The following is a 72,089-nucleotide window of genomic DNA, read 5'->3' on the forward strand; positions in this document are numbered from 1 at the left end:
ATATGTTTCCACACCATTCTGTCTTTTGCTGTTCTCATCCAGGTGATGCCAATCTTTTCTTCTATGTCATTTCGTCATCTTCTTTTTGGTCTCCCTCTAGCTCTTCTTGCATATCTTCGTGTCCATTCTGTGGTTGCCACTTTAGGTTTGTTGTTGTTTCTATAACATCTTTAATACAAGTTTTGTTTGTGATGACTTCATTTCTAATCTTGTCTTTCCTATTTATGTTTAATATTATTCTTTCCATGTTCCTTTGCGCCGCGGCCAGATTTCTTGTTTGTTGTTTTGTGAATGACTATGTTTCTGCTCCGTCTGTTAATGTTGGCAATATAACTGTGTTCATGATTTTGATATATTTTGCGTTGGTATTTCAAATCGTGATGTTCTATATGCCTAGAACCAAAAGATCTACAATTTAAATCAACAACACTACATTAGTTATTTTGTGAGATTGCTATTTTTATGTTGGTTGAGCAAGAAACATTATACAAATAACGTTAATAAACTTTTATGATCTTCAAGTATATGCTTTAGGTGTGTTTAGGCATTGTATTGTAATAACAATTATGGCAGTACTTCGAAGCGAAGATAAAAAATAGTTAAAATCACATCATTTACAAGCTCTTTATGTAATGTATGTAGTGTAATTGTAATGAAAGAAATTAAAGCAAGATAATTATGAAAGCCTACGAAATTAAAACGATTTCGCAATTAATACATTCAATGCGCAGCATCATGAAACAAAAGCGATGACACAAAGCAATCCTGTAACGTTAAATAACCGCAAACATACTGTAGGTTGTTTCCCTGGTAAAGCGTTGTTTGTGATGACTTCATTTCTAATCTTGTCTTTCCTATTTATGTTTAATATTATTCTTTCCATGTTCCTTTGCGCCGCGGCCAGATTTCTTGTTTGTTGTTTTGTGAATGACTATGTTTCTGCTCCGTCTGTTAATGTTGGCAATATAACTGTGTTCATGATTTTGATATATTTTGCGTTGGTATTTCAAATCGTGATGTTCTATATGCCTAGAACCAAAAGATCTACAATTTAAATCAACAACACTACATTAGTTATTTTGTGAGATTGCTATTTTTATGTTGGTTGAGCAAGAAACATTATACAAATAACGTTAATAAACTTTTATGATCTTCAAGTATATGCTTTAGGTGTGTTTAGGCATTGTATTGTAATAACAATTATGGCAGTACTTCGAAGCGAAGATAAAAAATAGTTAAAATCACATCATTTACAAGCTCTTTATGTAATGTATGTAGTGTAATTGTAATGAAAGAAATTAAAGCAAGATAATTATGAAAGCCTACGAAATTAAAACGATTTCGCAATTAATACATTCAATGCGCAGCATCATGAAACAAAAGCGATGACACAAAGCAATCCTGTAACGTTAAATAACCGCAAACATACTGTAGGTTGTTTCCCTGGTAAAGCGTTGTTTGTGATGACTTCATTTCTAATCTTGTCTTTCCTATTTATGTTTAATATTATTCTTTCCATGTTCCTTTGCGCCGCGGCCAGATTTCTTGTTTGTTGTTTTGTGAATGACTATGTTTCTGCTCCGTCTGTTAATGTTGGCAATATAACTGTGTTCATGATTTTGATATATTTTGCGTTGGTATTTCAAATCGTGATGTTCTATATGCCTAGAACCAACAGATCTACAATTTAAATCAACAACACTACATTAGTTATTTTGTGAGATTGATATTTTTATGTTGGTTGAGCAAGAAACATTACACAAATAACGTTAATAAACCTTTATGATCTTCAAGTATATGCTTTAGGTGTACTGTTTAGGTATTGAATTGTAATAATAATTATGGCAGTACTTCGAAGCGAAGATAAAAAATAGTTAAAATCACATCATTTACAAGCTCTTTATGTAATGTATATAGTGTAATTGTAATGAAAGAAATTAAAGCAAGGTAATTATGAAAGCCTACGAAATTTAAACGATTTCGCAATTAATACATTCAATGCGAAACATCATGAAACAAAAGCGATGACACAAAGGTATCCTGTAATGTTAAATAACCGCAAACATAATGTAGGTTGTTTCCCTGGTAAAGCGTTTAAAAAAAGGATGTAATGAAGGTTTGCAAAAAAAATGGTTACAATCAGGTTTAGCAATGTAATTCTGTGTATGGTATGTAAATGAATCTTATGTAGCCTATGCATTCTTTTAGGCTCGTGATAAGACATTTTTGTTTTATAATTTAGAAAATTAGTGCGGAGTTAACCGTCACCATTTATCGTCACTACATTTGATATAGCGTCACCACTTAGCGTTACCACTTTTTGATGCTTGGATGACGTATGTCTGTTGATTGCATCTTATGTTTTTGCTAGGAAAGATTCATTTTTCAATTCATTATTTCATAATTCCTTTTTCTGACTTACTACTTCTTTATGACATAAAATCAAATGTGCTTGTTGCACATAATTCGGACTTAGCACTTTCGGACTTTGCACTTTGCGATTCACCTTTCTCACATAAAATCAAATGTGCGTCACCACTTTGGGTTATTACATTTACAAGACCATTCATATTCATAACTATATAAAATCAAATGTGGTTGTGGCAGGTTAACACTGAGGGTTAATACATTTACAAGACCATTCATATTCATAACTATATAAAATCAAATGTGGTTGTGGCAGGTTAACACTGAGGGTTAACACAAAAAAGGGCTGAAATGAGCATTTCCTTACTACTCCCCTGATTTGTGTGTCACTGAACCGTTTGTGTTGTTTTAATTCAAAAACTGGTAGGCATACTGCTTTGGCTAAGCGTGTAGCTTACTATTCTTGCTTGGCCAACTGAACCTGGACTTCAAACACTGCATTGGCCAGGAATATTAATCCAACATGTCTGGAAAGGTCAAAAATTTTCAAGCAATATAAAAGGAAATAAACCCTTCCTGCCTGTGAATGGCATTGCTTTCATCTAATTAGGTTCATAGTCATAGTGTACAGTGTTTTCCAGATGTCATATCAATTTTGGAGTAATTCATCGAATGTAAGCTTGTGTAATTTTCAATTTGCAAACATTCGCTATAGCTGTTGATAGTCTGATAACAAATCTATCAAGAAACTCAACCACATCATCGATTAGTTTGAATTTCTATGGAAATTTCATCGTATGTCTGATATGCAGTTGCAAGCTTGTAGAACAATTTATTTAAACAAGTTGTAGCCTTCAATAATGACATACTGGATGAGTTGGTACTTTTGAAAGAAAGCTACACAGCAAACTTTAGCTGCAAACCAGAACTCATCACCTACGATGTTTACTCAAAGAAATTATTAATTGCAGTTTTTGAAACACTTTTTTAAATATTTTATTATTTTGAGAATCTTTTACGTAAACCGGTACCTCTAATGATTGCGAGTTGAAAATGTGGTTTTAGCACACTGAAATTTGTACAGAATTGCTTGTAAACCATGACTCAAAACCGATTGAACAGCCAGTACCGCATGTTGTGCACCAAATCAGACGTTGCATTTGATGTTGTGATCCACAACTTTGCATTGTTAAAGGTCAGGAGTGGATGGAATGCTTTGTTGAGCTATTTTAATTGCCTGCAGCCTATTGTGTGCTCACAATTTTTGCTCCATCTAGGTTATAGTAAAATTACCACCTAAACCAATTTGGACTCGCACCATGATTGGAACCAATACTGGCCTGGCACGCCGACTTGTCAAGGGGAGGAGACGTTATCACCGACCAAATAACGGCTCTTCCAGGATATCACACAACAAAGAGACAAGAATGGGTAACAGCTAGCAGGATTACCAGCAAACACGCCCGCACTACCCAAACATGACATAGATGGGATACTCTCAGCAGCCCTGAATGCTCACACTGCGAATCCAACATTCAGGACATCGATCACCTGGTCAAGGATTGCCCATCCACCAACATGAGAGGCGGATATGGAGCAGTAACTTACACGCATGTGACGATGTTTTTAAACACTGGTTTAAGCGTCAAATGCACCGCAAATGCGATGTGCACACCATACGGCTGTAGGCCTACTACAATTTTTCTAGACAAAATAGTGAAGAACAATGGCCAGTTTGCTGCAAGTGTAGTCGAGCGATTTTGGTTGATTTTCATATCGAAAAAGTGTTTTTTTTCATAACGATACGCTGTAAAACTCTAAACTTTAAAAAAAATTCAGGTTCACACCGAGGAAAATAGGCCAAGTTCAACACAAAAGATATAATGCAGTGCATGTTACAAATTTGTTGCTTTTATTTTTGCTGGAAATTGTTTTTTGGGCGCCCACTTTTTGTATTGTTTCCCCAAACAGTTCTGACTTCTCTCGGAAGCCTGATGGGGGGGGGGGGCTAAGTTGTTAACTGAGAGATCACAATTTTTGATCAATTTGCAGAGTACATTTGCAGATTGGTGCAACCTTTATAAGCAGAACTTACTTGAAAAACAAAGCAGTGTGTCGTACGGGAATTGCGTTTGAGTTTCAACAATATTTCATTTTTTAAGGGCATAGGTCTCCTCTCTCCAATTGTAATGCAAAGCATCAGAAAAGAACACCATATGATCCTTGCAGACGAAGAACATGGGCTTGACGATTTTGACTGGAATTACAGTAATTTGGTAACATTCCGAAGCACTAAAAATCACTATTTGTTTGATATTTTTCTGAAATCAGTGACGATGGTCTCGATGTACAAAATTAAAAACATGCTAAAATTAATTTAATAGGATACCACAGTTGAAAAAGTTCTAAGATGATTTTTTACAACTCAAAGCCGATTCATGCGCAAAACATTTAATAAAAAATCAAATAATTAGTTTCGGCCATTGTTGTTCGGTTCCTGTCTGAATGTGGCAGAGAGACCTACTTGGGGCATCCTTTTGTTCGTATCTACATTAGTTTCTCAAAACTGATGACAGAACAAAGAAGTGGACGTGATGTGGACGACATACGTTGTTTCCTGTCCAACAATTTTCACAAAATTCGATTTATAGGGGTAATTTTAGTTTTGAATAACAGCAATAGGAAGTAAAGTTGAGATCTAAAATTTAGTTGGAACGCAAGTTACGTTATCAAATCGGTGAGCGTCGTCGCGTTATCAACAGCGAAGTCATCAATCATTAGTTTGTGGTTACGTCATCGTAATGCAAAACTGCTTCTCGAACACTGCAGGCTATAAATTCAAATCTGAAAAGAAAACATAATCTCACAAAAGTACATTAAAGTTCTTGCCTATTGTAAATGTTTCTGCATTTGTTTGAACTACTTTTCGATCTGCATCTTTCACCTAACCATTGTTTGCTGCTCTTGATCATCATGGTAAGGATTATTAAAATACATTTATTGTTCTTAAATATAATGATCGTTCAAATCCAAATTATTTGAATGTTTTAACGTTTTTTTGTCTTTATAGGATGTTAAAAACATTTAAAATAAATACAGTATACGATATACACAGGTAAATACGTTAAAATACAGTAACATAACATCTTAGTCTCAGCTTAATAATGGAACACTTAAGAGTGTAACAGCCATGGATCGGTTTCGAAGTTGTTTTTTCTCCATGCAATACTTGTCACAATGCAATTAAAATACAATTTTTTGTTGGAACGGAAAACGGAGTTAAATAAACTTTGCACTCAATTCAAACCTTGTGTTCACGTTAATTTGTTGAATAACTTGAGTTAAAAACATAATTGTAATAGGCTCCAAGTTCTGCTATGTTCCATAACATTTAATAAAACCTATTAAAATAATTGCGAATAAAAGTCAATAAACCTGAAACTTGAAGTATTGGATGAAACTCGCTTTTTCAATGCTTGGCAATTTCTATATCTGTTTCAATGGTGTGGAAAACTATACAAACAATGTGCCATTAAAGAAAATCGAACAAGGAGAAGAAAACTTTGTGTGTAGATCATACTTCCATGTTTAGGAAATAAAACCAATTTTAATATTAATTATACTTTCATAATAAAAACTTCAATTAATATAAAGCAAAATAGCAAAGAGTTTCGTTACTCTTTCATTATGACGTCACGTAAAAGCGTGCTCTTGCGAAACGTGGTGAATTTTACTTGAGATTCTTTCTTTTTTCCCATTCTCCAATGGCAATAATTCTTAAGATAACTGAAACAGAATACCATATTCAGATTTCGGCACTGGTATACAAAATCCAAAAAAAAGATACAAAACGCGACAGAAATTCTTCTGCTTCCTCGTTCGACGTCGATTGTATTTATGGTGGAGCTAAAATGTCTCCCGAGGAATCTAAGAAGAGTGATCTTACACTGTGACGTCAGACTGACGTACGACAGAGGCATGAATGGACTCAAGAGTTCGGCCAGTCGATCGTCTCGGTGATACAACATTCTTGTCGTGTATAAACCAACTTTCATTTTTGGAAGAGCTTCAATCAACTTCTTCCACGCTTGGTCTGATATTTTTCTTCTGCATCTCTCAACAAGGTCAACACGAAGACCGAGGTACTTAAATTGAGTTTCTCTGTCCGTTGTAAGCATTTGAATCACACTATCATCCACTGACGTGTAATGGATATGGAGTTCTTCCAAAAACTTGCAGTTCTTCAGTAGCATCAAAGTGTCTTTTGGTTCTGCTAAGGGACACAGAAGCTTTTGTATGTTTAGCACTCTTAGGTTCTGATGATGTTGCAGAATCGAAAGAGCTTGTCTGTCAAATCCCATGTGAATAAAATGGACGTCTAAGGACACGAGAACCAAACCGTTAGTAATGCATTTTTTAAGAAGAAAAGCAGATATTTTATTTGCAAAACTCCCGTCGATGATGCATCGGTGATGTCGTAGTGTAAACGATTCCAGTTTATCTGAAGATTCTGTCAGTTTATCCAGAATATATTCTGCTCTATCGTGAGCATTTCTGAAGCTTCGAACTGTAACAAAATCACACGTTATCGTCGCGTGCTTCATAATGGCTCGATATTTGTCGATGCAATCAATGATATGACCTGTTTGAGCATTGTTTAGTCGAGATGGATTTTTAGCACAATGAAGAGTAAATTCATGATCTTTCCACAACCACGGCTTATGAAAGCAATCATTCCATTGTTTGCAAACAATCGAAGACTTTAATCTCGCGCTGAATGGGAGATGAACAAGTATATTTTCCACTATATGAAAAGGGAGGTTGTTCCAACATAGCTTAGTTTCCATTTTATAAAAAAAATTAAAATGTTAAAACCACGAAAATGACCTATTCAAGTTCGGTCACTAGGCAAGACAGACAACCTGCAAAGAAATAAACAAAAAATGCAATAAAATGCACACCAACACAAACTGTAACGAATTGGATTGTCGTGATTATTAAAGGACAGGTGATCATAAATATATTGGCTATTTCTCACTCGTTAGGACTCTTCCCATCGTGATGCTATTATCCTATACCGAAAGTGATAACTAAACATTTTAACAATGATAATAACACAATAACATAGCTACACATACATGACGTTTGCTGTTGTTTTGTACATAATATTAATAAATAAGTATTTTACCATACGTCGAAAAGATGTCAATTCAGCTAATAGGAAGGTAATTGTTGGAGGCTGTGTGATAGCCTCTTTCAAATAATTGACGCTAAATTATCTAGTATATATCTTGGCTTTTAGCTTGTGCTACTACCACATTCACATGTAAGTGCTATAATTGGCCTACTAAGAAAAGTGCTCGATTTCAGATAAGTAGGCTAATGATCGCGCATGCGTACCTCCATCCTAAAAATTATGCACTTATGTGTGGTTTTCTCGGTAATGGTAGTAAATTTTGTTGAAACCTTTTATACTTGTAATTCTATTCTTTTACTTTCAATCAACTCTGTTTAAAATTTTCTCATCTGATTTTTACTGTGGTCACCCAGTTGGGAAAAATAGAAGTGAAAGCGTATACCATACTGTACTGTATGTTACTGTAAAAGATATAAAAACAAGTCGTAGCTCATAACAGACAACACGTGCTGTTAGGGTTATTCACTTTTAGATGGAGGTAACCCACTGTCTAGGTCAAAACCTTATTACGCAAAACCGGAGCCTAACGCACACATTTCTAATTGGAACCCAGCTTACAGCCAATGCGTTAATATGTCTACATAGCTCGATGGCGTAACTATATAATAATATTAGAGCGTGTCCTTTTCAAGTTCACTACTCGTTATTTTCCGTAAAGTTCAGTCATCGCTTTACTCTATTTCGGATGTTGAAAGCAGAGCAAGTCCATAAAACAATTGCTTTTGAGTTTACTATCTCTGTTGATCAAAGTAGCCAATTTGTTTGACAATCACAATGTCTTCCTGACCTTCACAAAACATTTATTGTTAATGTTTGTTTTTACTTACATTTAGCTTGCTGCACCAATAAGTCTTTGCCAAACAATAAATTTTACTCCAATTGCACAACCTACTTCTACTGTACTTAGCTTACAAGATTCCTCATAACCTTTGGTTGAAGTCTTCTTTTGAAAACAACAGTTGCCTTGCAAGTTTTTCCTTGATTGCCAGCAGCCAAAAATTGCTGGAATGTGTTGATGCAGAAAAAGCCATAAGCCAGTTCCAGGTTGCAACAATTTAAAACGATCTCGTTTTTCTATGATTGGCATCATTTGACTTTGAAAATTTGTTATGTGTGAAAAAGGTTTGTGGCAAATCACATGTAATACATAATGATGATGTTCAGAGAGGGTGAATGGACGAAAAACACAGCAATTAAAAACGGATCATTTTTTATTATAAAGTATTTCACAACAACAACCAAAGCTCAAAAGCATCCAGAAAACCAACTCAATTGCCGAATGGTTTATCTCTTCGGTTGTAATGCTGGTAGGAGTGGGTTCGATTCCAGATCAGATCTTGATTTTACCAAAGTGTGTGCCCTGTGCCAAGCAGTTAGAAGAAGTATCAGTAGCAAACATGGTTATGGACGAATAAATAAAAAATTGTAACAAAACAGATCTTGTATAGAAGAAATACATTGTTAGATTTATAATAATAGAAAGACGTTTTGAAGTCTTATTCCGCTTGGCTATCAGAATCTTGAATGGCACCTTTGCCAATATAAAACTTAGAATAAAGTATCAGACTGGAAACTTTAGCTGCAGTTGCAGGTAGGGTAGATGTGACTATACAGTAGGTGCATATCATCTGCTACAATCAAGACAAGCTTTATCTGTTTAATTTCCACTAAACCTAGCATTGATTAGGCTACATGAGCAGCTTCATATGAATTTTTGCAAATGGTCAGACATTATGCTCAATAACTTATTTCATCAATAACTCAACTGTTGCGCTGGACTATATGAACAACGAAACTTCAAGATCAAACGGCGCTAATTGGATCGTCGGGGGTGTACTTTTGAGAAACATATTTCAAGGACAGCTCTGCATTGAGCACTCCTGAGTGGGTGAAATAAATCACAAACAATTACACTTCAACAAGAAAAATTTCATTCTGTCAATCTCGGTGACCTGGCCTGAGTCAGTGGTTCAAAATTTCTACAATAGGCCTACCGTATTTTCATCGCCTAAAAAGAGGACACGTTTCACCAGCAAGTACAATTTTACGCTTGAAGAATCTTTTACGTGTTTTCATCATTACAGTATAGGCCTACGCAGCAAGTTACAAAAAAAAACAAAAAAACACAAGAAAACAAATTGATTGAACGTTTAACTTATTTCATCTCATTTTTAGTGTTTTCTTAAGACAACAAATGATTTTAAACAGTGAAAAAGACCTAGTTTTTAGACAGTTTCATAGTTCAGGCCCTTAGGGGCAAAAATGAGCATCTTTAGGCTAAACGTGTTACACGTTGTTTTTTTGCATTTTTTTGTAGCTGATGAATCTAACTTCAATTTTAGTGGGTGCCGCAACTTTTTGGGTCACGTGATCACCCCCAAATCGGGGATTCCCCCCAAGTCAATTTTGAGCTCTTTTCACGGCATTTTTATGCAATTAGATACGTTATTTTTTTACATTTGGACTGACTGCCACTACAAAATACACGAGATAAAAATCGCACAAAATTATGTTATTAATGACGTCATTGTGACGTCATGTATTAATTTTTTGCTTGTTTTTTTCTTATTGTAGTCGCTTGTTTGTTGTTGGTGTTACTTTTTTGGTTACAATAAGTTACCAATGGTTTTTCAACTGATTTGATTAGTATTGAGTGTCAGTACTAACATATTCAAAATCTTAAGGAATCCAACTTCCGGAAAGTGGTTATTTTCAAGATGGCCGCTAAACCATTGAACAAAACAGTAAATTGACCATAACTCGGCCATCATATGACCAAAACATGTAGTTTTGGTGTCTGTATCTAGGTTTTTATACCCTGTGAAGTCAATGAGACTATTCTCAGAATTGTTGAATTATCTGATAGCCTATAAATTCAATATGGCCATCCAAGATGGCCGCCAAACCATTAAAATAACAGTAAATTGACCATAACTAGGTCATCATATGACCAAAACATGTAGTTTTCGTGTCTATATCTAGGTTTTTATACCCTGTAAAGTCAATGAAACCATTCTCAGAATTGTTAAATCATCTGATGGCCTATAAATTCAACATGGCAATCCAAGATGGCCGCTAAACCATTAAAATAACATAGTAAATTGACCATAACTAGGTCATCGTATCACCAAAACATGTAGTTTTGGTGTCTATATCTAGGTTATTATACCCTGTGAAGTCAATGAGACTATTCTCAAAATTGTTGAATTATCTGATAGCCTATAAATTCAATATGGCCATCCAAGATGGCCGCCAAACCATTAAAATAATAGTAAATTGACCATAACTAGATCATCCTATGACCAAAACATGTAGTTTTGGTGTCTATATCTAGGTTTTTATACCCTGTAAAGTCAATGAAACCATTCTCAGAATTGTTAATTCATCTGATAGCCTATAAATTCAATATGGCAATCCAAGATGGCCGCTAAACCATTAAAATAACATAGTAAATTGAACATAACTAGGTCATCATATGACCAAAACATGTAGTTTTGATGTCTATATCTAGGTTTTTATACCTTGTGAAGTCAATGAGACCATTCTCAGAATTGTTAAATTATCTGATAGCCTATAAATTCAATATGGCAATCCAAGATGGCTGCCAAAACAATTAAAAATGTACAATAACAATGTATTGTTTATTAATAAACCCGGTAAATTTCTATATGTATTTGGGTTAACTGAGCAGGCATAAAGAGCTCATACGATGTGGTCATGTAGACTCTTGACATAATCAGCGTAAAGAAAGCAAATGGATCAAGTATTACTAATGCTCATCGCTGTGACTCTCGATGTCATCGTCTGTAATTATGTGACTGCTGTATGGACACATGAACCAGTTTGGCATGGTCCACATCCAGCATGGTATGGTAGCACATATCTCCGGCAACTACAGTGAGGTGAACACGATTCGCAATTGCAGTGATCACTTTCAGTAGGTTGTCCGGGGCAGCTTTCATGTTCGTCATGATTGGAACCATCTGATTATTGTCTACTTTCCATCCCCAGTCTAGAGCATCCATACCATCGTCAGTAGCCTACCCATCCTGACCATAATCTGGTAGTAAACTCTGAGGCAGTGGAATTTGGTAAAGGATGATGTAGGTGGCAAGCGTTCAGGGTGAACAAAGGATTTGGCTGTTTTAATTTTTTTGACCAATGTATTGTATCGCTGTGTTTCTAGGTTACTACTGCCATCGTTGCCAAACATAACGGTCATAGCTTTGTTTCCAAGATCCTTAATGATGTGGTCTGTCTGATTTGGGAGAATAAAGCAATTTGCACATTCTTTGATTATTGGTTGACTTTTCACTAGTTTCTGGAAAGCGTCTTCTTCCCGATACCAAATATCCTTGACGTTGAATCACAACCGGTGAATGCATGAATGAAGAGGAGCTGTAAGCATAATTATGTCTGGTCCGATGATTGCTTTAAGTTTGTTAATGTCGTGTATTTTGGTTGCGTAAGCCTTTTCGGAGTGGAAGTAGAGGTCTTTAATGTCTGGGTCAGTGTCAGCATAGCGTAGTATCAATATTAAAAGGTCCGTGTCTTCACCAATTAAAGCCGTACTATGTCGATGAGGGCTGTCCATCTGCCGTCTTGACGATGTCAACATCGACGATATTCGATGAACGCATCACCTGGAGCGTTCATCACATTGCAGCTTCTATTCCTCAGTTGAGCAGAAAAAAATCCTTCCTTGTTGGAAGCTCGAGGCAAGAACTGCTCCTTCTTTCCAATGAACTGGGTGTCTACAGTAAAGTGAACAACCGGGTGGACGTTCATGCCGCGTCTTTGATGGGTATTGTCTTTGATAGACGGACCACCATATCCATCAAAGACCACCGTTGCTAAGCGATAATGACGAATGGTAAAATCTGCATACGACTGTGCAATAGACCCATAACTGTCTCCAGTTTCCATGGCACTCGATGCAACAAGAACCCTCCATCAAGGAATGTAGTGATCGGTTTTCGAGGCAGATTCTTTCACTACTTCATAATCGGCTGACATCACACTGCTGGCATGTTCTGTGATGGCAGTAGCTATCTGAGGCTTATCTTCTGCAAGAAACAGGGTCTGGATGTTACGTGGCTGTCACAAGTAATACTCGTCTTCCTCTCAACTGGTCTGAGTTTTTGGGAAATGACAGCAACAAAACTGCGTTATATCAACTGGTTCAACAAGCTGTGATAACTTCAGTCAATCCAAACTTGTTTACGATTGTTGTAACATCATTAGATACAGCTCTTAACAATCAAACATTGGACATGTCTGATGTTTCCCCATGTGATCACGAAGAGGCAGACACCCGTATGTTTCTCCATGTGAAACATGGAAAATCCGATGCCATAGTCAAAACAGTAGATACTGATGTGGTAATTATTGCAATTTCGTGTTTTGACAAGTTAGAAATCTGTAAACTATGGGTTGAATTTGGAGTTGGAGAAAAAACTCGCTTCATTTCAATCCATGATATTGTTTCATCTTCACCTCAATCTCAGATGATTTGCGCTTCTTTACCTTTGTTTTATGCTATCACAATCTGTGATACTGTTTCGTCTTCGGAAAAAAACGCTTGGGATTGTTGGATGCTTAATCTTACCGCAATGTGTGGCTTATTTAACTCTCTGAATTTCTCAAGCTCACCTAGTTCTATAAATGACATACAAAAGTATGTCATAGCTCTTTATGGCAATAGTCCTACTATCACGGATGTAGACGAATGCCGTTATATGATGTTTACCAATGGTTGCACTATTGAAAAGCTGCCACCAACGTCAGCTGCTTTGATGCAACATACACGCAGAGCGATACATCAAGCTGAAATACGGACATCAAGCTGAAATACGGAAATCAAGCCTCGTAAATGTTCAGCAACTACCTTCTCCTTTAGCTTGGGGTTGGAAACATAATGATGCAAATCAGCTTGTTCCGTTTTGTCAGTCTACTTGTGGCTCTCGATGTCCCTGTAAGAAAAAATCCATAAAATGCACAAGTCTTTGTTCATGCGAGTACGAAACATGCAATTCGACCACAAAATATCCAATCCTCTCTGATGTTTCATCTTCAATCCACATTGACGTTTCATCTCCAATCCACAATCATCATTCAAGAAATGCTTTTGACTTTCTAAACTCTATCTTGTAACTTGAAAAAACTTGTCGTACACGATTTTTTTTAATATCAAATTACGTATGGTAGGAATTTAACATCGAAAACCGCTAGTTTTTTCATCTTGAATTAACAGTGTTAAGACTCTGACATTGCATCATCTGAGGTCGTGTATTAATTGGATTTGTAGATCATAATTAGGGCTACATAATTATTTTAAATTTTAAAGTGGCATGACCAAAAGGGAAATTCACCCCTGGTAGCTGCTCTTCTGGTTATTCCCTTGATGACGTCGTTATTGCGTCATACTGTACTGGAATTATTGTTATTGCTTGCAATTGTAAAATTTTAAGCATTTGCAAAACTAATAATGAGAGTATTTGATCGCTTTTTTCGGAATAAACTTACCTTTGGTTCCTGAATTTGAAGTTGTCTAGTTTTAATAATGTAATGATGACGTCATAAAAGACGCAATCATGACGAAACTACTTTTAGGAATTGTGAAATGGTTTTAGTAACCGGTACTCCAACTAAAACCAACAGCAAACGACCAAAATAGGTTAAAAAAGCAAAAAAAAAATTTGATGACGTCACAATGACGTCATCAATTAAATTATTTTGTGTTTATTTTGTCTCACTTATTAGTATGTGCTTTTTAAGTTAAAATATACAAAAATCGAATATGTAATTGCACAAAAATGACGTAAAAAGAGCTGAAACGTGATTTCTGGGGAAATCCCCGATTTGGGGGTGATCACGTGACCCAAAAAGTTGCGGCACCCACTAAAATCAAAGTTGGGTTGATCAACTGCAAAAATATGCAAAAAAACAACGTGTAACACGTTTAGCCTAAAGATTCCCCTAAGGACCTGAACTATCAGTCAAACAGCAATGATCGCAAAACTCTGAAAAATGTGACAAATCAGGCACGACCTCCAGGAAGCCAAGCCTAAACTTTTTTCAACAAGGAATGGTCACAGCCTTAACGAAATTGTTAAATTATTTGCAAGAAATAGGATTAAAACAGTAGGCTGCACATTACCGTTAAAATGCTAAAAACGACGTGAACTAGAAAGCTGTTCCTTTCCTTGCAAAGCTGTAGGCCTATCCATGCACGATTTCTTTTGCTGTAGGTTAGGTGTTATACACATTGCACTTTTAGACATTCGTTTCGATTTGTTTCAAATAACAAACGAACCAAACTGAGTTCGTAATCAACAACGTCTACAAGTGTTGTATCAACATAAAGCGTATGAAGGTAAAAGAATAATGGCCTTTAAAATGTCGTTTAATATCTTACAGTGAACCAGGCAATGAACGTTCAACAACAGTTCCATAAAATGCGCCAATTTTTTGTAGAATTTACAAATCAACATGTTACATAGGTACCATATACAAAATGTTTAGAAAACAAATAGCCTACAAGCCGTCGCTGAAACGTCATCAAGCAATATAATCCCGTTGAAAATGTTAGCATGAAAACCCAAACTGTCAAAAAAGAGGACATTTGAGCATTTTTTAGTGTCCTCGTAGGACAATTCATTTTTCTTGAAAAAAGAAGACAAATCCTCTTAAAAGAGGACGTATGGTAGCCTTATTCTACAAGTATGCAAAACTGTCAAGATTAACTGACAAAGGGTGCAAAATCCCTCATTGATAGACTACCGTAAGTCACAATACATCATAGAGGTAATTCGACATACGAAGGGGTGCAGTTTCGACACCGCTCAAGATCATGTGGTTGTGGCCTTGGCAAGATATTTTAAAGGCATGCCTGAAGATGGACACAAAGATTGGCTTCTTTGTATTCCGGTCCACTTAATCTAAATCTTTAACCACATGGCGTAAAACTGGATACGACACAGAAAAAATAAATGTAATGTTAATATTTGTCTTACAGTATTTTATTAAGTTAGATATGTATTTTACTGCAAGAACGCTTTAGAAAATTTTGTGAGTATGCTATGATGTGGTGTTTTAGATGTAGCCAGAGAATGCAACTTTGCGGTTCAGGGCGTTACCATCAAAGCCAATTTTGTCACTAAAATGTAGGCCCTATACGAAACAATGGCTCAGGATACTGACTGATTGATTTCGTCACAATATTTTGCAAAAACGATGCGTTCCACTTCCTATTTTTTCAAACTGACAAACAACAATGCTCCAAACTGACATAAACGAGAAAACTGGTTTGATAAAAGTTACAACTTTTTGTCATGTAACCTATATCACTTTTTTTAAAAGCGTTTCTGTAGAGTAGACCGACATTTAAATAAAAATTATATTGGGTTGGTCCTACAGTAGTGTTTCTGTTAAAATAATGCCAAAAATGTTTTGAATTCTCGTTGATGACCTCTGGACAATTAAAAAATTATCATAGCCTATATGCAATGATTCAATGTTAAAATAATGTGTGCAATGTTTTTCTATGCTTATTTTAGCTGCATGTGCCAACTCCACAAAAGCATGGCAACTTAGAATGAAAGCCTAAATAGCCTACAGTTTTTGCGAATCCTATCATTTTTTGTTTTGATGAAGCGTTTAAACAACCTCTCCAAATATAACAATATAAGTGTTGAAAGGGTGGTCCACAAGATACTTTTGGGCTCAGGCTCGAAATGCTTTTAGGGCTCGGTAACTATTCCAATAGGCAGGGAATTTGAAAAAAACATCTCGTATCCGTTAGATATGGTGCGTTTTTCTTAGAAGTGTCTGTTGAGGCCAGAGAGTCTCATTGGTACCATCCCAAATTATCTCTAAACAGCCCTGAATATAAGTGTATACGTGAATATGTAATACAAGTGTACATGTAAATGCATGTACTGTTTACATGTAAATGTTATATCCAGCTAGGTGGCTTAGTGGTTAGTGCGCCCACCTCTGAATCTGTAGGCATGGGTTTGATACCCTGTCGGGCCATACCAAAGACTTTTTATAAATGGTACTGAATCTAATTCCTGCTTGGCACTGAGTAATGAAATGGATGCGGGTAATAATATACTCATTTGTGCCTCTATACGGCTGCATTGACACTGTCTGCTTTGTAAAGCGCTGAGGAGCAACGCATTCTGCGATGGATACAGCGCTATATCAAAGCAAACATTATTATTATATGCAGCAGATACGAACTCACTCTTCATTGTTCTCCAACAAAGCATTGACAAAAAACTTGGCACATCAATCTATTTATTTTGTGAAATAAACTGCATTTTGTAAAGAAGCTTTGCACTGTTCATTGTTACAAACATAAAAAAAATTATTATTAGCAACCTTAAAAAGCAATATAAAACCACATTTTTCTGCAGCAAGATTTGTCGTATGGTCGTCTCTCATACATTCAAAAGAACTTTGATGCAATAAAAAGATTAACCAAAGCAACACAGAATTCGAGTTTGCAAACAAAAAGCGCATTCGTTTCGGTTGAAGGTTTATAGTAGGCTACAACAAAGCCAGCTGATGAGATATTTGTGTCACAGTTCCACTCAATGCGACGCTCGATATTTTCATTTAATTCCATATAATTCAATAACAAGAAAAAGTTAGTAGCAAGTTGAAATGTCAGCAAATGTTATGAAAATTAAGTCATATCTTCAAAACAATATACAATGGCAACAACAATGTTTTTCAAAGCGGGGTAAATCTTTGAATAATTTTTGGAAAAGTCTATACTGTAATTTCAAAGAGATTGGTTGCATAGTTCTTTAGTGATATTGTTTTGACAGTTACCAAGGACGAACCGACCTTCGCACCGGATATAGGATACGGATTTGCAAACAGATCTGTCAAACATTGACGTTTCATAAGCGTTTACTTATGTTTTTCAGCAAGATATACAATTTAATTAATGAATCTTGTTCTTCGTGTTGACGAATTGGAGCAACGTGATGATATTCAATCTGTTGTTGGTTCATCATGTATTGTAGTGATGTTATAGATCACAAAACGTTCTTCTTTTGGTGGTTATGATCAATCAGTGTTACTTTTGATGGCTTTGATCTTTTGAACGGTAGCCTCCAGCCCCTGCATTGCACATGCAGTGTAAAGCATTACTGAATTATGGATGACAACATTTACAAACTACTGTAATACTTTTTTCATGATGGAAAAATAAGCATTTAGAAGACATGGACGATTTACCAGCTATTTATCAAAGCTTATTTCGTCTTTACAAGACGTCTTATTATTCATTTGGTAATACTAAATACCTAAATTATTTTGAATTGTATATTTAGTTATAAATTAAAACAATGAAAACTATTAATACTACAAAAAGTGCTCAATGCTAAGCAAAAAGGCAAAGCAGAGCAAATTAAATCAAATATAGTTATTACTATCTGAAGCCTTTACAAATTGTTTCACCTAACGGATCATCAGAAGGTCTTATTCAAATAGATTCTATTTGAATAAGACCTTCTGATGATCCGTTAGGTGAAACAATTTGTAAAGGCTTCAGATAGTAATGACTATATTTGATTTAGTTATAAATTAAAATATATATTAAATAAATATATCATTAAATTATTTAATTGAAATAATTTGTTTAAAGTTGCATTTATCTAGGCTAATGTTCGCTATAGGCCTAATAGGGTTTACGGGTGCATATGTTTTTTAATATTTTTTTAAGAATCAACACATTTAGAATGTTTTCACACCATGATGATATAAGAAAATTCTGTCTTCTAAAACCTTAAAAACTTTTCTCTTTAATGACAGTCACTAAATGTTTTCATTGATTCTCACACTTATAAATATTTTCATCTGAACCAAAAAACTCACGAATTCAATCTCAACGCATCTTCAGTGGATTGCGGAAGCTCCTTCTGGTTGGTCTCAGGAAGAAAACCGAACAACAAAACAGACACCAGAGCGGCTCCTGCTGTTCCTAACGCAGTTGAGTAGTTGCTACCAGAGTTCCCTGAAACGAAAAGTATTTGAGCTTGCTTGGTAGCGGATCTAAAACATTTGGAAGGGCACCAAAGTTCCAATAAAGCAAAAATGTTAAAAGAGATTAGACGGTGCAAAATTTGAGGTCCGAAAAAACCGGTTTTTTAGTAAATGTATTGATTTAGAACCCAAGGATCTCATTGGAACCGAGCCCAAAGTATCTTCTCAACTACTCTGCATTAAGCCTACTCATGGGCATGACCTACATTGGACCTTGTGGTTAAATGTTTCAGAGTGTCTAACAAGTAATTTTATGTTACAACATACAGCTTGTTTTAAAAACAAACTTCCAGGTAAGTATTTCTATAAAAAATCCGACGTTTGTTTTTGGGAAAATTATTTTCGTCTGAAAGTAGGCTAGGCTATTTCTATAGTGGGAGAATCCCTTCCCCACTCCCAATCTACTTGACTTAAATAGAATTTGTGTTCGTGACTGCATTATAGTCATGCATTTTTTCCCGTGGTTGGTAGCGTTCATTAACAGATATTATAGGCTAGCCTAGTTTTCGCTCACACTTTTCGCCTTGTGGTTAGCGCTTTGGGCTCGCAGTCGAGAGCCTGCATATTCGACTCCAGCCACCCGCACTTGCTGTTGTTTCTCTGGGCAAGAAACTTTACGATAATTGCCTCTACCCAGTCATCGATTTCGAGTAATGGGTAGTGCCAAATTTAAGTCATAAGTAGAGTAGACAACCGGAAACAGACATTGCCGTCGGCTGCAGCGTGAATCAGGTGTACGTCGGAAGGCGTACACCGATGTATAGCGCTCAAGTCCGCTTTCCCGCAATGCAGGATAAAGATATGAAAAACAACCAAAAACAAAACACTTACCCACGGTGACTACAAATGGGGAAATTATTCCACCAACTCTTGCCGAAAAATTACAAACTCCGAACACCATTTGCCGGGAAGTAGTTGGAAATAACTCAGGAATTATTGCGTAGATCACGACAAATCCAACACCCATTAAAATCTTGACCAAAAATGACATTGCTGTTGCTACAAAGGGATGACCTAACAAGAAATACATGGTCCCATAATTGTAGGAGTAAGTTTGTGTTTGATTTGTTGCTGTTGAAACACCTCGACAGTATTGTTTGCTTTTACAAAAATCAACTCCAATTAGGATTTAACATAAAACCTTACGAAACGTTATACGTAAGTTTATTTTATTTGAGATCACATTCTCAAATCCCGTCGAACGCATACAACAAAAACCTGAGTAAAGTAGTGCACAAATTTTTTGAGCAACCAATTTTTCAAAAAGAAAACCTCTTCATTGAAATAATACGCTGTTCTGGTTCAGACTACAATGTACTGTAGAAACAACTTACGCATACACATTAAAATATGAATAAAATTGTTTTCTAGATGTTTAATTCAATAACATGATACGTTCTTCCGGAGTAAAACAAGCCAAACTATCACAAGGAGATTCAGGTGATACAGGAAATGTATCTATTTTAACCTAACGAAATAATTTATTCCGAAACCATGCTTTAATTTCAAAATAAAAAATTGCCAGCAAATTTTAAAATTAGAAAAAGAAGTGTAAATGTTAAGAATCAAACACCAGAAAGAAATTTAATTTGAGGGCAAAGGGAAGCATGACTTACAAAAATCACTTTCAAAACGCACCACTGCAAAGTATATAATCACCATGAAGCCAATTTGAATTCTTCAAACACGAATTTACAAAAGCCCTTTGTACATAGCAAGAAATGAAATGACATAATTTCTTTCGATTAACAACCTGAAACACCTTGTGATAGTTTGGCTTATTTTACACCAGAAGAGCCAAGGTGGTTATGCTATTGACCTTACTGATTGTTTCACTTACCGATCACAATAAACGGTATCACAACTAACGCAAGAACTGTTCCAGCTGTAAAGAACATGTAAAGCTTTCTATGACCCAATATATAGGCCATTGCGAAATAAACAGGCGGAACTATTAAACCTGTGAGCCCTTGAAGTACGATGTTCACATATCGATTTCCACTTAAGTTGTTGCTGCTGAAAATCACAGCATAAAAGACCATGCATGCCACAAACCTGGAACATTTTGTTTATAATTAGTAAATGAGTTGTAAAAATATTATTTTTGTTGCAGTAGGCTGCAAAATTGATACTTTTTTTTAGTCTAAACATGTTTTTACCAAACCACAGTAAAAAATAGCATCACAAGCAATCAACGCACAGTGCAACAATAACTATGTGATCTGATCACATACAATGCTTAGTATGGTTACTACATAAGCTTCATTCAGCAAAGTGTGAAGTCTCTAGCAAGTTAACAATTTAAGTAAACAAACAAAACCAAGTAACTTTAGCGGGTTTAACATTTTTTATTACGAAGAGATGTAGCCTAACATAATTAAAAAGTCAACTCAAACGTTTTCGGCACGGACGTGTGTCCTCAGCAGGAATTACTTAAATCTGAAATATACATAAAATAAAAGTATACGATAAATCTGACTATGTATTATAACTGTAACGATACTCCGGATTGAAAAGCATAAACTGAACAAGTGATACAAGATGGGTTACGGGTAAATGTGCTTTTCAGTCCGTAGTGTTGCTAAGGTTATAGTAGGCCTACATAGTCTGATTTATTTTAAAATTTTCTTTCTATGTATAATTGTATATTACAGATTTAAGTAATTCCTGATGAGGACACACGTCCTTGCCGAAAACGTTTGAGTTGACTTTTTAATTATGTTAGGCTACATCTCTTCGTAATAAAAAATCTTTAATCCGCTAAAGTTACTTTGTTTTGTTTGTCTATGGTTCAACAAAGCAAACTCTCTACCAAAGTTTTAATTTAAGTTAAGCACACACTAATAGAAGTTTATCCTAAATGAATTGCACCCTAAGTAGAAGCTGTAATCGTTTTAAGACTTAATTTATTTTTATCTCACTTTTTATTTTTAATAGTAATAGTCACAATACTCATTCATAGTTCCGTTAAAAAGTTGCACTATCAACCTTTTTGTTGTTCCATGCATCGCGTATGATTTACATTGAGTTACTTTTTGCCGCTATCACTTTTGTTTTTATATATGAAGAGCTTGTTTCCAAAACCGCTTACATCCACTTTCGGTGATTTCGAGAAAACCACGAAAAACGTTTATGACAGTTTCGCTTGGTAAATGTAATGCGCTTTTGATTTCTGACGATGTATAACTACCTACTGAATTGAGCCATGACGTTTGTCCAGATCTAAGGAATATTAGAATGCTTAGAATCGCCTTTTTATAAAATTAGAAATGTGGATATAAGCGGTTTTGGAAATAAACTGGAGAATAAAAATTGCCAGAATGAAAGAAACCAATTTTTGAAACCATTTTTCCAAGCTGACCACCACTAATTCATCACCACAACCCAAATCCACTTTAAACAAAGCAAAAAAACACAGTTAAGCTCAAGTAGGCTACTAAGCACCGTTGGTAACTGCAACAATAGGCTGCAAGCCTACAACACTGCTTATCAGTGTTGCCAGATAGTAGATGCTTCAAACTACCAAACACATTTCAAATTTTTCCAAACTGACCAGAGACTGACTGTCAACTCACCAAAAATGTTTTCCAAAATTCTGCCAACTCAAAATTTTACTGCCAAACAACGTAAAATTCTGCCAAATCTCGAATTTGGTAGTGAAATTTACCAAATGGTAACACTGCTGCTTATCACGAAACGATGACGAAAACGGTTTAACAATCAGCGATATGTCACGTGATACAATGGCTTAATATGATTGGTTAATTGTGGATACAAGTGGTTTTGGAAACAAAGTGTGATGGCGCGTAAGCGGTTTTGGAAGAAAACGCAATTTTTAGTGTCGAATTTGAAGCAGAAAGAGAAGGTTTTGGAAAAAAAGGAATGGATAGTAGGTACCTATGGCAATACTCTACCTAATGACACTCTAAACTCAATTTTGGTAAAAGTGGCGCCTAAGCGGTTTTGGAACTGGGCTCTTCATATATATTGGATTGCATTGTGAGGTCAGCATATGCTTTTTGCGTGAACAATAAACAAAATCAAGCACATTGACGAATTTTATACAAACAAAGTGAACTCTCTACCAAACCTCCGAATAAAAGTTCCCCAAGAAACGCTACACTTACCAAGCGAAAGCCATGATCATAAGTCGATTAAACAAAATGGGCTGTTTCAGAAAACTTTTAGCCGATTCTCTGAAGCTTGATGCACTTTTTTGATCTTCAGTTAAAGTATCTGTTACTTCTTCAATGGACTTTGCGTGACATTTGTTAATTCGAGCAATTTTTTTCAGTAAAACTTCAGCTCTTTTATACTTTCCTGTAGCTACCAACCATGAAGGGCTCTCATCAATCAGCCTGTCATAAACATATAGCCTATCAGAGAAGTTGTTTCATCAACTTTTGAAGAAATCGACATTCCTCGCAAACATTTTGGTTTAATATTTTCTTAAAATTAAGTCACATTGAAGGTATTGCTAAAAAAGAACATTAATAAGCGCATTAATAGTGCCATAAATAATTGTGAGATTAAAATCATTCAAAGCTTATAGTGATTGTAAAAATGAAACTACCAAACTATAGCAACCACAATTCATTAATTAATTTTAAAAGTTTAATTTGTATAGTTATTAATTAAGTTAATGAAAGAATCATTAATTTCTTAAAATCACAAGGACAAACGAAGAAAATATAATGTCGGTCAATTTGGTTCGCCTAAACAATACAAGTGGTGTGATATATCTTTTTTTCGCCCATTTGCTTGTTGATGTTTCGTTCAAAGCAGAGGTCTCATGAAGTTACAAGCTTAATAAATGTTATTTTCAATTTAGTAAAAACTTAGGGAAGTATATGTTGTACTTGTGTTTGAGGAAGTAGCCTATGTCATGGCTGTGTCTCAAATTTTTATTGTTTTATGAGTCTAATAAAATAGTAATCACAAAGCTTTCGATAGGTTGTAGTTGACAAAACTTTTAAATTGAAAAGCGCTAAAAACACTTTACCAGTAATATGGAACAAACAACATTCCAAACAATCCTGTAATTCTCAGGTACCAACGCCAATGTGGAATTAAGTAAGCCAAGAGGGCTACAAACAAGGCTCCCACGTTGTAAGAAGCTTCCATCATGCACACCACGGATGGACGAAAGCGGGGAGGCGACACTTCGTTCACTTAAAATGTAAAACATAATTTTAATGACAAGGGTTGTTGAAGGATAAATTGAACCCGGAATCAACGAGACGCTCTGGCCCTAAATTAAGACAATCTTCAGAAAAACGCTGGATATCCAAAACTACGAGATGGGTAATAACTAAGGCAACCAATTTTTTGACCTAAAAACTTGAAATTTTGACTTTATAATTTACAAATTTTGACCTAATTTTGACCAATCACTTTCTGCGTTTGCAGCCCAAATGCGAAATACAAAGCACATTAGAAATCAAACCGTTAGGTAAAGATATCTTCTTTTTCTAATGAAATAAAAGAAAAATGTGGGAGACTCAACGACACCACAGCTAACGAACAGTTAAAAACTGCAAAAGATAAATATGGAGTGTTTTTAAATATCCCGAAATTACTAAGAGGGTTCTGCAGTATTATACTTCAACATCAAGTAATGTTTCACATTATCGCCTTTGAAGTTCCTGTCTCTCGCCAAAACAATGAAGAAGCTTCTCTCTGCTGATACAGAGGTTGCTTGGGAGTTCCCTAGCAGGCTATAGAAATGTGGTGAAATATCATCTCGTCCAATTTTCACAATGCACTTGATGTCATTCCTTCAGATTCTTGCTTTAATATATTGTTTAACTTTAGGCATAATTATAGGCTAGCTAAAGACAAATTTCAGAACATCAGGAAGCTAAAACTTCAATACTATATGTATAATAGTTTGAGCATTCACCTAAGCAAGAACAAAGACCACGTTACCTGCCTTCCACGCCTAGCCTACTTAATATTCAATCGTCAGTAGTAGGCGAAACAAGGTTAGGCCTATTACCTCAGAAATTGCAACAAATGGGTTATTACGTCAGAATAGCAACAGAAATTGCAACAAAAAATCAGTGTCTGTGTAGCTTTAATAAAATATCAATAGAGAGAATAAAAACTACGCTAAAAGAAGATTTTGACCTAACCATCAAATTTGACTTTTTTTTTTACTTAATAACTTTGAAACCTCTCTTCGTGTCAGCCTGAAAATTAGTTTGTGAACGTTTTATAAACTTTAAACAAGGCAGAAAAATTTTGACTTAATTGACTTTTGGTTGCCCTTGTAATAACTTAATTGGTGGTTATTAACAAATCTTAGACTTAACTCTATCTTTTACGTTTTGAACATCTAAGAAACCGCTATATTTGAAGAACAAAGCTATCCAAATCAGTGTACTAGCTATTATTTCACTGTTTAGGCTATAGAAAGTAATTCCTAATCCTAGGCTATTCAAGCATTTACTATTCTCATAATGAAAAGTTGTTGTTGAGTCAAGTCATTTTCGTTGAGCTGCTTGTTCTTGAGTGGTTGTTGACTATTTCATTTTCAAGATCATCAATAAATGTAAACTATACCTTTGTAAAAGAAGGTATTTTGAAATAGTCAACTACAGATAAATAATTGAAAACAAATTAATGGAATTGAATCATAATATTCAAACAATAGAATAAAAAGTCGAAGAAAATGCTTTCACTCTTATAAAAATGTCATCACATATCCAATATTATCCCTCTTGAAAACCATATTCTCATCTGAAACTTCACGACAACTCTCTACTTTTATTTCACTGCACTAAAGTGATCCTTAAGATTAAAACGTTGGCCTCTGTCTGTAGTTCAAAATGTCTGTTTGGACATTTAAAAAAAAGATTCAATAAGTCATGTAATTTTCTCTTTCTGTCGAGCTACATATACTTGAGAGGTTGCTGATATCTTTTTATTCACTAATAGAATAAACTATCGCATTTATTTAATTTCACGTTTTTGAGGAAAAAAGCTCTGCGCCATTAGAAAATAAGCTAACCCAAGAGCCTACATCTAAAAAAAAACACACGAATAAACCAAAAACATGTTGATGCAATGCAACTCTAAATGGACAACTTACCAAGAACGAAAATTGTTATATAATCGACCAGGCTTGTCATTCCAGTCAGAAACACCATTATGCCGTACATAGCCAAGTTTGTTGAAAAGCTAGTCAGCATCGAGACGGTGTAACGAATCACAAAGCAACCAAGCAGTGTTGGTTTACGTCCAAACCTGTATATCGTTACAGTTTCAGTAATCTTAATCATCAAACAAGTTAACAGATGATACCATTTATTTTGTATTTTCCAACACTTGTTTGACTTTAATGATGCCTGAAACGTGAGGCAGTAAAAGTTTAACCCTGCTGCGATACCATGAAGTTAATATGACCCCAGCCTCTTGTGACAGGTCATGTTTTTTATACTGGGTAATGCTATGAAATACTTCAGTTTGAATTGAAATGATGCTTCAGTGAATTTTTAGTTATCTAAAGTTGTTTTTAAAGTTTTCGAAGCGTTAAAATGTATTTTCTGTTTTTTTCTCTGGAAATAGTCCGCAAATTATTTTTTAGCATTCATACTGCTTGATAACCACTTCTCTGCCAAGCCCCAGCGCTATGGTGCAGACATGTTGCGCTGGGGCTTGACAGAGAGTGCTGCTTGTGAGTGTGGTGAAATGCAGACGGCAGCCCGCATTATCAAGGATTGCCGGCTATACACACCACCTCATGGTATGGAAGGCCTAGTTTCCCTCGATAACGACACCAGGCAGTGGCTAACCAACGGATGCCCTGACATATAGCGACAACACTAGAGAAAAATAACCACTTGAGTTAATTTTCAGGTTTTGAAGTGCATTTTCAGTGATGAAGTCACACTGACTCCAGGGTACTGCTCAGGTAATGTTTTCATGCTGCTACTGCACGGTGAATACTTTTGATAATGAACGCTTTCTACAACGCCAGATGAACTTCACGACTAACAGAAAATATACAATTGCATGATGAAATATTTTTTCAAAACATTTAATTGTCTTGTATTTTTTTAGTAACTGAGGTTTTCACCTAGTGAAACACGGTGCACAAGTCAACTGCACAACTTTAAAAAAAGTGTGCCATTGGATTTCTAACATTACTGTAGGTATAGGATGCTATGAAATGCAGCTATGGCTATTATTACACTAGCCGACTAAAAAAAAAAAAAATTGTGGTGCCGAAGATTTTTCAGCTGTTTTCAGCTAATTTGTGGTCGCTGATTTCGAAAATCTAGTCAGTTTTTGTCCATCAGATCTAGTTTTCTAGTTACGGTGATTTCACTGCATGAGTGAACTTGTGCATAAGGGCTATTCCGTGTCGATTCACACAGTCAAGAAATTCAACCTTTCGATTTTATTTAAATTTTACACACCTTTTTACTATTCGATATCTGATGAACACTTGCAAAATTTGGTGCACGAAAACTTTAAGCAAGAAAACTTTAAAGTAAGCAAGAAAACTTTAAAGTAAACAGTAGTAAAGGCGTGGACACACAACACCTCCAGACTCCACACCTTTACTTTCCTACTGTAAAGTGAAGTTGGGAATCAAGATAAGTCTTGGGCTCCCCACGTTGTTTGTAAAACTTTGAAAAAACATTTACGTCAATGGACGAAACAAAAGAAGTCTAATGGTGTGGCATGAGCCAAAATATCATAATAGCGACTGCTGTTTTTGTGCAGTAAACACAAAAGGCATAAACAGGAAAAATAGGACTTTCTTGCAATATCCAAACCTAGCTTCAGCAATCAGGCCAGTGCTACACACTTGTACACAGTGAAAAACTTCCTGTTCCTGTTTTTGAAGGGTTGCCACAATTGGATTTACTTTGACGCATACTTTCTATAAAACATTGAAAACCATGGATCAATTTTGCATGGTGGACTTGTCATATCTTAGTGAATATGTGGATAAAATTTCAGTACAAATTTTCTCTGGGGTCATGGGTAACCGGGATATTAAAAGGACCCCACTTTTAGCTTTTTTTCATTTTGACTAATGTTTCATTTAAAATATCTCCCAACCTATTTAATATTTTGTACTAAATTTTTTTCAGTTCATAGAGAATCTTGTAAACAACACTTCCACCAAATTTCAGCCAAACAATCAAAAAAGGGGTCTTGGTGAGCTTTTCAAATTTTGGAAAATTTTAGCCGAGAGCTGGAAACGGCCAACTTTGGGAGTCTATGACCTTTGACCTTTGAGAGTGACAAAGTGAAAGATGTTGTTTTTTCAATATTTGGCAGAAGTACTATCACCTGTAAAAAAATTGGGTTGTTACCTAATTTAGTTTAGCAGTAATAGGGCCAAAAATAAAAAACATGGCCAAAAATAAAAAAATTGTGCCCCTTCAGCAGACCCCCCCCCCAACTAAATGGTTCATAACTCTCGTGTTTCTCAATATATTTCACTCAAATTTTGCAAGTGTTCATCATATAGAATAGTAAAAAGGTGTGTAAAATTTAAAGAAAATCGAAAGGTTGAATTTCTTGACTGTGTGAATCGACACGGAATGGCCCTTATGCACAAGTTCACTCATGCAGTGGAATCACTGTAACTTAAAAAGTTGACCTGATGGAGAAAAACTGATTGCATTTTCGGATTCAGCGCCCCAAAGTTAGTCTAAATCAGTTCAAAAACCGCCGGCACCAAAAATTGTGTCGTCCAGTGTTATGGATTGTATATTCAATATTCATGCTTGCAAATCATATAGAAAACGTAACTTGCACATGGCAAATTTTCACTTTGTGGTCTAAAGCAGCTATTTTTTTGTTTTGCATGTTATTTGGTGTTTTATTTTGTTTTTAAATTTAAAAAAAAAAAATCAAAACTTTACCATAACTTACAGTCAATAGAAAAAAATGGTAGTTCAACATTGAGAGAAGATTGCTTACGTCAACCACAACCTACTTGTCCGAGAATATTCCAGCAGTCATTCCACCAACACACATTCCACTCATTAGAAGCGATATGAACAGTGGTGCCTGCCTGCTCTTCTCGCAAACCATTCCAAACTGGTGAAAATGTCAATAGATTTTTTGTTGAATCAAGTAAATGGTTGTTTCATTTGAACACTTGTAAAATAAGTTAAAAACATAAAACTGATTCACAAAACAACTAAAGCTGTATAGAAACGTGATTTTTATGACTATAAAACTGAGAGATAAATTTAAAAATAGTACGCTCACTTCTGTAATGCAACTATGACAACGGTGAGTACATTGTTTTTCATTTTTTTGTGCAATTTAGATACAAATTTTTAATTGGTTTGATTCATAATAAAGGCTAGCTGCTATATAATCAATATAATCATCTCTTTTTACAATCAAACAGTTAGTTAACGAATGCAACTTTGATAGTGAGTTAGTTTTATTCTTTCAGTTACGTCAAACTACTGTAAGTATTACAATTTCACAAGTCCCTACTGTTGAAGTTGTTGCATTGCCAATCCGACACACCAACAAACTCGTATGAAATTCACAGCACACATAGCGAAACAATATTGAGCAATCATATACCATCTCTACAGGTTGCTTGCTACAATTAGTTGGTTGGATACTATCAAAGCCAATTACTGTATGAACGATTTTACCCTTTTCACATAAATTGAACTTTTTTAGACGTTAAACCAATGTAAACTAAGACTGATTTTATCTAAAGCAAAGTGGGGATGTTACGATTTGATCACGAATTTTTTGTAGTAGCCTACCTCTGTTACAGCAGATGTTTCTTCAGCATCATAGTGAAAAGAGTCACAAGGAATTAATTCCAATTCAGTTTTGTTGGAAAATAGTTCTGTTGAAACATAATGTGCTTGAAAAAACACAACTTTGTTGAAATATCTTATGCCGAAGCTTGAACGTAGGTCGGAGCTGTTTTATATCCACCAGAAGGCCATAGCGCAGATAACAAAGTAGTTGTATTTTAGCTGAAAAAAGCGAGCTGAATTGGCTACTATTAAAATAATACAATAATCTGACTCATGTCTGACTTCATTCAAACCGATCGAACATTTGAGTTGAAGATTTGTTTTACAAGAAAAAGATGATAGTGTTGCAGAGCCATAGCACACCACATATTGAACGATATTATGCAGGTTCTTCCTTTCAATGCTTTCTACAGTATTGTGTGTGATCGTAGGTTCTATTTCCGCAGTGGTCTATTTCGTGTGTGACAGTGTGAGCCAACGATTTGGCGCGCAATAGATGGAGCACTTGATGGTATGCAATGCGGCTTACTCCTCCTTGCCGCACTCACAGATCACGGATGATGTCATCTCCTATTTATGCTTGCTAGAGAGAAACAAACTGACACCAGTGCCCGGGCGGGTGGGCCGCACTCAAGCTTTCCTTGCTAAGGGCATTCCGTTTGAATTGAAGCCAGTGTCAGAGATAAAGCTGTTCTTGTGTATGTCTTCCACTTTGTGCGCCGTTGTTGGTCCGCCCAGTTAACTAAACTGATTGATTGGTCTTTAAAATCTTTTTCAAAAGTTGTGCGACCTGCAGGTTACATTCTCATCACGCCAATCTCCTACAATATTTTTTTTATGGTGTAACCTTTTGACTTTAGCTTTTCGTCTAATCTGTGCGTAGCCTACTTTAAAAACTTCTAAACAGCCAGATGTCCTTATTTTGTTCAATGCGGATCATTCTTATTTCAAATGTGTATGTAGTTGTCAGTTCTAAAATTCATTTGCAATTGATGCATTTGAGCCCACAGCAACGAAATTCTTCAGACTTGTCACCACCTTATTGTACTGGAGTATTTGTTATGCTCAGCAATGGCACTGCTATCAGTCATAGTGATCATCAATAAACCACAAAAAATAGAAAATCTTCGACCCTAAATTGAAGAACATAATTTGCAAGAACTAAAGAATTTAAATTTTATGAGCGATTACCAACAACAGTGGAACAAGCCATTTTCAAACAAGTGGGCAAATGTAATTCGTTGCATAGCACGCAAAATTACCTGAATCATAGCTGACCTTTTTGTCACCGCTAACTGCCCTGACTGACAGCAAAAGTCGAAAGCGTAACTAAGTTATAGCTTCTTTTATTATTTTGGTTATCGAAAAGGGTCAATAAAATTTTTGTGTTTTTATTTTTATTATTGAACTATGTTGTATATTGGCATGTGTTGTTTTACCAAACCTGGTTGCTTTCTATATTGATTACGATCACTTCAATAATTATTAGAAGAAAAATATCTAAAGCACTCGCTACCCTCAATATCCATGTTTGTATGAAGACCGGATATGTTGTAAAGCTTGCAAGAACTTCTGCTAATCTTTCCCGACGTGCTTTCTATCCGAGGGACTGTCCAGTTAAAAAGTAGTTTTCTCTCCGTCGCATTGAAGTTTGTCTGAAGTGAAAAATAGCACTGGTTGTTTCTAAATATTAAATCAACTAGGACTATAGGTAATCAATGAATTTAAAGTACCAAACATTTTAAGGGTGCCAGGTTTTCAGAAATCTTTAAAAAATAAATTCACGTCCGAACCACTTTTTGTGTTCCTAAGAACACCAAGTCACATTCATTAACAAGTGATCCAAAAATTGTACGGACAACACGTCTTCACCGCAAATAAAATGTGAGACTTCGCCCACAGAATATCCAAGAAGCATTTAGGTACGTGCCTTCCACACAGGGCTTCCGAGAGAAATCAGGACTGGTCGGAAAACAATACGAAAAATGGGCCTTAACACATTATTGTGTTAACAAATGTTACAATGTAAACAAATGTTATGCGTTGCATGTTCGTGTCAATAAGCTTAGCCTATTTTTATTGGCGTGAAATTGAATTCCTTTCAACATTCGATCCTAACAACGTATTGATATGGATGGCAAAAACCCTTGGTGCTTTATTTTCTTGTAAACTAAATGAAAGTAGACTCGTGCCGTGAACTACCGTACGTAAAAGATCACAAAAATATAGATAAAAACATTTCGAGGTGGCCTGCTATGCAGCAGCCTATTTGTTCTCAACGCAAATTACGTTTATTCTCTAATATCTGTGCATCTAGAACGCTTGTAAGCACAAAGCCATCCACACAGCTACTCTTCCCAAGTGACAAACTGCTGGTCAGGTGACCACAAGTTGAATAGAACACGTGGAAGGTATGCAACCGTAATAAAATAATGGAGCAATGTAGCAGGGGTAGGTTACATACAACAGTTTCAAAATAAAACTCCATTTATATATTACTTGTACATGATGCACTAAATGAATGAAAGTAAAAAGGGGGTATATAGCCAATGAAGAGTCTTGATAAAGTAAAATTTCAGTTCTTGTTCTTAGTTTGAGCTTCTTAGGCCGAGGGTCTATCGATTTACACCCCAAGTTTAATGTTCCAGACGACACTGGAAAGCTAGTAAAAAAAACTTTCTGTCTTTGATTTCATCATCCAAAATGATTTAAGTGACTTGGATGATAAAACTTTCAGTTTTATGCTTTTAAATTTAAAAAAAAATTTTGGGGCTAACAAATAATTCTTAATAAATTAAAAACAAACTCCGCACTTACCAGATTTACTGCCTTGCTGACGTCACAACGATGGGGAGGAGAATATTGAGTTACAAGAGACTGGAGAGGAGGAAAAGAACAAAAAAGTGACACAAAAGTGGAAAGAGCTATCACTCGTGTTTCATAGCGTCCCACTTTACAGCAGCCAAACCGCTTTAACACACTCATGATTTACAGTATAATTGACTAAATCGCTCAACGAAAATGGTGTTACTGTAATGGAAACTGTAAATTGGAAATTATAAGTTGGAAAAATAAGTCGGCTGCATAGTAGTGCATACTGCATAGCCGAGTGATGAGAGCCCTGAAACGGCAATCGAAAGGACGCCGGTTTGACACCGCTCAAGAGCATGCGCCTGAAAGGCAAGGCACTTAAAGGCAAGCCTGAAGGTGGACACGAAGATTGGCTTCCTTGCCTTCCCGACCACTAAATGTAAATCTTCAACCACCGGGTGTAAGCCTAGATACGACAAACAAAACAATTGGAAATAGGCCAATCAGTTTGTAAACGGCAAAGGAGATAAGATCGATAAATTGAAGTATTTCTCGTCAACGATATTTGCTAAGAAAGAAAAGAGTCTTAACCTAGATAGCAAAGTCTGCCATTTTTACATTGATTCAACGTCTGCAGACCTTGAATCAATGTAAAAATGGCAGATTTTTCTGTTTGGGAATTAGCCCAAATTAGCCGTCCGCCCGGTTAGCTCAGTGGTTGCGCAGTGCGCACCCAACTCAAGATCAAGCTGCGCTGATTCGGCTCTGAAGGTGTGCACTTGAGCAACGCAATTCAGGGCTGCTCTCCATTCAGCGGCGTTAGTGAATGGAATAATTTCCCGGCAACAAAATTTCAACAATCGGTAACTTCATTCAGCCAATGTCGGTAACCTGCCCTGCGTCAAAAGCCTCTACAAGTATATGAAACTATCAATATTAACCTATAAAGGCTATGTCAGTCTGAGGATAAGGATTCAAAACCAACCAAGTGGTTTTCGAGCAGATATTAATCTATTCTTAAGTTTTAGTAGATGTGTCTTATATTATAGGATAGGTTCCTATCCAGAGTTACGCCAAAATATAGCCTACAGAAACGGGGGTATATTGTAAAGCAGTGTTTTCCCAGTGGATGTTAAGTATTTTACTCGCTCTATGGTTATTTAAGTGAGCAAGTTACCAGGTTTTGGAAGGGTTCTAGAGGGCCGCATTCAGAATGTAAATTTGTTCGAGGGCTGCACTATAGTATAATTAAGATTATAAGCCAAAACATCAAACCTAAAATAGTCAAGACAAAAGCTTTTATTTAATTTTAAAGTGACCTAAGAAATGGAGATTTTATATGTTACACAAAAGATTTACAAAACGCTTGTCTCAAGTATTTATTTGAATACAGCTCACATGTATCATTAATGAGGTTTGTGCAGTTCGTCAGAGCCATCAACCAACTTGTCAAAATTGGAGATGAAGTTGGTTGTGCTGATTCTTAAAACATAAGAAAGTCTGCTCGCAAATGTACGTTGATGCAAATATCACAAACAACTTTCTTGCAAAATTATTGAGGTTTTTAAATTTTCAGCTTGCTAGTCTTGCTAAACAACCAGCTGCTAATCTAAGATCACACGTTGCCCGACGCATTTTGAGCAAATTAACATAATCAGAAAAACTGTGGCAATCGTCGCTCCTCTTTCTACCAAAAGTCTTGACCTTAGTCCGGGGGCAGAGATGGTTGACCCTGCATTGTTGTATCAAGTTTTTTTTACTGTTGATTTCGGTAGCCAAGGGTCTCTATTTTCAGAAACTGCTTGATGACATGTTGCCACTTTTGGGCAATTTGAGAAATTCAAGATGGCGTCCAAGATGGCCGCCATTACCTATAAATGACCATAACTCCCTATCCATTCACCTTAGGAAGGTGATTTTTGTCTCTATACCTAGGTTGTAGGGATCAAGCTATCCATTAGAACTAAGTATTATCTTAATATCGTATTACATAATGGTAATTTCCAAGATGGCGTCCAAGATGGCCGCCATTATAAATGACCATAACTCCGTAGCCTACCCATTCACCTTAGGAAGGTGATTGTTGTCTCTATACTTAGGTTGTAAGGGTTAAGCTATCCATTAGTACAGTACTAAGTATTATCTTAATACCGTATTACATAATGCTAATTTCCAAAATGGCTTCCAAGATGGCCGCCATTACCTATAAATGACCATAACTCCGTACCCATTCACCTTAGAAAGGTGATTTTTGTCTCTATACTTAGGTTGTAGGGGTCAAGCTATCTATTAGAACTAAGTATCATCTTAATGTGTGTGCCGATATGTGTCTGCGGAGCGGTAGAACAAACAATGCAACACATACTCCACGAATGCCCCATCTTACGGCCCCCAAGTGGAATCATTGGTATTCGAAAACTGGACCCAACTACCGTACCATGGCTGCACGATGAGGCATTGCCAATCTAAGCTACTACAAGTCAAACGAGAGAAGAAGAAGAAGAAAAAGAAGAAGAATCATCTTAATATCGTATTAGCCTACATACATAATGGTAATTTCCAAGATGGCCGTCGAAACATTAAATTATCTTACATAGCCTACTATTCAATCTTGGAAGAAAATATGAAAAGGAAAACGACCACAGGTGTTATATTATAACAAATGTTCTTTAATTGTAATTCTGAAATGTCACACAGACTACCAAGAGCATATTATACAATTCATTATTAAGGATGGCTACCACTTTACCAAATAATCAACACTGTTGTACATTAGGGTGGCTCGTTTTTCAACTTTTTTTTACAATTCTCTCGGGGTAGTGGGGAAATGGTGCCAATGAGTGAGAAAACGCTCATGACAATATATGAGATTCGTAAAAAATTGTCTTCAGCCTCCTCATGGTGTCCAAAAATCAAAAAATGGGGTCAAAAACGCATATTTTTTCAAAAATATTTTTAGTTCGGTAGATAAAATATTGTTTAAATGTATCTAATTAGCCTAAGAAAAAAAATTGGAGTCATTTGAAGTATTCCTTCAGCTTCCTCACAGCTTCTGAAAATTTTCATTTTCCTGAAAATTTCGCATTTTTGTTTGTGGTTACATAACTACAAACTTCGTCAGTGACGTAAATTCAAATAAAAGACGTCACTTTGTCCAACTAAATTAACCCAATTTCATTAAAAAATGACACAACAGCTCAGGGCAGGTCTATAAAGAGAAATACAATGACGTTTTATAGCTGGCAAAATGTCTAACGCAATTATGTATTATGTAACCACCCACAAAAATGCGAAATTTTCAGCAAAATGGAAATTTTCAGAAGCTGTGAGGAAGCTGAAGGAAAAGTTCAAATGACTCCAATTTTTGTTCTTAGGCTAATTAGATATTTCTAAACAATATTGTATCTGCCCAAACTAAAAATATTTTTGAAAAAAAAATGCGTTTTTGACCCCATTTTTCGATTTTTGGGCCCCATGAGGAAGCTGAAGACAATTTTTTACCAATCTCAAAGTTTGTCATGAGCGTTTTCTCACTCATTGGCACCATTTCCCCACTACCCCGAGAGAATTAAAAAAAAAAGTTCAAAAACGAGCCACCCTATTGTACATTGTGTTGCCCATGTGCATCAAAAAGACATGCAATCACTCAATCAGCTATGATGTCAGGTTACAGCAACCCTGATTATAGCAGGCGCAAAATATTGTGCATTTCATGTTTGCAGAGTTGCAACTACAAGCACGTGAACTGCATGGAGTAATACTGTGGCATCCACATTTTATTAGACGTAGTACCATCTCCGGGGCTAGTTCGACTTCATCAGGTAGAGTGACTGGTTGAAGGGACTTGTTTTGGACATCCTTTACCCAACCATATTTCGTTGGATCTATCGAAGTGTTTTGAGTGCAGTAGCCTTCCCAATTTTAAAATAAGAGGCGACGGTGTCACAGCCAGAAAGTGCATGTGCTGGGAGTAGTCATTTGACTACCTGACAATGCTTCTGTACAGTTTTTTTCCTATATCAAGCACCGCCCTTCCTTTGATGGGGGACTCCATCAATACTGTACAACATTCTTGAGATTTGCCATGTGATGATAATGCAGCAACAGTAGGCTACAAAGACGTCAGTGTCATCGGCAACGATAGTGATTTTGCTTTCTGCATTTTGCGCGGCACAACTCAAGACCTGTTGAACAATGACGTTATCTGCTTCTTCGTGTGAAGTTAACAGATCTGCCCATGAGATGACAACTCCACCTTCACTGATTTTGATTGCCATCGGATCTGCTCCTGTTACCACTAACTTATGATGTGGTGTGTTGTCCTCATGAAACTTCTTATCCTGGACAAAATCATCAACTATCAGTTGCTTCTTGTTTTTGGAAGAGGTTAGTAGAACTTTCTGCGCTGGAAGTTTACTGTTGACTTGCAAATGATAAGCCCTACTGACACCAGTTGCCCTAGATCCTCTCATAACACTCTTTGTGCTGTAATCATAATATCTGTCAAATTATCAGATACACGTCCTCGACCGGTAACTTGTTTCCAATGGCATATTTGAAGTTCGCTATATAGTCTTTCACAGACCCATCAGCAGGCCAAGGAACTACCCAAAGTATTGCTGAGCCATCGAATACATAAACATTTGCACCACCAGCAACTCTATCAGACACCTCAACTTGGAGAATTTTCTTTAAGGTAGATTTAGATTTCTCAACCCTCATATCTCCAGTATCATCAAACATGGACGTTGAAACTGACGCAAGTTCATGACCAAGCACAACCTTGTCTCACCCAATAATTTGTAGGCAAATCACCCTTGTGTAAATCTGGTTCGGGACAATTAGCCTAAACGACGTGTGAGACTATCACTCCCGAATTCTTTGTATGCTTCATGCAACTCAACTGAATTCAGGAAGCCGGACGAGTCTTTGATCATTACAGCAAGTGATTCAAAAGCACGATCAATGTTAGTTTGGCTATCAGACTTGGTTGCAGCTGAAGCCACATTTTTTCAGACAAGAAGCTATTCGGTAATCCACATGATACCTTGCATCAGCTGCGTGAAGGTCACTTACAGTACAATCTACCTTTTGCCGCACAACTTCGGATAGCTCATCTTGACGCCGTTCGCAGGCTTCAACTATAGTTTGCTTGAGTGACTTCTTGCCACCTGCGCTGCCTATTTCCCGACATGAATATACTGGTCGCCAACGTTTTGGGTGTTTCGGGTTTTTTTCAAGCACACAAGTTTCACCACAAAACAAACAACGTACTTTGAAGATAAACCCTGGTAGTGATGACCGTCTCTTGGTCTTAGGCGGAATGTAAGACGAGTAGCTTTCTGAATTCTTTCTTTTTTGCCTTTGAACCTGGAGGCTTGAAGTGTCTGTTGAAGCACAGTTTCTGTAACATTTAACTGTGCATTCAGGATTTTCACTAACTTTTTCTTCAAGAAGTTCATGATACCTGTCCCCATAGATGTTGCTATGCTTGATAAAGTTTTGAATGCTGACAGGACCACTGTCTTTCAATGGTTCAGTCTTATTCTCACATCCAAATTTGGACACGAAAAAGCACTGTTCTCCAATTCATGTTTCACTATTGGTGATCGTCATACTATACTATAGGCTACGGGCAGCACCTAAAAAGACAATAGTGAATTATTAGTGCCCGTCTACTACAATATGATAGGCTATTTACATGGGATTTAGGCTACAGGGAGTTATAGTCATTTATAGGTAATGGTGGCCATCTTGGAAGCCATCTTGGAAATTACCATTAGGCCTATGTATGTAATACGATATTAAGATAATACTTAGTTCTAATGGATAGCTTGACCCCTACAACCTAGGTGTAGAGACAAAAATCACCTTCCTAAGGTGAATGGATAGGGAGTTATGGTCATTTATAGGTAATGGCGGCAATCTTGGACGCCATCCTGGAATTTACCATCATGTAATTCGATATTAAGATAATATTTAGTTCTATGGATAGCTTGACCCCTACAACCTAAGTATAGAGAGAAAAATCACCTTCTTAAGGTGAATGGATAGGAAGTTATGGTCATTTATAAGGTAATGGCGGCCATCTTGGACGTCATCTTGGAAATCACCATTATGTAATACGATATTAAGATAATACTTAGTTCTAATGGATAGCTTGACCCCTACAACCTAATAAGTAGAGACAAAAATCACCTTCCTAAGGTGAATGGATAGGGAGTTATGGTCATTTATAGGTAATGGCGGCCATCTTGGACGCCATAAAAAGACTATAACTTATCTTTACCTAGATGAAATATACTGCACAAAGAAAAGGTTCAATTAAGTCATTGTAGTAACTAAAATTTTCAAGCAGTTTTATTATTATTTTGTTATACAGTATATATTTGCTTTAGGCTTTCGCGAGCTGCACAGAAAGTTGTCTCGGATCGCATGCGGCCCGCGGGCCGTAGTTTGCCCACCTCTGGCTTAGACCTTGGACGTCGCTATAATAGCATTTGGACTGGAAGCCAAACACTAGGCCTCATCTCGCACGGCAAACATAATTGCCATATTGGCAGAAGGCCAAATTTTAGAAATTTGAGCAATTTTTAATGAGTCTGGCAGGCTACTTTGACTTTGGCATTTGGACAGGGATGGAGGAACCATGTGGGCCTCGTTGGCCTGGGCTCACCTACTTTATTTTCTAGGTGGGCCCGGCCCACCCACTTTTGAAAGCCAAGTTTCTTTGAAAAGGTGGCGAAAACGGCAAATCAGAGAGGGAGTTTCAAAAAAAAGGTCTTCACTTATTTGATACACAGTAGGATTACAGACTTCAGGCCTGGATCAACCATTGTGCTAGGGTGTGCTAAAGCACAGAGGCCCCGCAGACAGAGGGCCCCACTTTTCCTAAAAATGAAATAAATAAAATAAAATTTATTTATTTCAATATAATTATTTTAATTGCAGTTGACTCTTGCGTGGAAGCAGTGAACTTTTTCGGCGTAGTCAATGAACTTTATTGCTTTTTTTTAGCCTCTACAAGACGTTGGGCAGTACTAAAAAGCTGTTTGCCACCTGGCTCAAAAATTTTGCAACATTTATCCGACACACGTTGGGAGGCCCATGCCAAAGCGACGACTGCTGTCTGTGAAAATTATGCCTACATTACTGAAGCCCTCACTCACATCTATGACGACAACAACGAAAAGGGTGATACAAGACTACAAGCTCGTAATCTTTAGCAAAAACTGAAAGAATTGGAATTTGTTTTTATGCTTCATCTTTGGACAGGTTTGCTGCAGCAGTTTCACAAAGTAAGCACGGCTCTTCAAAGTGCTGAGATATCATTGACCACATGTGCAAACCTATACAATGCACTGGAGCAATTTCTATGCACGGAACAAGAAAATTTCGATGAAATTGAGAAAAAAGCAAAGACTACTCTGCCTGGAGTCAGAATGGCCCGTTTCGGTGAGTCCGATCCCTATTCGGTGATATTTTCAATTTTTTTTTTTAAATTATCGGGTACCGTAGCCTAATTATCATTGCCGTTTTAGGCAGTGACGATTGGTGAGGGAAAGCAAGGAAAGCAGTGCTTACCTGAGCGAAAACTATGCAAAATTTAATGACTGAATTCTAGGTTTAACTTCTTATTATTTTTATCACGTCTATTTTAACTTGAAAATTACTGTATTCGTGACTAGAATTACTCGTAACGCTTGTGAGTAGTCTAAGTCCTCACCAAACCGCATGTCTTGCATATAAATGCCAATTAACGCAAACGCTTCTGTCAGAAACAATCACTGAGGCTCCAGGTAAGCAACTATCAAACTTGCTTTCCCAGATTCAAAAATGTCAAAAAACGCCTTCGTTTTAACCAATCCGCACTCGTTTTGCAAAACGTTACCAGCTGCTTAGCCAATCAGATGTGTTATGGTTATGGTATGGTTAGTTTTGCTTTCCCAGTGACGTCAATGCGAACATTCGCTAGAGCGGCTAGACTAACTCGTCAGAATGGTCTCTCGTCACTGTGCAGAGCACAGCATCATAATGCCGAAATAATTGTTGCTGTTTTTTGATGTCTCCTCGCCATGTACTTTAGCCTACTAGCTTTCATAGTCATGCCTTTGTCCTTTTTACAGCGTTGATGTAACGTTACTTCGCCAATGAACGTTCAGGTGCGGATGCAATATTTAGTTCGTTAAGCTTCTATACGCAGGAGGCAAACTTATCCAGCTTTTTGTACAAATTGCTTGTGGTTGTAATGTTTAGGCCTAAGTGTTAGTTTTTGTAGTGTAGGCCTAACTGAATATCTGAGAATGAACATTCATGACGAATTAAATATTTAGACAACTATTATTCCATGTCTAACACTGGATTTTGGTCCTGCAACGTTAAAATTAAGATTGTTCATGACTTCTAAACATTAAATGGATGTATGATCACGACATAGGCGAAGCACAATTTGACAGATTTTTATTTTTGATTTGTTTTGGAAATGCTTTCAGAGCGCACCAAATTGGAAGTGTTTTTCAAAAATTTCTGGGGGACTCCCCCCAGACCCCCCGCTGGAAGTGTTGCCTTCGGCAACACACCTTCGAGCTTCGCCCGACGGTTACGCCCTTCGTGCCTACTACCTTGCTGCAGCATATTTCCAAGTTGCTTTCCCAACGGTTTAAGCCACCGAACGTCACTGGTTTTAGGGTTAGGGGTTAGACGTTAGACGTTAGGAACTCACCGAATAGTAGCAGACCCGCCTGGAGTACAGTACAAGTCTCTTCACCAAAGGCGCACCGTGCGAAGACAACCGCGCATTGATGATGACAGTGTAAATGCAACTGCAGACTTGCTAGAAACTTCTGCTGCAAGAGATAAATTTAGGATAAAGTCATTTATTCCAGTGATTGATGCTCTTCGCTCTCATTTAAGCAGAAAAGCTACTGTGTATAAAAGAGTTGCTAAGAATTTCTCGTTTTTAATTGATCTTCATGCATCAAAGGAACAGATTTTACAGAGTGTCATGAATTAAGCGAAAGAATTTCCTACTAATGTTGATCTCTGTCTTGTTGATGAACTTTTGAATTACTACCTGTATCTTAGAAAGGCTTATGAAAATAAAGCAAGTTTTAGTCATGAAAACATGTACCAGATAATAAAGAATGACAAAGTTGAAGCTGCTTTCCCTAATGTAGAAACAATTCTTAGATTGTTTCTTTGTATGATGGTCACTAACTGTTCTGGAGAAATATCATTCTCTAAGCTGAAAAGAATCAAAAACGTACTTCGGTGTACAATGACACAAGAGCGGTTGGCTAATCTGAGCCTTCTCAGCTTAGAGTGTGATAAACTGCGCCTTCTCAATTTTGATGCTATCCTTACAGACTTTGCAGCAAAGAAAGCCAGAAAAAAGTCGTTCGACTGAATTTCATGTTAGTTTTGTAAATCCTATTGGTAGTTAGTAGTGAATGAAAGAGCAGTTTAGAATAGAAATTCAGAATAACCTTTCATTGCAATTTGCAGTGTAGTGTGCAGTACTAACAGTAGGCTAGTCCCTTGCTACAATGTTTTCCCTTGCACGTTTCGTTGATTTAATGTGTGCGATTTTGCATCCATTACAACGTAAACATTGTTGACTTAATTTGCACTTGCTTATTTAATCATCGATCACGTCCTATTTCAAAGTTATCTAACTTACCTTAGAAGCAAGGCTCGGTTTCCTCTGCAAGCGAAACCAGCTTACTTCCATTACGCTCCACGTAAGCTGGTAAGGGCCCCCATAAAATTCACTAGCACAGGGGCCCCATTTGACCTTAATCCGGGCCTCAGTTCAATAGTTTGATTAATTATCTTTGATAGCATCCAATCTTCAAACTTTTCTGTTGAGTCCATTATTGATGTGCAGCACGTGTGGGTGTGGTTGCGTGTGACTGGTGGAGCAATCTATCAATCAATATAATTATTCTCTATGTTTTCTATAGTTAGAACAGTGATATCATTACATATGCACGTACTGTATAATGCTGCATATTATTACTCCCAGGTGGTACTATAACTGTGTGTGTATTGTTGTCTCTTTATTTGTGTGTACATCGCCACATTTTGTACAGCGCTATGTAGAACAATTCAACAATTTTTTTTACCAAATCCGGCCCAAAAAATAAAAAATTTTGCCTGTTGGCACGAAAGGCAATTATGAAAACGCAATGTGTAAACCAGGGGTCGGCAAAACATTTTTCTAACAGCGGGCCAAAGCGGGTCTTGGCGGGCAGTAGCCTATTAATACCAGTTTTGATAGATTCAGAGGCATGATTTCAAGGCGTTGACGTAGCCTAATACCTTCAGAATATCGGCTAGTAATATCCTTGACGGGAATCAGCTGAACAAATTCTTAAACGTCAAAATCTTTGTTTGCTGCACGCAGAAATATTGCCAGCTCAGCTGTAGGCATCTGTTGTGTCTGTGCTCTCATCTATTTTCGTCGAGTTACGGTTCTTGTTGAAAGACTTATATCTGAAAAATAATTTGTTTTTTTCTCTGGTCTGGACATATGTTTTCAATAACATCCATCTTAGACCTTTTCCCAAATTCTCCATCACTATACGATTTCTTGTCTTTTGCTATTGATTGTGCTACCTTGTAGCTAGCAAAAGAATTCTTTGATTCATTGGTTTTCCTTCCCTTTGTAACAGAGAAATTTGCTGTTTTACAGCTATTTTTGAGTAAATTAACTTTGCCGTTCCTTGTTTGAGCCATTAACTTGAAAAAAAATAATATGTTTTGTATCATAATGGCGCTTTATGTTGAGTTCTTTGTTTAGACAAACAGAAACGCTGCAAATCAAAGACGTGGGCCCATTAAAATGATTAATAAAAAGCAGTGTTGTACGTTAACGCCGTCAACCTTTTGTTGACGCTGAGGCTAGCGCCGTCATTTTTTTTTTAATTGACGGAAGTGATAGCGCCGTCAACTATTTTGCCAATTTTAAGCGTCAAGCGCTATGCGTCATTTTTTGTTATTTCGTTTCACAATGTATTTTGGCCAGCGCGACTCGACCGAATTACCGGCTTTCGCGTTGTTTGGAATGCCTACCTGGAATACAAGCGGAAGAAGTTCGCCAAATGGTGATCACCCATGCATCAAGAACGAGGGATCAGGGAGAGAAAGCGAAAAAATCAATGAATGTCATCGCGGAGGTTGAAGATACTTTATTTCAAGAGCTCTCTGCCCCTAAAAAGAGTGAATTTTTTGCAGCGGACCTTGTTAAAAGATTTATATATGCTAATTAAACCATCACACAGCACGCTTGGAACAGTAATACATTTCCGGGTGAAGGTTTTCAAGGCTTGTTTTTGAAATATAGCACACCAATACCATCCAGCGCTTCTGTGGAACGCATGTTTTCACTTAGAAAGGACACTATGCGTCCCAAACGCACCAGGTTGTCAGACAAACGTTTCGAAATGCTTGTGTTTCTACAAGCAAATAACAAATAAGCTAAAGCAGTTAATTACAATACAGTCCTGCTCTTTATTTATAGCTATTGTTAGCCTACACTTGGTTGAAATACTTCCGTTTTGTGAGACCCTGGCTAAAATAGCGCTAGAAATTACCGCTGACCCCGTCAATTTCTTTGAGAGCTGACGCAGTACTTTACGCCGTAAAGTTTTTAGGCAATTCGCGCTGACGCTGACGACGTCAAATTATTTCATTGACGCGTACAACACTGCTTATCTGTGTGAAGCAGGGTTCTCTTCATTGTTGATTATTAAAACAAAACATCGATCTCGCTTAGTTCCCAAAGACGACATGCAAGTAGCTCTTTCAACGACTGTTCCAAGAATCTCCAAAATTGTTCGTGGAAAGCAAGCACAAAAGTCTCACTGATTGACTGTTGAAATTGCGTGTCAGTTATTAATGAAAGAAAGAAACTGAAACATTGTTGTGTGCTTTTATCATAGTTATTTAGGACATTTGAGTAGACATTATTTTTCACAGGACCCGTCAAGAACAATCGTGTCTTCGGCAAATAAACAGCTTGTTTTTGATATTTGCAAAGGTAAATCCAGACAAAAAAGGATGTTTTGCATTTCTTCGCATGGTTGACTGGGCATGATGACAACACAAGGGGTCACCAAAACGGTGAAAGTAAACTTTACCTTTTTTCATTCGGCAAGGGGTAACGAGACAAAATAGGTTAAGAACCTCTACTCTAAGGCAAAATGCACACGTTCAGTCGAGCACGGCGCTTGACCTTAATATGTGCTCAGGTGTGTTGTGGGTCTACGTTAGAAATAGCACAAACCGGAGCGGATGCCAATCACCAGCAGCATTTTTTTTTTTACAAAACAGGAGCTGAAACGGAGTCTAAAATTTTATTTAAAACAGGATCAGGAGTTTAATTTCAAAACAGCATATAGGCTACTGTAAATTTATTGTTGTCTGAAAAGATGCGCATTTTTTAAATATAATAGGCTAATGTAGGCTATTTCACACCAGGGGTCTCACGAATTACCCGAAAGTAGGCCACGCATATGCCACGTCAAATTAACCTTAAGCCAAGTCGAATTACTCATAAGTCGCGTTGAATTACCCATAAGTAAGTCCGGCTGAATTTGCTCCCACGAGTTACCCATAAGTCCGTCGAATTGCCCATAACTTCAGTCGTATCGAATTACCCACAAACACCTTAGTCATGTCGAATTACCCAAGTCACGTCGAATTACCTATGAGTCCTTCCGAATTACTCATAAGCTAAGTCACATCGAGTTACTCATAAGTCGCGTTGAATTAATAAGTCCGTCCGAATTACTCAACATTGCTCATAGGTAGGCCTACTTATGGTAAACGTCACTTACGGATGCTTGTGGTAATTCAACGTGGCTTAAGGATAATTCGACATGACTTATTAGTAATTTGGCCGCACTTATGGGTAATTTTGCGGACTTATGGGTAATTCGGCCGGACTTATGGGTAAGTCGGACGGACTTGTGGTTAATTTGACGTGACTTGGGTAATATTATATAGGTAGGTTAATTTGATGCCGTAGTTCGACGTCACTTGTGGGTAATTCAGCAGGACTTCTGGGTAATTCGACTTGACTTATGCGTAATTCGGACGGACTCATTGGTAATTCAGCATGACTTCATTGAAAAGTAGGTACGGTACTTGTTCTTCCATTCGATTATAGCCTACTGTAATAAACTACTAGCCTGGCCACATAGCCTATTATTATGACTTGTAAAGGAGCGGCGGGCCGGATTCGGACCACAGGCTGCCGACTCCTGGTGTAAACGATTTCATATACCGGTATTAGGAATGCAACAATGTTTAGGGGTCTGGGGGGCTTCGGCCCCCAGAAGTTGGATTGACTTTGACTGCTGCGCCTCTGGGCCCACCTACTTTTAAAATGGTTCCTCCATTTGGTTTGGACGTATGTTTTTGGCTTTTTTTAGCATTCTAAAAGTAAAGGTGGTCCCAAACTTGATATAAGTGTTGGGTATAGGAAGATAAGGTTTTCATTGTAGGCTACTAAGCCTTCGGCACTAAGGAGAGTAGGGTGACCACTTCCTTTCTCTCTGCCGCCTTTCCTGCAGCAATTATGCCTATCCAATTTATTACAACCCTGGGTAGAAGTGTTTTCAATAACCAGCTGGAGCCGGGAGTCGAACCAGGTTTGCATAAATGGAAAGCCAACGCCTTATCTGTTGCGCCATTCCACCGATAGTTTGTAAATTTCGCCATTGCAAATACCTAACTATGTGTTATCAATGCGCAGTAGCCTAATTACAAAACATCAGGTTCAAAAAGACAACTTTTCTCGAATGTTGATGATGCTTTTCATAATATTGCATTTTGGGGGGATTTTGTCAGGGCTGTGGAGTCGGGCGAAAAATTTACGACTCCGACATTTTAGTTTATAACTGGCTTACTCCGACTTCAGTGTTGCCAGATTATTTTAAATTTTTGTCCTTTCTATTTATTTAAGTATAATTTTACTTTAAGTTGTGACCGAAATTGAAACGGTGACTTTCATGAAAACATATTGCTAACAAACATTTTATTGTTAACGTTTCGTATTAAGTCGAAGTCGGCCTTTTATTTAACTACTGCGGACAGGCCAAAATTCGTTCAACTTCGACTCCACAGCCATAGATTTTGTCAACAGCCTATTAAAGATGCTGCAACCGTGCCATATTTTATTCCAAAAATGTATTAAAAAAAACGTCAAGTTTGTAAATTTTTGCGTTAACACCGACAATATGGCAATCTTGTTTGCCGTGTAAGATAAGGCCTAGCGTTTGGCTTCCAGTCCAGATTTTATTATAGCCACGCTCACGATTAAATTCGTTAATGTACTATAAACATTGTAAAATTTGGGTGCCTTATACCTGAAACCCCTTCCGGTTGGAGGATACTTTTCCCTCTCTCTGTGAATATAAAACAAGAAAAATATGACATCATAAGATAACCCTCTCGTTATTCTGTGATGTTAAGTTTTTGACATAAGAAATTTGTCAACCCAACACCAACTCACACACCCCGACTTTTTCACACACTGCATTCCGCAACTTTGTAGGCTATGATCAGCTAGATAGCAACAAGTTCTGTACGAAACTGTTTGCATTAGGCCTATGTAATACAAAACTGCAATTGCATGAACTCAATCAGCTTTATTTTTTTTTAATAAAAAACTTCATCTCCTGCTCTTTTCATAAGCTAAGAATGAACATAAATACTATAGCCTATCTGCAAGACTGCAGTAGATGTCTTGCTTACAGATTTTCTTAAAACGCCACCCAGCTAAAACCAGCTGTTCAAACCCACTTGTTTTTTCATATCTAGGCGGTTGGCTACTTACGAGGTAGGAAACACGTTTTGTGGGTTAGGAAATGAAATCATGAAAATATACTGAACATTTCTAAGAATTCAAAAGCAAAAACTGCAGCGAAATCAGGGAGGTAAACTAATACAAAGCCGATTGCTCACCAACAGCAAATAAACTATCAGCGCAGCAAAAAAGGTTGCGGTTACCAACACATTTCAATGAAAAGATTGGCGTTGCCATTGTAAAAGAACTGTGTTCACATTTTCTGTACCTTGCAAGGTATGAATTTGACGATAACAACAAGTAGCCCTACGGTAGTTTAATTTCCAATTGTGACTGCATGGCCTACAAAATAGCTAGTTGAAAGACGTAGCCACTCGGCCATGCAGCCGAGATTTATAAAACTGCCCGAATCAAGATGATGCAGGAGCTCTAAAATCAATAATTTTGTTTATTTACACCACCGCGTTATGCCGGTTTGGATCGGAATGGCCCGTTTTGGTGAGTTCCCTATTCGGTGATTTTTTTTTAATTAACTTATTGGATACCGTAGCCTAATTATCATTGCCGTTATAGGGTTAGGGTTGGGGTTAGGGTCTTATTTCAACGTTTAGCGACGTTAAAACGATGTAAAAGCGGCAATGATAATTAGGCTACGGTACCCGATAATTTAAAAAAAAAAATTCAAAAAAATTACCAAATAGGGCTCTCACCGAAAAAGGCTCTCACCGAATAGTTGCAGACCCGGTTTGGATAGCGGTAAACTATTAAATTATTTGAGCCCGGTCGAAGCGTTCCTGAAACTTTCTAAAGCAAGATGATGTGATTGATCATTTTATAAAATGTTGGCTGTTTTATACGATTTAGATCTTACATGATGTTAGGAAGCTACGAAATAGATGAACTATTTGCGAACTTTCATACATTTGCCCAAAATAGTAGGCTAATAACCTAGTAAAAAAGCTTGGCACGCAAAACAGGTAGGCCTACGCTTATTTAAGCGACAAAGCGAGGCAGATATTCCTGTTCATCTATAGCAGGGGTGGGCACACTTTTTGAATTAGGGGCCAAAATTATTTTGTTCTTAGACTGGCGGGCCAAGTGATCGAGCCGCCACTTACATATAGTTTGTCACACGAATAACAAAGGGACAAAAAAAACGGAAGATTAAATTAACAAATAACTGAAAAATACAACCAAAAAACAAAATCGAATTTAAATACGACGTCTGACAGGATTGTCAAGCTTTATTTTTTGCCAAAGCATCGAAATTTGGCATCATTTTGGTTGTGGCGATAGTCAGGATAGATTTGAGGTGCGCATCACTCAGCTGAGACCTGTGGCTAGATTTGTTAAAATTCATCAAGCTGAACGTCTGTTCACAAATATATGTGGAACCAAACAATACCAGCATTTTTTGTGCCACCTTTCGAATTTCTGGAAATCTGGTGTTGCTTAGCGATGCGTAAAACTCATTTAGCTTCAGGGCTTCGAATTTCTCCTTTAAAACGTAGTCACTCTGAAGATCGATCAATTCCAACTGCAGTTCTTGTGGTGCTGTTGCAGCGACTTGTGAAAGTGGAGCCGAAATAATCTGAAATGGTTTTTGGAGTTTTTCGAAATCAAGAAATCTGCGGCAAAATTCGTGGTGCAAATCATTTAGTGATTTGCTGTATTTATTTGCATGTTTAGGGGCTTCTTTCATCGTCAGTAATGTGGGGAAATGAACAAAAGAATTGTTGGACATTTGTGCTGAGAATAAAGCCAATTTTGATTTGAAAGCCGTAACGCTTGTGTACATATCGTGAGCGAAGAGTTCTTTCCCTTGCAGCTTTGCATTCAGCTCATTCATATGTGTTAATATATCGACAGAAAAAGCAAAATCACAGAGCCAATCTCTGTCCTCCAGCTCAGGAAATTCATCAGCTTTCCCGATTGACTTCAAAAATGAGGTAATTGCCTCTTTAAGGTTCCAGACTCGTTTACATGCTTTACCCAAGCTTAACCAGCGCACATGAGAATGATAAAGCAAGTCCTGGTGATCAGAATCAATTTCCTCAAGAAACTTGATAAATTGGCGATGGTGAAGTCCTCTCCCTTTTATGTAGTTGATCAGTTTTACTACTGCCTTCACTACATGATTGAGCTGCAGTACAGATTTACACAGGGCTTCCTGATGGATAATGCAGTGCAAAAAAGTTATATCCACCCCAGCATTTTCCTCATTCATCTTATCTTGAAGTCTTTTTAGCAGTCCAACATTTTTTCCTGTCAAATTTGGTGATCCATCAGTGGTGACATTCGTAAGTTTGTTCCATGGTAATTTAAACCTGTCGATCACACTAGTGACTTTAAGAAAAAGGTCCTCTCCTCGAGTAGTCCCTTTTAACGACTCCATTGCTAAAAGTTCTTCTATTATCTCAAACTTGTCATTAATTCCTCTGACGAAAATCAAAAGCTGTGCCGTGTCTCTTACGTCATTACTTTCGTCCAGCGCTAACGAATAAAATACAAAAGAATCTGCTTTTCCTTTCAACTCGTTAGCTAAGTGCTCATCAATTTGTTCTATACGGCGAGTTACAGTTCTGCGTGATAAACTGATTTGTTCATATTTGCTTTTTGCATCTGGACACAAGAGACTTGCTGTCTCTACCATGCACTGCTTGATAAATTCTCCATCGGAAAATGGTTTGCTTGCTTGTGCTATTTTGAAAGCCAGTAAAAAACTTGCCTTGGTGATTGACTCAGAAACTGCACTCTGCTGAAAAAGAGTGCTTTGCTGAATCCGAAAATTTGCCACTAATCTCTGAGAAACGTCCTTTCTTTGCTGAGTTGACAGGCTGCTATGATGGTTTGCATGATTGGTGTCAAAATGGCGGCGGATGTTGTATTCTTTCAAAACAGCAACGTTTTTTTGGCAAATAAGGCATACCGCAGTTGATCCCACTTCGGTAAAAAAGTATTTCGTCGTCCACTCCTTTTTGAACACTCTGCGCTCACTATCGACTTTACGCTTCTTCGCTGCACTCATTTTAACAATATAATTTATTAACAACTTAGCAATGTCTATTTCGCTTAGCATTCCACACTGACGAAACTGTTGATAAAAACACTAAACTAAGAAATATGGTACATTACTGGTTAAATTGACTAATAAAACTTTCTGTTTTTAGTGAACCTCCCAGCAAACTGTCCACTTGAAGCGGTTGACTGTCTCTTATCTATAGTCTCGTTCTGTTGCTCAACACAACAAACAGTTTACCAGCCTCAATGAGGCTGGTAAACTGTTTGTTGTGTTGAGCAACAGAACGAGACATTACTGGTTAAAAGCAGAAAGCACTGTTGCGTCAAGCGACGCACAAATGTACCTGTGACATCATAATGCTCTACATTCTACATTGTATCGCTATTTAGAGACAAGAGGTATCTAATCCTCCTATTGAAACTTCACAATAATAAAACTTGCAACATGTCGATAACATCCGGCGGGCCAGAATACAAGAGCCGGCGGGCCGGATTTGGCCCGCGGGCCGTAGTTTGCCCATGTCTGATCTATAGGCTACATGCTGACACGGCTGATCCAACGAAATTAATATCTCAGATTTTTGCTTTTCGAAATTAGTACAGCGTAATGAGTAATTTTATGAGAACTTGGATAGGCTTTATAGAAAATTGTCTTTGCATTTAGGAACGTTGGCTACTTTTTTGTAAGCCACGATCCCAACCACTGTCTTGGTAGGGTAGGCCTACCCCACCAAATGGTCTTTCGCTGCTCTTGGCTATTCAGGTTAAATTATTCAACATTGAGCGGACTTATGTGTTCATTTACGTTTATGAATTGTATGTTGTTGTGATGTAAGCTTAAATGGGTTCCATATCCATATTATACTGTAGAATCTGATTAGCAAAAATAGGTATTTCTATGTCTCTCTTACCAGACAAACCGAAATGGCGCATTCTTTTTGTACTGAAGATTTCAACATCACTGTGATCACACACGTCACAAGACTTGTGGAATTAACAATAAAGATTGTTACGTCTCGAGATGCATTCGCTGGAGCTGGGTGATCATTACAAGACAAAGACCAGAAAATACTTCCATAGGACCGGAAAACATAAAATATAACACCGAGGTCTCGTAGTTGAATACAACTCGTATTCTCTTGGCAGCCATCACCAAAAATCCGATGCTTCCAACGCCATTTATAAGTCCTGGAAAAAAATATTATAAATGAGAGAAGTTTGAAGCTTTTGATTATAACAGAGATATAGAAAGAAAATTCCCTGGCACATGCCTAACATGAAACACTGAAGGCAACAGCATTCTCAAAGGATGCTTAAATAAAAGCTTACACACGTTTGACCAACAGCGGATTTAAGTGTGGGTACCCCTCATCTCAAAATCGAGACAAACAATGAAATTTCTGACCATTATTTCAAAGACACATAATTACTGAATAAAATAAAAAAACACAAACGCATTACTTCCTATATGACATAAACTAGGAGGTCATGCATCAACCTAGCCAGCGGCAAAGTGCACGCCTGATCAAGAGGCTAGAAACTCGGTCGTGTGTGCCTATAAAACCGAAAAAAATGCAATATTTTGAAATAAACAGCACGATGTTGTTAAATTATGCACTTTCATTAAATAGTAGCCTAAAATAAGCAATATCATAATTAGGAAAAAATATGTAGGCTATTTGTAACTTCTCTATCACGTATTCATACCAGCCATGAAGTAGACAAGACAAGCCGTGTAAATCCTCAATACCGAAGTTCTTTCTACAACATAAAATATGTGGACGACGGGACCAAAGCAAGCAAATACTAAAGACACAAGAGCAAGAACGTAAATGACGTATATCCAAGTAGCTTCTGCAATGAAGAGAGTTGGCTTGAAGAAAAGTTCTGTTTACAAGTTATATTATAATAGGCTATGAAAATATCATATGACGGCCTTGAACTTAAAATAACCAGCGACGCTACAACCAGTTTGGATATTTTTGTAACAGGCAAAATAACAAAAAATAGCACTAAGCACCATCATAAAATTTTAAACTACAGCATTATGCGATGGTATTAGTAATAAAAAAAACTCTACAACCTACAGTATTAGATCAGTGGTGTGCAACTTGCAGTCGCAATAATATGTGGCCCAAGGCAGGCTTTGGTTTCTGGCCCTATCCATGAATACCATGTAAAGAAATATATTAATCCAGCAACTTGTTCACAATTTTTTAATTTTACTACCGCAATTCTGTTTTTGAATGATCTCAAGTCTGCTTAGTCAAGCCGCATCCCTGTTAGATCAAGCTACCCACTACCCAAATACCCAGGGACAAAACTAAAGCATAGTTGGTAAGTCTCTTCCTACACCGATGAGCAATAAGCCTGACCAGGAACACCATACACTACCAAAATGAGCTGTTTATCAAATGCCAATTTATTGATACTTTGAATAAATTGAATAAATTAATTTGTGGACATGGAAAAGGCGTTTGATAGAGTTCCAAGAAGAATGATGGAATGGGCAATGAGAAAAAAAGTAATGCCAGAAGCTCTCGTTCAAGCCATAATGGGTCTATACGACGGTGCAAGGACGAGAGTTCGCGTTGGATCTGCCCTCTCAGATGAGTTTTCGGTGAAGGTCGGTGTACACCAGGGTTCTGTCCTCTCTCCTCTAATCTTTGCCATTGTGATTGATGTGATTACCGAATGTGTAAGAGAAGATTCATTAATGGAGATACTGTACGCCGATGATTTGGTTTTGTTGAGTGACACAATGGAAGATCTGAGAGGGAAATTTGAGAAGTGGAAGGAGTCGTTTGAATGTAAAGGTATGCGTGTGAACATCAAAAAGACAAAGGTCGTAATAAGCGGAACGGAAGGGGAAATCACAATGAGCAAAATTGACCCATGTGGCGTCTGCGGAAGAAGAGTGATGGCAAATTCTGTTACATGTACGAAATGCAAGAAATGGGTGCATGGAAGATGTGCAAAGATGAAGAGAGTGACATGCAGATCTGGAGATGGTTTTGAATGTGAAAGATGCAAGAAGATTGAGGAAGGAATGATTGGTCTTGTTGAAAAGCTGAATGATGAAGTTGAATCAGTAAATGCCTTTTGCTATCTAGGAGATAGATTGAATGCCAGTGGTGGTTGTGAAGCGGCAGTGACTGCAAGAGGAAGGTTTGGTTGGGTGAAATTCAGAGAGTGTCGAGAGTTGTTATGTGGTAGAAGATTTCCGTTGAAAATGAGAGGAAGAATTTATACTAGTTGTGTGAGATCTGCAATGCTGTACGGAAGTGAGACATGGTGCTTACGGGAAAACGAATTGGCGATTTTAAGAAGAACTGAGAGAGCGATGGTGAGAGCAATGTGTGGTGTAAAGCTGATAGACAAAAGGAATACCGAAGAACTTATGAGCTTGCTTGGGTTGAATGAGAGTGTTGATAAGTTGGCAAAAGCGAATGGAGTGAGGTGGTATGGGCATGTTTTGAGAAGGGATGAAGATGATGTTTTGAGAAGAGCGCTGGAGTTGCGAGTGGAGGGTCGGAGAAAACAAGGAAGACCAAAGAAAACATGGAAAAAGCAAGTTGAGGAAGAAAGCAGCAAGGTGGGCTTGACAAGAGAGGACGCGTTAGACAGATCGATGTGGAGGCAGGGTGTGAAGACGATTGCGGCACTTGGAGGTGAATCCGTCCACCCTCGGTAACGGGGACATTACCGGATAAAAACTGGACTACTACTACTACTACTTATCTTTATTCATTCATATAGCTTGTCACGCCAGTGTCGAAGCCAGATAAGAGCATTTTATGTAATGTTTTTTGTATCATTGTCGTCGTAGGAAGGGCTGAAGGGGCAACTGGTGAGGATGTACGTTCATCGTCTGATTGTCTAAGCTACAATTACACATTTGGTCGGGAGATTCCTTCCATAAAAAAAGCTTCGTTTTATTTCTCCCGACTCAGCAGCGCGCTCTATTCAAGCAGCACCACTCTCTTCTCTCAAGGGTGTGAGCTTGTTAGAGGCTTTCGGAAGGACTTCGGACAGCAGGAGCTGTGTGCCATCAAACTCGGATGAACATTGCTCTAATCAAACAGTTGCCGCCTTTGTGTGTTCTAGTGGGTTAACTTTGACGAAGCTCCTCCGTAACTTGAGCCTAGTCTTAGTAGGTTTGTGTTCATAGAAAAGGTGGCGTTGGTCGGATATATGTTTTTTTTGTAGCGACTTCTCTTCGGATATAAGGTGTTCAAAGCTAATGGTGGCAAGACTATAGACTAGAGGTCAGTACTTGGTGTGGCATAGAGGGTTCCAGTTATGGTTCTAAATGCTTTGTTTAGTTCAGAGTCAATCACTTTGGTATGGCTTGATCTGGACCATGCCGGAGTGCAGTATTCTGCAGTTAAATAGCAGAGAGCCAGTGCTGTCTATTTGAGTGTGTGCTCATCCGCTTCCCAGTTTCAGTTTCCGAGCTTTTGCAAAAGGTTAGTAACAAGCAGATAAATTTTCTTAAGTTTAATAGATATGTCTTATAGGATAGGGCTCTATCCAGTGTTACGCCAAGATATACAGAAAAGGGGGTATATTGTAAAGCAGTGTTTTCCCAGTTGATGTTAAGTTTTTGACTCGCTTTATGGTTATTTCAGTGAAAGAAAGTTACTTGGTTTTGGAAGGGTTTGCATTTAACTTCCAGTACTTGTAATAACTGGGGTATTCGGAAAGCGTTTTTGTTAGTCTTTTCTATCTTGTTGAACCATAGGCATACGAAGCCGAGCAACGTGATCAAGTTTAGCATCTTCAAGTTTATTACATTTACATAAACATAAAACTACGCAACAAATTAAGTATCGAACGTTTTCGACATCACAAGATGTCCTCTTCAGGAATAACATACATACAAATTAACTACATCTGAAAAAAATACAATGGTTAACTAAATCTATAAACAGAAAAAGACAAAAAACTGCACAGTACTTCTGACTAGCTCAAACTAAACGATATAGGCTCCACGAGAATCAAAGGTAACTGCATCAAAAGGTGTTAAACAGGTCACATGATATGGTAAAAAGGCAAGGTGCGAAAAAACTAATTTTAAAATACAGAGAGCAAGAAAGACGAGCCGCAAGCATACAATTGTCTGTTTAAAAGTGGATTGTGACGTTTTATGTACAGGGCTTCCAAGATCTTAGTTTGATACTCAGACCTGCCTCTAGACATGATCTCAAACTGCTTGATAGAAACGTTATTTTGGCATTCTGTACATGAAAAAATGTGATCTTTAATTGCGCTTTTCTGTATAGAATTCAAATTCAGGTGTTCCCCAGCTCTAGTCGATAAATGTCTTGTTGACATACCGATGTATGTCAGGCTTGCATCACGCAAACAACTGAATTTATAAACGACATTAGAACATAAAGCAAAGGGCGTAGGCGACTTCAGCTGAAAATATCTGCCTACTTTGAACGTTCTATAAACAGGGTAAATGTCACAATCAAATTTCTTTTTGACAGTTTTAGCTAGATTTTTTAAAAATCTTACCGAATCTTTTCCCAAGAATGGTATATCAAAAAAGTTGCTAAAATCGTCTTCTTCGGGTTTATCTTTCGGTTTCGTATCCAAAAAAGTTTTTAATATTTTATCAAAAAAGTATGACGGGTATCCATTTAAATGTAGTTTTTCATGTACAGAATGCCAAAATAACGTTTCTATCAAGCAGTTTGAGATCATGTCTAGAGGCAGGTCTAAGTATCAAACTAAGATCTTGGAAGCCCTGTACATAAAACGTCACAATCCACTTTTAAACAGACAATTGTATGCTTGCGGCTCGTCTTTCTTGCTCTCTGTATTTTAAAATTAGTTTTTTCGCACCTTGCCTTTTTACCATATCATGTGACCTGTTTAACACCTTTTGATGCAGTTACCTTTGATTCTCGTGGAGCCTATATCGTTTAGTTTGAGCTAGTCAGAAGTACTGTGCAGTTTTTTGTCTTTTTCTGTTTATAGATTTAGTTAACCATTGTATTTTTTTCAGATGTAGTTAATTTGTATGTATGTTATTCCTGAAGAGGACATCTTGTGATGTCGAAAACGTTCGATACTTAATTTGTTGCGTAGTTTTATGTTTATGTAAATGTAATAAACTTGAAGATGCTAAACTTGATCACGTTGCTCGGCTTCGTATGCCTATGGTTCAACAAGACAAACTCTCTACCGAAGCTCTATCTTTTCTATCTCAAAAAAGTTTTTTGATTGTGTAGCAAGACAGAGGTCGTCGACATAAATGAAACGGCGTACGTTGGGAACCTTTGGCTGATTATTAGTGTAGATGTTGAATATGATAGATGCAAGAACAGAACCTTGTGGTAGGCCATTGCGTTGGATTCTCCGACTTTTGCGATCATTAATCTGAACAAAAATTTTCCATTTGTAAGAAGTGAATGAATGTGCCAGAAGTGCCAGCTTGTGTAATTGTGAGGTTTGGGATAACTTTATGCAATTTAAGGAGCAACGCCCTCTCATTAATGGTATCGAAAGCAGCGGTTAAGTCTACGAAGACTGTCCCAGTGGTCAACGTCTGTTCAAATCCATCGTCTGTGTATTAAGTTAGGTTTAACATTGTCCACAGCAAGAACACCTTGGTCAAAAACCTGCCTGGTCATAGTACGTGAGTTAGTCATCTACTTGCATTGAAATCCTACCTAGTGGTATTGTAGCAGTGTATACTGCTAGTATTGTAATAGTAGTAGGCCTATTGAAATCCTATATCTTGAAAGTGGGCCTACACTTTTGTCCTGGTAATTGCGACACCTCACCTGTGTGGTACTTGCACCTAACGGCGTCACAAACTTTGCATAAATCAAAGGTTATAGTTTCCACAGTTGCTGCATAACCCGTTTGTTTGTTACATGTTATGCCGGATGCTCCTAAAGCCAATCCAAATACTCCAGTGATAAAAGAAAGCAGTGATAATAAATGTCTTGCAGAATCAGTAGAAATAATATACATTGTTGCATTTTAAGGAAAAATCCAGAAACAGGTAGTCAAAGTAGTAAGCGACAAATTGTGAAAAGGACATGACAAGACAACAAGCAAATCACATAAAACAAATCGTGCCTGACCTGCTTATTTCAGCATAGCATTTATCTGTGAAAACAATTTTGAGCAAACATTATTGTTGAAAGGAAGAAAATACACTAATTAACAAACAGTTAAAATGGTAAAGTTTATTAATTTTTTTCATTAAAGTGTTTGTCCTGAAAATTAACAAACAGGTGGAAAGACAAAAGTAGCTTTCCCCAGTGGCTTATGAAAGTGTTGCCTTACATTTTGACTGCAAGAAATTAAAGCTAGGTAAGTGCCATCCACCGCAATTCAATAATGTATCATAATTATGCCAACAGCAAGCTTGTGCCCATTAATCAAAGAAGGGTCATTCCATTATAATTCAACAAGTGAAGACAACCCGCCCCTCTTGGAATTTTTTGTTTCTAAATATGTTGATGTGCATGAAATTCTGAATGCAACGAAAAAAAATTATGAAAATTGATCAACCGGTTCACTAGATATGCCATTTTGAAATTTGTTGATCACTTGGTGGCGCTGATGAGCTCTCAAACATAAAAATGTCATTTGTTGCGCCCCCTGATGATAGAGAGGTGATCAAACATTCGATTTCACTATTTTTAAGGGTGAGGATTCCAAAAATGCAAGTGTTTTCTGTGTATCACAAAAAAAGTTATAGCAACTTCTATTGTTTTTAGGTGGTCGCAAAAAGACGCCCAAAAAGCCTTGTGGGAATCCACGTAGAGTGAAAATTTTTTTTTTGTAAGATAATCAAAGATGTATTTTATTACAAAAAAAAAAAAATTAGAGGTGTTTTTTGTTATTTTTTTTTAAACTTAATTTTAAAGTAAAGTATGGTTTTCACAGAATTTGTCCATTTCCAAGCCTTATATTGTTGCTCTTGTGTCATGTAATAATAGGCACACCGTGGCCACCTAAAGATACGGCCTGATTTGTCACATTTTGCAGAAATTTCCAGGTTTTTCTAACTTTGGGCGGACGTTTAAATAAATTTTTCAAAAATTAGATTTTTACGCTTTCTTTATTCTTTTCACCAGATGACACAATAGGTTTTAACATCCTTACATGTTGAAAAACAAAGAAAATTTGATTTCGAAGATTTTAGTCAGACTGTTAATTTTCAATAACAGTCTGATTTTGCGTTTTTCAACTTACTTTTTCTCATTTGCTACTGCTTCCCCAAGGCAACAAAAAAGTTTTATGTCATTAGGAAACCGTAAAAAGTAAAAACATCTCAGAAAATGTCAGTCAAGCACTAGCAGTAGCTGTATTCAAAATCTGCAAAATGTGACAAATCAGGCCGCATCTCCAGGTGGCCATGGGCACACCAATGACATCATAATGGTTATTATTTCTTAACAATCAGCCTGATAGTTGAGGTTCAAAATGGCTGCTCTTTTAAACCTGACTGCTTCCCTAAATTGTGTTTTCTGTCTGAGAACACCCTGTGTAGGTTAGTTAGTGGGTGTTGTGAGTAGAAGGTATTGAGATGGAGGACTGCACTGTTGGAAAAAAAGTAGTAGTACTTGTCATTTGAAATGGTATAGCCGTAAGGACAGCTACATAGCTTTGTCTGACCTTTCTGAAACTGAAACAAAGTTAGTTCTATGGAGATCTGGGATTGAACTTGAAAAAGAGGAACTGCCAATGTCAACAATTTGCAATCATCATTTTGCTTACTTTCTGAAAAAATATTCGAATCATTAAATATTGATTTCAAATGACAAGTATAATACTACTACTTTTTTTCCAACATTGCAATCCTCCATCTCAATACCTTCTACTTACAACACCCACTAACTAACCTACACAGGGTGTTCTCAGACAGAAAACACAATAGGGAAGCAGTCAGGTTTAGAAGAGCAGCCATTTTGAACCTCAACTAACAGGCTGATTGTTAAGAAATAATAACCAATATGATGTCATTGGTGTGCCTATTATTACATGACACAAGAGCAACGATGTAAGGCTTGGAAATGGACAAATTCTGTGAAAACCATACTTTACTTTAAAATTAAATTTAAAAAAAAATAACAAAAAACACCTCTAATTTTTTTCTTTTTTGTAATAAAAGACATCTTTGATTACCTTACAAAAAAAAATTTCACTCTACGTGGATTCCCACAAGGCTTTTTGGGCATCTTTTTGCGACCACCTAAAAACAATAGAAGTTGCTATAACTTTTTTTGTGATACACAGAAAACACTTGCATTTTTGGAATCCTCATCCTTAAAAATAGTGAAATCGAATGTTTGAACACCTCTCTATCATCAGGGGGCGCAACAAATGACATTTTTGTGTTTGTGAACTCATCAGCGCCACCAAATGATCAACAAATTTCAAAATGGCATATCTAGTGAACCGGTTGATGAATTTTCAAAATTTTTTTTGTTGCATTCAGAATTTCATGCACATCAACATATCTAAAAACAAAAAAATTCCAAGAGGGGCGGGTTGACTTTTTGAAGAAAATCTGTTGAATTATAATGGAATGACTCAGAAACTAACCTTTTCAAGTATCGCATAACAAACACTGCACCATTTTATTTTTCTAGGCAATGAAATCATGAAGCTTCATATAAGCTGTACTAGTGTGCTATTTGGTGATTGGGAAACTGATAGATTAATCTCAATGCTGTTTGGATGATTATCATTTTTTATTCAAATACTGAAATAAAAAAATATAGGCCAACTTCAAACTTGTACCAAAGACAGGCAAGACAATAATCAACAGTGTTGAGCATTATAACAATACATTTTACATATTTTAACAGTGGAACGTTCGGCTTAACTTAAGCCTTCATTAGGAATCTAAAAATATTTATAAAAATGCAATAAATTTCAACTTCTTGAAGGTAGGCCTAACTAGCTAACTGACTATAAGCATTAAGAAATACGTAGCGATTAAAAGCAATAGTGTGGAAAACAGACACACAGATGGAAAAAAAGAGGAAAATATAGGTAACTACAACAGAATTTGCACCACAGGGGACGTGATACAACTAGTAAATGTTGAGGAGAGTAGACGCACCTCCCGCAAATAATTGTTTGTTCATCACAATAATTGTTGTGTCGCATAATTTATGCTCAATTCTGATGTATTGCTTTGTTTTGCCTGTCTTTGGTACAAGAAAGCAAACCCTCTCCAGAAACTATAAACTTGGTAGCGTAGGCCTATAGTGGGCTACAGATTTACACTAATTGCAACTTTCATGTTGTAGATGGCAGATTAAAATAGCAGTCATTATGAGGTTACTAGTACGGTAGTCTATACAACAGAAAACTTTGCAACATATCATGCAGATGCAAAAAAAATAAGTTAAGCACCCAAGTTAAGAATCTTATAATAACATACAGAAGAAAAATCTAATTTGGATTTCAAAACCAAGACAATGTTTGCCATTTAAAATCAAAATAGATTGTACATCAGTGTGCATTTGAAAACAACACATATAAAAATAAACAAAACACATATAAAAACACATTCCCTAGGTAACAGTAGCCTTAGCTATGGCACAACTTGTATGGGAAGTATGAAACTGATTGCCCTGTGATGATTTCAAGAAAGGGAGTGATAATGCCAAATATAGCCCATAACACAATGAACAAAAATCAAAAAATTAATAACATAAAAGTATTTTTTATAAAGTAGGCTACTAGGCTACCATAAGACGATTTTATGCTGTACCAGATCGCCTTCACAAATTACCATAACCACAATCATATAATACTTCATAAAAATACAGGTTGCTATGTGCTCATAATTGAACACACTTTTGAAAACAACACTATCAGAAATAAATAAGCAACACTGCTTAGCACAATTTTGCAGAATGATTTGGACATCTCAGATAAAATAAGCACAGATAAAAGTGGCTTACTGAGCACAACCTTCACTGGAGAAGATCAATTGAAAAACTGAGCTACCGGTATATGTTGATCTACTGTACTATGCAGTAGACTAGTTGCTAAGGTTTTCCAGCTTGAGTCACAACACTATCTTGTGGAAGTTAATGTTGATTTGTCGATTGGAGCATCACTTTTAACAAATTTTGAGAAAATCTTTATAATTATCTTGCAGTTACGGTTGTTTTTGCTACTGACCATCACACAAAACGTTTAGAAATAAGTATAGAAGCGACAAAATACTTATTCTATGAAAGTCAATGTAAAACAAAACGTAGCCCATCAACTAACTCACAACTCGGCAGCTAAAAATTTCAAGCGACTGGCAAATAAAATTTACCCAATTCCTCTGCTAAATCTCAAAAGTGGCAATTGCGAACTGTGTGATGTTTGACCGTTTGAGGCAACTGGCAATCTGGTAAAAGTAGTCTGTTCCAGAGTTGCCAGGTTGTTTAACTCAAATTATTTTTTATTGCTTGTGCGAACATGCAGAAAATGATAAGGTAAGTACACAAATTTCGCACCAACAATTAGAAAAAATGACAAAACCAAATAGCTTAAAATATGCATAGATAAAACACTGTTTGGAAAACACTATCTTAAAATGCACAGCCACCAAACTTGGAAATGAAAGCAAAAAATAAAACTTTTATTTCGTCAATTATAAAAATAGGCCTATAGAGAGAGAGAGAGAAACCTTTTATTTCGTCTGTTGCGACAATAGTACGGTACAATTATAAACAATACGAATAAAATAGTACCATAGCTATCTAAATACCACAACAGACAGGAAGCAGCGAAAGACTATATCAGTCATCGAGTCAGCTGCTTCCCAGTTCTTAATGTGACAAATGTCAAGCATCGGCAAATTACGTTGAAACAAGATAGGCTGATGTTCAGTAATATTAATGAAAGAAAAAAAAAATCATGTGCTGCTGCGATCCTTAAGTGAAGTCCTGTGGTTTTATTCAAATATAAACTTTATTCCGGGTGATTAAAAATAGGAAAAACTTTTGAAATCAATAAACTCTTGTAGCAAGGGCGTTTAAACTTCAGTGCAACCAAGAAAAGTTCAAGCCAATAAATAGTTCAAGGCTATAATCAACACTTGCATGTGTAACAAGGGCAAAATAAATTTTACAATATAACCTACAAAAAAATTCAAATAGTGACAAGCTCCCTGAAATTTTTGCCTTGAGATTGAGAGTGGCAAATTCCAAAACTTATCTGTGATGTCATAAAAGACTCAGCAAGGTAAAAGCTCAGCAGTGTGACCATGCAGATTCAGAAAAAAAAAATAGAAACATAATTAAGTACAGTATAACAAACTACAGACATAGGCCTACTGCTTCTGCTCAGATAAATTTTTTACTCAATCAATTCCAGTTTCAATTTCCAAAGATTTTACAAAAGTTGCAAGTGAAAAATATTTTTTGACGATTTAAATGCAATTTTTATTTCACCAAAAAGGTCGCCAAAGTGATTAACATGCAAAAAAATTGTGTATAAAAACAGATTAAGAAGAAAGATTCAAAAAATACAACGCTAAATTTCAGAACATCGAGGTTGCTGCACCGCGCTGTTGCATGCGTCATGAGAACTATGTATTCTCTAAATCTGAGGCAATGAGAGAGAAAAATCTTTATTTCGTCTGTTGCAAAAATAGCAGCCTACAGTACAATCATGAACAATACGAATAAAATAGCACCATAACAATCTAGTTACCAGAACAGATAAGAAGCAGCGAAAGACTATATCAGTCATCGAGTCAGCTACTTTCCGTGTTCTTAATCTTACAGATGTCAAGCATCGGAAATTATGTTGAAACAAGATAGGCTCATGTTCAGTAAAAGTGAAAAAAAAAGTCATGTGCTCCGGCGCAACTCAATTAAAATCTTGTGGTTTTATTCAAACATAAACTTTATTTCGCCGGTTTGAAAAAAAAAATCTTTTGAATTTAACGAACTCTTGCAGCAAGGGCGTTTAAACTTCAGTGCAACCAATAAAAGTTCAGTTCAATAAATAGTAGCCTATGGCTGTTCGAAACAAACTTTTTTAAGTCAAAGAGAAAAATAAAATTCTTCTCATAGATCTTTGCTCCGAAACGAAACGAAATTAAGAAAAACAATTTTAGGTAACGAAATATTTCGAAATGAAATGTTTTACAGCTAATAGGCTATTACTTTAAATGTCAACAGGATGTTTTAAACATCCTGTTTGCCAACAAAAGTTTGGCATTAAGAATTTTCTCACTTTGTTAGTTGCGATTATTACCAAACCATTGAAAAAGATGATGCAAATTTGCTTTGAAGTGAGAGTTTTTGGCACTTTTTAAATTCTCAAGTTCTTATATATTTTATTCGAGAAAATGGCAACTTTGCGCATTGTGTTGTCATAGGAACGAATTTAATCGTTTCTTGTGTGCGATTTTGAGGTTAGTTATTTGTGTAAATAGTTTATCTTGTATTGGGAGATGCGAAGACGTTTGATTTGAACTGGATTGAACAAACATGGCGTCCAACATGAGCGGGAAATATAACGGAGTATAGGCACTTGTTAAAAAAAAATTGGTGCTGTTGCAGTATATGTTCCATGCTATGCTCATTCGTTGAATTTAGTTGGTGTATGCGCTGCACAATCGTGTCCAGAAACAGTTCAGTTCTTCGACTTCGTTGAAAATATCTGTGTATTCTTTGCTGCTTCAACATACCGGTGGTCCGTTCTGGAGTGTTCAAGTGGTGGAGTGCTAAAGAGGCTCTCCGCAACACGACGGTCCGCAAGAGCTGATGCCATTAAAATTATTAAAGAACGTTTTCCTTTCATAAAGGAGGCACTGGAGAAACTTGCAAATGACCAAGAGCAAAAGGCAGAATATTGACAGCAGGCAAATGGATTCCTCGTGAAAATGGAGTTGTTCAAAACTGTTTTTTTTTTTGAATAGCTTACTCGATTGCTTCCAGGCGACTCAAGCCTCTCAAGCAAAGCAGCAAAATCTCAACATTGCTTCAGCGTTGTGTGCCTCTTTGGCAAGATCTCTACAGACTTTCAGAGAACAATTCGCTAAGTTTGAGTCAGAGACGTAGAAGCTGACTCAAATGCCGGATTACCATATCAACAAGCACAAGTAGAATTGTCCGAAATCGAAGGCGCGATGAGGATGTAGGCAGCGGCTGTGGTCACAGCGGTTAACAGCGACTCCTTTAGTAAAGGACTGAAACCTCCCATGCTCGGGGTTTGTAACTTGAGTCTGAAAGATTAACTTGAGTCCTGGCCAAAATGACTTCTTGAGAAGCTAGAAACACAATCTTAGATTCTATATTAGAGTTTTTGAGGATGGCTAGTTCAATAGTGTTACTTTCAACACCATCTGAGGTCATTTTCAAGGTCAAAATATTATATTTTAATGTCAAATTACAGAATTTTGGTCATTTTTGCCCATTTTTGCGTCTAAATTGTAAAGCAAAACTGTTTGAAAGAAGTCTGTGACGAAACAAGATATTGTGCACCCACTGCATCTATTGTGTAAGATATTTTCTCTACACTGCGTAAGTTGTTTGAAGTTCTTTTTATTTATGTTGGGAAATATTTTGGTGATTTCATATGCCCTTTGCAAAACATTGCGGTTCCAAGCTTTTGTGACGTAACAATTTACTGAAATCATAGCTGTAATTTGCATGACAAGACTGAAATGCGTTGCCGGTTTCATTTTGCTAAGTTGTTATCATTTTGTAGATGCACCTTTAGCTAGTAATAATGCTGCTTGTACTACTTTAGCTAACATTCTATTGAAAGTTTATGTCCTCAATGTAAGTGACAAAGAAAAGTCTTTGGGATGCCTCAGGAGGCAAGAAAAGCTTTCCAACTAGTGATAGACATTGTCTATTATGGTGCCATCTTGTTATGTATCGTCAATTTGTGTATTATAGTAATCATAGATTCCTTTAGATAATAGCCATAGTGTTGAGAAATACATATGATGTTTATGTAATAGCATATTTCGTCACAGACTTCTTTCAAACAGTTTTGCTTTACGATTTAGACGCAAAAATGACCAAAAGTCTGTAATTTGACCTTAAAATATAATATTTTGACCTTGAAAATGACCACAGATGGTTTTGAAAGTAACACTATTGAACTCGCCATCCTCAAAAACCCTAATAGGGAATCCAAGATTGTGTTTCTAGCTTCTCTAGAAGTCATTTCAGCCCAGAACTCAAGTTAATCCTTCAGACTCAAGTTACAAACCCTGAGATCACAACATTCCAGTCCTTTACTTCAGGAGTCCATGGCGGTAAACCATAATCTCTTCGTGGGAAAATTGTAACATAAGATTCCCGGATCCGTTCGTCTGTATGTAATGACCGAAAGAAACACTCTTCTGAAAACGTCTATTCAAGAGTTGTATTTCTGTAAAAAATAGCCCACTGGCTGTCGAAATTGGAGTGCAACGCGATACACCACTAAAACTTGTCACTACGATACAAATTACTGAGATAAGGACGGAAACTTCGTCCAGCTGGCAAGCACTAAGCAAACAGTTAAATATTCGACCACTCTTCAAGCAACAACTTTAAAAATGACGAGAATATATTGCAATATTTCAAACGAACGTAAGCAGTTTCTGTGACGTAATAGTGATAACCATTATAAAGCTATTCCAGCAAGTGTTCAATTTGGCTTACACCATATCTCGTAATTCAAGATTTAACGATGATGTAATGTTTCAACAGGTGATGCAATCTTTGCTTATTTCTAGCAATAATCCATTAGGTCAGACGGTAAGATTCAGTAGACCTGAACGGTTCTATGTGACGTTTGATTTGGTGAACGATTAATTGGTAGCCACTTTAACAAGTCGAAATTCTGCCACTAAACTTGACTAGAATGAAACCGCCAACCAATCATAAGCTACGGTTTAAGTGACGTAAAAAATGGCGAAAAAGAAGATGATAGAAAGCAAATTAAGTGATGGATTTTTTGTCAGCTGGTTGGCTTAGGAGTTAGGGTTAGGGCTAGAAAGTAGTCATTTCATTGACGCGGGTTCGCTTCCCACCGCTGCTATTGCTCTTTTTCTTCTGTAATTACCAAATAAAGTTTAAAACAAGCATTAACTCTCTGGATGAGTGCTAGAAGGGTCACAATTGGACGGTAGCCTCTTATAACATGTTCTGATTGGTTGGCGGTTGCATTGTAGTCATTCGCAGTGGCGGAATTTCGACTTGTTAAAGTGGCTACCCGATTGATTGGCCGGAACAGGCCGTTCAGTTCCAGATGCAATTGATAACCAATCCCCTAAAGACAGATTCCGGGTGGAAGTTTTCCTTGCAGTATTGGACAGCCAACAATCTGCGCTGGAGCAACGTCGCAGGGCATACACCCAATTGAACACACGGACACGGTATAGTTTTTTGCAAAATCTGCATGACCTAACACCTGCGCAGATCCAAGAAAGTGCTGACAGACTTTTAGAAGCATATTCCCAGGATTTGGAAGACGGATTGAAAGATGAACTACCTCAGTTTTCAGAATTCGTAAAGCACATTGCTATAAATTGGCTGATTGCTCCTCTTCAGAACTCAACTAAGTTATTTAACTTTAGTTAAAGAAAACAATATTGACACCACGTTTCCTAACATTGACAAGTTGTTGCACATTTATCTATGTAGCCTATGATGGTAACTAATTGTACCAACTGGAGAGAGATCATTTTCAAAATTGAAGTTGATTAAAAGCTATATCTGCGAAAAGCTATCTGCGAAACACGATGGGGCAAGAGCGGCTACACTATGTAACTCTTTTGAATATTGAAAATGATTTTCTGAAGTCACTGAACTCATCTGAAATAATTGCCAAATTTGCAGAAAGCAAAATGCGTCGAAAAGTCCTTTGAATGATATTGTTGAAGTGTTATAAACCTACTTTTCCTTGCAAATAAAACATTACAATAGACTTTTGTTATTTCTCTTGTTGTAGAATGTAGATCAAATCTATAAAATATTCAATTACTACTCGGGTAGCCTATTATCTGTGCATCAAATCAATCTGCTACAGGCCCCGCACTTGGTTAATCCGGCACTGCAAACTGCCTTAATAAATAGCACTTAAAAGTTATATTTTTCTGTCATAAAAGAAATGGCTGACTGACTCTCCATGTGACCTGTTAGGCTGCAGGAAACTAGCTTAACGGCACGTTGAGTGGCATAGATGATGAACTGTTTTATTTTGATCAACGACGCACGAGTACAAAATAATTGACACGGCGAGAAGAACACAATAAACATAGCCAGGTCAGAGACTTTAAAGAACCGGCCTGCCACGCCCCGTGGAGGCGGGGAGCGGCGTGATTATGGGGTGGCGATGCACCCGGAAGGGAAGTCCACCAGCTTAGGTCGCGGGGGCCAGGCTGGGGAGTCTAGGTACCTGTGGAAGGAAAGTGTGGATCGAGAATTTTGTGCGACTCGTCCGCAAAAGTTAGAATGGCGGAACGGGCCAGGGAGACGGGCTTTGCTTTCTGCAAACGCAAAAAGGTCAGCTCACGACGGGCCGGGCGACAGAAGTTTTATAAAGCCAGGCAGCGCCCACGTCTCCATCACGTGACCGTAACACAGGTACGTTTAACTCCTATACCCGGTCTGCCCGTAGGCAGAGCGGATAAACTTTGGGGTCTCCCACGAGGAAGAGAAGCTTAGCTACAAGGACGATTTGAATACTCGTGGGAGACGAAAATTATATAAAATCTGGAGCAAAGGCTCAATTAATTGGTGTAAAAAAAAGATGGTAAGTGGGAATATATTGTATGCTTTACCTACCGAAAAAGTGTTGACGTTGAACCAACGAGCACGGATGTGCACTGGCCAGACGTTGAGGCAGGTTCGCCCAGATGGGTCGGGGGGACTAGCGATCGAAGCGTAGATATGACTAGGCTACGTTACCAGGAAAAATATAGAATAGTGGGATGAAACTTTGGAGGTTGCATCGAGTTGATCGGGAAATCATGTTTATCGATGAGTTAAAAGCAACGCGAGGTTGATCCGAGCGGGAAAGAGCAGCATATCGGGAGTTAAGCAAATTCGTCAGTTGGGGCCCCGATTCAAACCCAGTATGGGCTCTCAATTTTTTATGTGCTTTTTTTATTGAAAACTTGTGGAACGCTTCTATTGTTTTAACTTTTACCGTTGCTCATATATAGGCTAACTCCATATCCTCATGATCAGCGGTGCTTTATGACCTCGAATTCGCTGAGATAAATATCTTAAGAACATTATTATATTGTGCAGCAGTGCATGTCTGGCAATCAAATGAAAAAATCTGTTGAAATGCACCGTAAATGCACATTGGTGAAAGAGCGTGCTTCAAGATTATTTTTATTTTTCAGTAAACCATCAGTAAAAAACAGCCGGTTTTGCCATTGGATTTTTATGTGCGATGTTTTCACTGTTGTTAAATTCCTTGATAAACTGAAACCTCATTTACGACCAAGCTGCACAGGTCTACACGTTTTTAATATGCTTTTTCTGCTTAGGCAATATGTATCAACAGTTTGTTTTTATTTGTGCAAAAATGACGGGAAACGTCAGTCAAAATTTATTCTCATCGAATCGCTGAGTGATAACCCAAAGCGGCCTTCCACGCGACGCGTGGGATTGTGCTGATGTGACAGCTGCATGATTGACCACTGAGAATGTTTGGTTGATGTTGGAAAGGATGCTCTTTATGATGCCCACCAAATGACCTCAAAAGTTTTTTGTCGTATTTCTGATCACTCTCTATACCAAACCACAAACTGCAGCTTTTCATTTTTTTGCTCGTTAAGATTTTCAGTAGGTCTCTACGGATTTAAGATATGGGGACCAGTTAACTGAAATAGTAGTTGGTTTTGAGTCTTTATTCTCTGACTCTGACAGGTTATTCTTGGCTGCTTCGCATACTTTTGAACGACCGACGCTGAATCGGTTAGCGAGATTGACAAAGTGAAGTATTTGCGGTTGTGTTGTTGTCTGTGAATTATTCCACCCACCAGGTGCCGCTAAATGGAGGGCAGTCCGGAAATGCGTTGCTCAAACCCCGATAACCGAACCAGCGCCGCTTTGTTATAGGTTTCTTCGTATATAAATTTGAGTGCTTAGCCACTGAGCTAACGGGGCGGACAGCCTAAAGCAGCAACTTCTGTTGTTCCTTGTGTTGTAGTTGTTGAGGGAAGTGCTGGACGGCTGTACTAACGTTCTTGTTGATAGTGGAACTGTCGCAATTACGGTGCTGAACTTTCCAAATTCAGGTTCGTTTTTCTACAGTTCTTCGTTTCGCCCTATTTTGCTGCTTTTGTGAGATATTACGAAAGGGTAACTTTCTTCTTCCCCTGTTGTTGCTGCTCATGTTGTTGTGACTGTTGTACCTCAAATGCATTTTGAAAATGGTATAAAGAAAGATTACTACTAGCCATCAATCCAACAGCAAAGTCTGTTTTATATAGAAATTGTTCAAAGATCCACAGCACAATACAATCATCTGCAGTCACTACAAGAATTGTATTATTATTATTATTAATCGCATCAGACTTCATTTAAGTCAAGTTTTCTTTTTTGTTTAATACTTTCCTCTGTAAAGCAACTTGGCTTGGTTCCGATGTCCGACCAAGCAAAGTTGACTGTCTCAAAGTTTGTGGCATGCTCTTATATTGTTCTTTTGTTGGCACATATACCAAACAAAGAACAGATTTGTATTATTTTTGTATGCAATTTATTTGTAGGTTGTTGAAGTTCTACATTAGGCTTAGAGCAATAAGGTCGAAAGCCGTTGGCGTTGATCACTGATCAGTGATCATGCTTTTAAAACTTTAGAGCGAACTTTATAATCGCGCAATCAGGCAGTTGCATCACGGTTTCACCACTGTATTGTCGTCGTTAAAATTAAGGAAATTGCATCGAAGCGTTGTCTTCTTTTCAACACTTGCGTGGATTGAACCATGACAGATCTTCCTGTCACGTGAGTGCGCTTCTTCCGGTTGTCAGTCGATGACGTCAGATAAGCGACAGCGGTTTGCACTGAATCAAAGTCGCGGAGGGATTGTGACATGATAACAATGAGAAGAATTACTGGTAGATATATGAACTGGTAGGTACTTGTCAGCGCAGGCAGTGGAAGGAGGAGCTGATAGAAAGTTAACATTTTGAAGACAGAGTAGTTGAAACCGATAAAATAAAAAAATTAGCTGATTTTTTAATAATAGGCCTGTATTTTTTGACAAGAGCCGGCCCATGTCTCATAAGTCTGATTTACGCCAAAACTTGTAAATTTATTGATATTCTCTAAGTTTGAACTAGCCTACCAGTTATGCTACTTGGCTAATTGATGGTAGCATTATTTGTAGGCCTAAGATGAGTTTCTCGGCAAGGTTAATCAGCCAAACATGCGGAACTGACCCACGAGTCGTAGTTTGCTTAATCTTTAACGTTTAGGCTACTATGTCTATTTTTCATGCAGTGTTTAAAAGTTTCAGATGTGTTACGTCAACAAGCAGTAAGAATGTGAGTATAGCTATATATAACAAAGCTGCTTCCGCTGTTTGTCAGATGCGAGGAAAATGATGGACTGAAGCTAGATGGAAAAATATTTTCCATCAACTACTTCTAATGGAAAATAAAGCACTCTTTTCAGCTGTTTTATCGATTGTGTTTTTGAAAACATGCAGCAGTTTTCCAGAAGATATCAAACCACATCTAGTCATCACGTCGAAAGGTAAGAATGTCATGCGGCTTTTCAGAAAATTTCTAGTGGAAAATGAATTTAAGTTGATGCTTGCTTCAGGAAAGTTATTGATTTCTTGAAAAGGCTTGGTCGAGAACAAGACTGGAGGTTGATTGTAAGACTCTTTACCCTCAGCAGACTGAGAAAACTTCTTTAAAAACGTGATCCTGGCATTTTCACATATTTGTGGAGGCTTACCACTGAGAAAGGCTCTGTCACCTCGATTGACAGAGTAAACTTTTCGTTTGATATTGAAGTTTTGTTGTTTGCAATTTATTTCATCCACAAAATGTCGCTGACTGGTGAGCAGTTCTTATTCAACTCGTTACTTTACCATACACCCCAAAAGCTGGACCAGTGCCTCTTGATCTTGAGACGTCTTAATCTTGTTAACCTGGCACAACTAAAAGTACGAAAACCAAATGGATCAAAGACATTAGCAAAAGTATAAAAAAAATTGAAAGTCTGTTACTTTTCTAACAGAATAACTTCAAAACCTGATCCGTTTTTTAGTTTTACAATAATAAAAAAGTTGAATTGAAAATTAGAATTAAAAATTCGAAAGCGTTCTATTGGATTTTTATTTTTCACAAATGTAACTGGTATTTTTGAAAGTTTATGTTGCTACAAACATTACAAGCAAGTAGACTACATTAAAACTTTTTGTGTTACTTCTTTATCATTTTCCTGTCAGTCTGTAATACAAACAAGGGCAGTCGTTTAAACCCTATAAGGTTATGCAAAATTGCTAAAATTACGGTATGCACACAACTTTTCGCAATGCAAGGATGATCATTTTGATACTAAATCAATCTTGATAATTTTTCAGCTTCATCAGGACTTCCTATCTTCATCGGAGCTGACTCTTTCAGCAGTCAAGAAAAGCTGTTGTACATACAAGAAGTTAAAATCTTTGGGGATAAAGTCTTGATTGGATGCAGGTATTCAATTTTTGTGAAGCACATCAAATAATGAAAAAATTTAATTGAAGATGAATTCGTAAATAAAAAAATAAAAAACATATCTAATAATGAAGAAAACTTTACATTTAAACTAAAATATAATTGCTTTAAATAATCTAATTATTTTGGACAACCTGTACTACCGATACTTAAAGTTACACGTGTTTAATGTTGTTTAGCACAAGGTTAAAATATAAATGCCGTATTTTGGGAGGTTCTAAGTTAAAACGTAATTGCTATCTTTAGACACTACAGGAAGATTTACAGAGGATTCTATAACTTTCCAGTCAGTCTAATGACAAACACCCTAAAATATCCAAGCAGAAATGGAGTACTAGCATTTCTAAAGCAAAAAATTGGCATCCTTTCAAAAGAATTAC

The 72,089-nt window shown here is 37.1% G+C and overlaps 3 protein-coding genes across 9 annotated transcripts in view; 1 reads left to right on the plus strand and 2 right to left on the minus strand.

Annotated features, from left to right (window-relative positions):
• Positions 1-6,041: 6,041 nt before the first annotated feature.
• On the minus strand, positions 6,042-7,214 carry LOC145772453 (F-box/LRR-repeat protein 21-like). The gene has a single exon (XM_082584331.1). The coding sequence runs from the start codon at positions 7,212-7,214 to the stop codon at positions 6,042-6,044; it is 1,173 nt and encodes a 390-aa protein (XP_082440457.1).
• A 9,635-nt stretch (positions 7,215-16,849) lies between these two features.
• Positions 16,850-56,414, minus strand: LOC145771847 (organic cation transporter protein-like). Of its 5 annotated transcripts, none has more exons than XM_082583584.1 (14): positions 50,941-51,076; positions 42,517-42,690; positions 41,876-42,120; positions 40,919-41,039; positions 30,902-31,040; positions 29,386-29,471; positions 28,587-28,690; positions 25,719-25,873; positions 23,628-23,796; positions 22,753-22,983; positions 20,466-20,680; positions 19,457-19,639; positions 18,458-18,596; positions 16,850-17,701 (listed from the first exon to the last, which is right to left on the minus strand). In XM_082583584.1, exons 5-14 carry the CDS (start codon positions 30,912-30,914, stop codon positions 17,617-17,619), a joined length of 1,380 nt encoding a protein of 459 aa, XP_082439710.1. In that variant the 5' UTR covers positions 30,915-31,040; positions 40,919-41,039; positions 41,876-42,120; positions 42,517-42,690; positions 50,941-51,076; the 3' UTR covers positions 16,850-17,616. The 5 variants fall into 5 exon arrangements, with proteins under 5 accessions (XP_082439710.1, XP_082439709.1, XP_082439708.1 ...); XM_082583583.1 differs by having other exon boundaries at positions 40,919-41,042; XM_082583582.1 differs by lacking the exons at positions 40,919-41,039; positions 41,876-42,120; positions 42,517-42,690 and adding exons at positions 51,737-51,883; positions 56,309-56,414 and having other exon boundaries at positions 50,941-51,217.
• Positions 56,415-70,502: 14,088 nt separating this feature from the next.
• LOC145772211 (semaphorin-6A-like) overlaps positions 70,503-72,089 on the plus strand; it is a 20,133-nt gene continuing 18,546 nt past the window's right edge. For all 3 annotated transcript variants that reach the window (XM_082584058.1, XM_082584061.1, XM_082584060.1), the window contains exons 1-2: positions 70,503-70,738; positions 71,577-71,688. In XM_082584058.1, the coding sequence (XP_082440184.1) occupies positions 70,633-70,738; positions 71,577-71,688 (218 nt within the window). In that variant the 5' untranslated portion in view covers positions 70,503-70,632. The remainder of the gene's footprint in view (positions 70,739-71,576; positions 71,689-72,089) is intronic.

The sequence above is a fragment of the Aplidium turbinatum genome, chromosome 6, assembly GCF_918807975.1.
Source record: "Aplidium turbinatum chromosome 6, kaAplTurb1.1, whole genome shotgun sequence".
NCBI lineage: Eukaryota > Metazoa > Chordata > Ascidiacea > Aplousobranchia > Polyclinidae > Aplidium > Aplidium turbinatum.

Bases quoted from the DNA above. Each gene is read 5' to 3' on its own strand.
- LOC145771847 (XM_082583582.1), bottom strand. From the start codon at position 56,385: ATGGCCTACCACAAGGTTCTGTTCTTGCATCTATCATATTCAACATCT. The intron at 51,884-56,308 runs GTACGCCGTTTC...TCTTCATTGCAG, and splicing joins ATCAGCCAAAGGTTCCCAAC to AAGCTACTTGGATATACGTC. The intron at 19,640-20,465 runs GTAAGTGAAACA...ATTTCTTGTTAG, and splicing joins GATACCGTTTATTGTGATCG to GTCATCCCTTTGTAGCAACA.
- LOC145772453 (XM_082584331.1), bottom strand. From the start codon at position 7,214: ATGGAAACTAAGCTATGTTGGAACAACCTCCCTTTTCATATAGTGGAA.